Source organism: Acomys russatus, chromosome 25 (genome assembly GCF_903995435.1).
Source record: "Acomys russatus chromosome 25, mAcoRus1.1, whole genome shotgun sequence".
NCBI lineage: Eukaryota > Metazoa > Chordata > Mammalia > Rodentia > Muridae > Acomys > Acomys russatus.
In genome coordinates, this window is record NC_067161.1 from 6117578 (window position 1) to 6189089 (window position 71512).

At 48.0% G+C, this 71512-nt stretch overlaps 1 protein-coding gene across 2 annotated transcripts; it reads left to right on the forward strand.

Annotated features, from left to right (window-relative positions):
* The first annotated feature begins 26925 nt into the window (after positions 1 to 26925).
* On the forward strand, positions 26926 to 42925 carry Tmem114 (transmembrane protein 114). 2 transcript variants are annotated; one of them, XM_051168322.1, is made up of 4 exons: positions 26926 to 27142; positions 27460 to 27537; positions 39169 to 39306; positions 42553 to 42925. In XM_051168322.1, exons 1-4 carry the CDS (start codon positions 26926 to 26928, stop codon positions 42783 to 42785), a joined length of 666 nt encoding a protein of 221 aa, XP_051024279.1. In that variant the 3' UTR covers positions 42786 to 42925. The 2 variants fall into 2 exon arrangements, with proteins under 2 accessions (XP_051024279.1, XP_051024280.1); XM_051168323.1 differs by lacking the exon at positions 39169 to 39306.
* The last annotated feature ends 28587 nt before the right edge of the window (positions 42926 to 71512 follow it).

Here is a 71512-nt window from a genome sequence, read left to right on the forward strand (position 1 = left end):
TTGTTTTAGTGAAAGTCAAGGAGCACAATGGATCCTGTGGGATCACATGGAGAGTATGTTTAATTTTGTAAGAAATCAACTTATCTTCCCAGGTAGCTGTACCATTTCTCCTTCCCAGCAACAATGCATGGCCACTCCTTTTGTCTGCCGTCCTTGCTAGCACTTGATGTTACCAGTGTTCCTGATTTTGGCCACTCTAACGGTAGATAGATATTTCATTGATGTTCTAATTTGCAGTTATCTAGACATTCTGAACACATTTCTACCATGAAAGTTAGCAATGACCTGTGAGTTCCAGGCCATCCTAGGCTACACAGCCAATGCCAGGCCAGCCTGGGCTATGCAACCAGATCCTATTTCTACAAAACACAACACAGTAATAGTAATATGTTACAGACAGCACACATATGTGATAGCTGCAAAATAAACACTCCTTTAATTAGCAGCCCATTCAAGAGCCCTTTGCTTATGCCTATGGCCTCTTTCTAGAAGCCTCCAATCCTTCCTCCCAAGGCCCTCAGTTGCTGGCTGGTTTTTTATAGTATTGCTGCCTATGCATGTGCCTCACAGCATAGCTTAGCTTTTAAAAAGAAGCATACCAAGTATATCTTCCTGGGTTTGGAGTTTTTTGCTTTACTTTTTAAGATAAAATTGTCCCATGCTGTGCCCACTGAGTGTCATTATTTTTCATTGTGCTATGGTGCTTGACAGAATGGTCCTAATGCAATTACTTATTTGAAGCTAATGTGATGGATGCCAGGCAGACGTTACATGGCTCCGTTCCCTTGCTCGCTTCTCTGTCTCAGGAACGAGCTGTGTTGACCTCTTGAAGAGCAAAAGTAATGCAGATAATGCGTTCAAATGACTGTAACTTCCTCCCTGTGGGCTATGGGGTGGCACCATCCTAGCAACAGTCTAAACACTGTTCAGCTCATTTCAAGGAAGCAAGAGAAGAAAGCTGTCCCATTTCTGAGTTTTGTGAGAGTCACGGGTTCAAGGCTGCCTGACATTGCCACATTGGGCTAAGAGGTTTTATGTTCCTTACAGGTTGGGCTGGTGCTGGACTTTGGGAAGTCCCCAAAACATTGCTGGCCAAGGGCACATAGAAAACCCCACAGAAAATGGACTGGTTAGTATACAACGTACACACGGACACAACCTGATATCATCCTCCTGCCTCCACATCTTGCACTGCCTGCAACCCTCTCCATTTAGGGCTCTTATACTTACTTGCAAGGCCTGTTTCAAGGAGGGATAAACTCCTCACTTATGTCACAGGACAAACGTATTTATTTGTTTATTTTTGTTTCCATATGTGTGCTGTGCATATGTGCAGATGCATGCTTCACATGTGTGTGGGCACATACATGTGAGTGTGTGGAGACCTGAGGTTGATGCTGAGAATTCTCTGCCATCCTTCTACTTTATGCAATGAGGAAATGTCTTTCTTCTCTCTCTCTCTCTCTCTCTCTCTCTCTCTCTCTCTCTCTCTCTCTCTCTCTCTCTCTCTCTCTCTCTCTCTCTCTCTCTCTCTCTCTCTCTCTTTGTTTTTCAAGACAGGGTTTCTCTGTGTAGCCCTGAACTCACTTTGTAGACGAGGCTGGTCTCGAACTTACAGTGATCCGTCTACCTCCGCCTCCCGAGCGCTGAGATTAAAGGTGTGTGCCACCACGCCTGGCAAGGAAGGGTCTTTCAATCAAACCCAGAGATTTAGGGTATGCCTTGCTACACAGCTTACTCAGGGGTCTTCTGTATTCTCTGGAAATTGGAATTACAGGCAGGCCTTCAAGCATACCCAGCATGGATGTGGACTCTGGGGATCTGAATTCTGCTCCTAATACTGTCAGGGCAAGCACTGCAGCTGTGGAGTCATTGCCCTGGCACCATAAAAACCTTTTCAGCTTGGCCTACTGGCTGCTAGTCCACGATGCCATCACCTGTGCCCCGTGCCCACCTTTTAGTGGTACCTTGAGATGCTGAGCCCAGTCTACTCCTGATGTCCAGTTAAATGGCAGCACGGTGGCTAGCCAAGCATCCGTGGCCACTGTGTGGTGATGGTGAGGGTCCGCCTCAGAGATGCTCTCTTGTTTCTTTCTCCTTTTATTTTATTTTTATTGTTTGAGAATTTCATTTGTGCACACAGTGTGCTTTCATCAAGATTGTCTCCCATTCTCTCCCACCCCTATTCATCCTCCTGTTTCCTCTCAACTTCACAGGAGCTCTCTTGCTCTGTCTCGCTCTCCCTTCCTCAGCCTCCCAACCCATTGAACTCACTTAGTGCAGCCTGGTTGTACATGGGCTGAGGGTGTCTACTGGAGCAGGGGGGGCCCTCAGGAGCAGAATCCTTGAGGAAATCAGTTGCCCAGCACCAGCACCACCACCACCACCCCGCCCATTCCACAAACACCCAGAAACCGGTTGAGGCGGGGGGGGGGGGTAAAATGATGACTCACTTAGTGGACTCCAAGCAGACTTCAGGGTGGAGAAACAAATAAAACATGACCAGGAAAGACCCTGAGCAGTGGAAGGAAGGCGAGGTGCAGGAATCTGCGATCTGGCCTTCGGCAGGCCTGGGAGGTGGCCTGATCCTTGCTGAGTGACAGCTCCTCTGTATAGAAGAGAGGGCCAGGCTAACACCATGCCTTTCCCCTGCACTCTCCCCGCTGGACTCCTCCCCCACATGTGCTACCCAGAGAGCATCACAGGATGCAGAGGCTCATCCTGTTCTGTGGTCTTTTGTTATTTCCTCCTCTCTCTCCACCTCTCATTTTCTCTTTTCCAGCCAGTGATAGGCTAGGAACTGCAGGTCACAAAGAAGCTTTGATTACCTGGCTCCCTGGCAGCTCCTTTCATCTTGGGAACATTTTGCAAGCCAAATCTAATTGATGCATGGTTGCAGGCTTGCAAGGAGGGTCACGTCTTCCAGGGTTAGCTTCCAGAGCTCTCCTTAGGGCCTAGGCCCTCACAGCCATTGCACACACAAGCCATAGGCACAAGAATCCATACCTGCTGTGTTCTAAGTGATGTCAGCTCTACTTTCCCCAACGTCCATTTTTAAAGATCATGAATCTGAGTCTCACTTGCTTGGCTTGGGAAAGAGGTCCTAGGGAGCACCAATCTCCAGATGCCCATCTCTAGCCCCTCTTATCTCTACTCTTCCTAGTCAGGCCAAAGCCAGCTTCTAGCTCATGGTGCAGGTTCAGTAAACACAGAATAGGGGAGGCCATGTTCCCAGCTTGATTTCCAAATGGCTTTGGATATGTTTGTTCCATGGGAGGATTTTAGCCATGGGTGAAAAGGGTGGCTTGTGTGAAAACAACATTTTCGATTTCTTCTTTCTCAGCTGGGGAAAAATGTGTTCCAGACAGCAGTGCTGAGCTCCACAAGGGAAAACAGAGGAGGAACTCAGACAGGAAGGAGGCTTTAAGGCATTGGGGCCTGGTAAGGAGCAGGGCTCAGACAACCAGGCTGCTCAGCTCATTGGCTTTTTCTACAGACAGAAGGGCTAAACGGAGGAGGCCGGGATGCTGAGGTCACAGGGTCACTGAGGCACATGGGATGGCTCCTTTAATGCTCTAATGCCTGACCAGTTATGATGAGACAGTGTGTGGTTTGCTGGCATCAACTCTTTTGTAGATGCATACGTGCCCTCCCTCCCCCCACCCCCCCCCACCCATGCTGGAGGTTGACCCTGGGGTCTTGCACATGCTAGGTAAGTGCTATGCCACAGAGCTACCTCTTTAGCTCTCTATTTATTTATTTTGAGAGGACTTCTGTAAGTTCTTTTGCTGGTCTTGAATTTGCCTCTTGCCTCAGTTGCCTGATGACCAGGCCCAGCAGGACCTATTTGTCTTGAAACAAGGTTTTCTATGTATGATAGAGGCCTAAAAATCAATTTATTCACTTAATGAGCATTCATTGAATGTATTCTATATGCAGTAGGACCTACAGTTCAATTCTCAAAATGGCAATTAATTTAGGATCTAATATATAAGAGCCAGGCACTGTGGCATCTCAGTCACTTTTTTCATGGCTGTGACAAAATAGTTGACAAGAAGCAACTTCAGGGAGAAAAGGCTTATTTTGGCTCACTAACCTGATAAATGGCACATTTTTGTCATGATGGAGAAGTCCTGGTGGCAGAAGCCTGAGGCAGCTGGTTGCATCGCACTCTTAGTAAGGAAGCAGAGAGAGAGATGAACACTGGTGCTCAGGCCACTTTCTCCATCTCTCTCTCTCTCCTGTTTATGCATTCCAGAGCCCAAGGACAGGGGATGGTGTTGTGGTTGTTTGTGTTGTGTGCATTGTGTAGCCTGCCTTCTGGTACTGGAGTGGAAGAGGATCCACAACTCTGAGAGCTGGGAAGGTATCCCAGCCCCGAGGTGGGACAGTGTCCCAACGGTACCCTGAGGCATGGGAGCCCAGGAACCTCACAGCTCTGAGTGGAGGCTTCCTCAACAGAGATGATGCAGCTCGCAGGGAAGGGTTGTCCCTAAACCCTAAGGAACTGAATCTAAACCCTTGGAACCTGAGCTCTGCTCCTTCCTCTACCTCCTCTTTCTCTTCTGAAAGAGTCACAGCAGGCAGTAAATCTCTTAAAAGAGATTTGTTGGAGGGACAAATCCAGGAGTGGCTGCCTCTGCTCTCAGGAGGAGACAGCAGGGAACTGGGCAGACACAGCCTTTACATAGGGTTTCTTAGGGGGGTGGAGCTTTCTGGGACAGGGATTTCCAGAGTGTGGACTGGCGGGATTTCCAACCTGAGCTGGGGGATGCTCAGGGATTGGTAGGTTTTTGTCCGGACTTCTCATCCCAAATTAGCTAATCTGGAATGAGTCCAATTGAGGGACTGGAGATGGCGGTTACAGAGGTTTGGGGCGGTGGCTGGGCTGCCAGAGCTTTCTCAGGCAGATGGGTAATAAAGTTTACAATGTGTCCAAATTTTACAAAGAGTCCACTGTGAAAGCAGTAGGCTGAAGCAGGAAAGGTTGTCGTCACCGTGGACAGCTCCCATGGTGGTGGCAGCAGGCTTTCTGAAGGCAGGAAAGGTATCTGGGTTTTCCTAACAGTTGGCTGAAGCAGGAATAGTCACCATGGACAGCTCCCGCTGAGGCGCTGACAGAATACCTTACCTTTTTCTCTTCCCTTCTCCACAGCCCCAGGGCAGTGAGCCACTTTAAATTTTAGTGGCCCGATGCTTAAGGGCTACATAGCTGTTGGGAGTGGTGGTAGGTGTTAGGCACTCTGGGCCGAAGGACTAGGCTGGGGCAGTGGGCTCCCCTGCAGATTGATGAAGGGTGTGTGTGTGTGTTTGTGTGTGTGTGTGTGTGTGTGTGTGTGTGAGAGAGAGAGAGAGAGAGAGAGACTGTATGTGTGAGTGTGACTTTATATGTGTGTGTGAGTGTGACTGTATGTGTGAGTGTATGTAGATGTGTGTGAGTGTGACTGTATGTGAGAGTGTGACTGTATGTGTGAGTGTGTGTATATGTGTGTGAGTGTGACTGTATGTGTGAGTGTGTAAGTGCGTCTGAAAGTATGACTGTATGTGTGAGTGTGTATATGTGTGTGAGTGTGACTGTATGTGTGAGTGTGTAAGTGTGTGTGAGAGTATGACTGTATGTGTGAGTGTGTATATGTGTGTGAGTGTGACTGTATGTGTGAGTGTGTAAGTGTGTGTGAGAGTGACTGTATGTATGAGTGTGTGTGTAAGTGTGTTTGTGTAAGTGTGACTGTATGTGTGAGGGAGTGGGTGAGCCTCAGTGTCAGTGGGGCCCCAGAGCTGGACAGCGGCAGTGGCCTTTGATCTGGCTGCCCACCCCTCCAGCTGCTGAATCCCTACAAACAGTGCTGCCCACATTTAGTGTGGATCTTCTCCCTTTAATGAACCTAACCTAGATAATCTATCACGGGCATGCCCAGAAGTTCTATATCCTGTCTAAGTCCTAGACAGTTCTATATCAGTCAACATGAGGTTGACATGCAGTACAGCGGGGCACTACGAAATCCTAGTGTTTGAGTGGCTGAGGCAGGAGCATCACGGGTTCAAGGTCAGCCTGGGTTACAGATCCAGAGTCTGTTTCAAAACCCCCAATAAATAGGTAGATGGTCGCCAATGACTAGTGGCTGTCATTATGCACAGCACAGCCACATAAGATCTGTACAGTCTGCTTCCAGATACCTCCTCTCTATTCCCCAAACCCAGAGCCTAGCTGCTTATGTAATATTTTTGTTTAAATCATATCTTGTTAAAGTGATTTTAGACAGAACTCTATATGCTGCTACTGACATGAAAACCCGCCCTTTGTTCCTGTGGAGGAGGTATCTGTGAAAACAAGAATCACAGAAGCGGAGACACTGGATTCCAGTCTGGAATGTTCTGTTTTGCATCAGAAGCCAGGTGCACTCTCACTGTGAAGGGAGAAGTTCTGTCATCACACTCTGGATGGTTCGGTTTGGGTCCTCAATTTCACGGCACTTAGAATCACCATGGAAACTTGCTTCTGGGAGGTCTGTGAGGGCATGGCCAAGGAGGACTGACTGAGGTGGGAAGACATGTCCTGAGTACGGGCTCGAGTCCTGGTTTGGATCAAAGTGAGCCAAGCTCTGGCTTTCATCTCACCTGTCTTGGCTGTCTCCTGGTGTGGTCAGATGTGCCCTGTCCTTGGAGGCACACTGTCAGTAAATCGTCTCCAGCCCCAGCCTAGCCTCACAGCGTATCTGCTCTACTTACCTTCTCTCTCCAATGATTAAAAACCACCACACGGGCAATTTAAGGCAGAGGGTCTGTTTGGGCTTACAGTTGCGGAGGGACAGAGTTCATCCTGCCAGGGGCCAGTTAGTCACATTGTGAACAGGAAATGGGGCTGGGCTATAAAACCTCAATGTCTACCTATAGTGACCCAATTCCTCCTGCAAGGCTCCACCTTTTAAAGGTCCATAGCCCCCAAAGTGCGACCCTGATGTTCAGGCAAGGGAGTCTTGGGGGAACAGTTCACATGCAAACCATGGCCACATCTCACCCTGGGAAAACTGTGCACTCATGAGTGCAGACATTTTTGCCTGTTGCTCAGTGTTCCCTTCTCACCCTGCCCAAGGGCCAGCAAACAGCCTGGCACATGGTACTTTATAAACAATATAAACATGGTGGATCATATTTACCAAGCACTGCTTTCATAGTAGCTTACTCAATCCCTCTTTGTAACCCCGAGGAATGAATTCATAGCAACAGTGCCCGTGGGCCAAGGCATGTGGTTTTTGAGACCATGTGTGAAGATAGTTGGCCCAGTTCCTGGTACCAGGAAGCAGTGGACACCAGGGGTTTATAGCTGGAGCTCACGAAGGCTAAGCTCAGTAGTCAAGTTAATTGGATTAAAAACAAAACAAAACACCTAGCATATTTGTGAGGCATACCCCTGGGGTTGTCCATGAGAATTCCAGAGAGAATCGGAACACAAGGGGTCTGGATGTGAGGTCAGTCCTGTGGAGACATCTGTCACTCCACTTGTTGTGCGGGTCTACTTAAATCCCACTTAAGTCAAACATCAGGGCAATGCAGACGACAAGAATTTATTGTAATCAAACTGCTACTGATGGATCAAGGCAGCAGAGCACACTTGGGGGCTGAACCGGGACACTGAAGGGACATTGTATAGCATATTTAAGGGATGAAACCATAAACTGAGGGGGAGCAATGTGGGTTGTAGCACTGTCCAACATATTGACATAAGGGGTTGAGCAAGGGAGTTTCCATCAATTGTAATAGAAGAAAGTTCCTGGGCCTGGGGACACGATGCCAGCAAGATAAAGAAGTTGTCTTTGAGATGTCTGACTCAGATAACTGATTCCTTACAAATTGTCCCTGAGATGGCTGGACTCAGACAATTGTTTCATTCTTTCTTGTCTTTTTTAAAAAAAAGATTTATTTATTTAGTGTATACACAGTGTTATGCCTGCATGTACGCCTGCACACCAGAAGAGGGCACCAGATGCCATAATAGATAGTTGTGGTTGCTGGGAATTGAACTCAGGACCATTGGAAGAACAGCCAGTGCTCTTAACCTCTGAGCTATCTCTCTATCCCTTGACAACTGTTTTCTTTACAACAGAAACTTTTTAGCTATTGGGAAGTCCTTAGCTCCCCTAGGGCCGGGGACCTTGAACTTAGTTTCTCCCTATGACTAAATGGAGCCTGAAAACAAAATGCTAGGACTTAGAATAAGTTTCTTTTGCTTGCTCCCAACACACTGATCACCAGCGTTGGTCCATAAATGTAGCTGACTGGGCAGGTGTCTCGTTCCTCCCTCCCCCTGCTGTATCCTCTGTCAAGAGCACAGCCATCCTCAACAGAGAAGGACTAGTGTTTCTCGAGGATAAATGAGAAACTGCACTCCTCTTGCTAGAACCTCCAAATTAGCCTCCAAGGTCCAAGGAAGGAGGACAGAGGGAAGACAGGCTTGCAAGACCTCAGACACAGCACGTGAGGCGCTGCCTGGAACTGTCTGCTTTTCTATAAAAGGAAAGAAAGAATGAAAGAAAGAATGGAAGGAAGGAAGGAAGAAGAGAAAAGAAGTAGATTATCAGGGATGTGTCCTTGGGGCCCTATCTTGCCTGAGTTCTCTCTCTCTCTCTCTCTCTCTCTCTCTCTCTCTCTCTCTCTCTCTCTCTCTCTCTCTCTCTCGGTTTGTTTGTTTATTTTTGAGACAGTGTTTCTTTGTGTACCCCTGGCTGTCCTGGAACTCACTCTGTAGACCAGAGATCTGCCTGCCTCTGCCTCCTGAGTGCTGGAATTAAAAGTGTGCACCTCCGCTGGGCAAAGCATAGGGAGTCTAGTGGAAAAGTAGGGGGGAAGGATAAAAGGACCTAGGGGTGACAAGAGCTCCACAAGAAGACCAACAGAGCCAACTAACCAGGGCCTAGAGGGGCCTGTGGAGTCTGAGGCACAAACCAAGGATCATACATGGATGAGACCTAGGCCCACTAGTGGGTCCATTAGTAAACGGAGAGGAGTGCTGTCTCTGACATGGATGCTGTGGCCTGCTTTTTGGTTACTTCCTTCTTGTGGGACTGCCTTGCAAGGCTGCAGGGGTAGAGGATGAACTCAGTCCTGATGCTGCGTGATGAACTGGGGTGGGTAGGTAGCGGGGCTCCTCTTTTCTGAGGAATTGGGGAGGGGACTGGGGGAGGGAGGGTGGGACTGGGATGAGAGGAGGTGGAGTGAATAAATAAATGCACGCTAAAAATGTGTGTGCCACCACACTTGGCCTTAGTTTCTCCTTGTTTCCTGTCTGCTACGATGTAAGCTGCCCTCCTCACCATCGTGAACTGACAGGTCTGAAACCGTGAGCCAAGACAAACCTTTCCTCCCTTTTTAGGTTCTGTGTGTCAGGTGCTCTGTCACAGCAACAGAAAAGTAACTTAAATACTAATCAACAGGTGTTAGGAGCCATGCTTTCTGTGTCACCTGGGAGCAGATTAGACCCAGCACTCATCCGGGTTGAAGAGGGGTGGGTGTGAGGGTTGGAAGCACAGAGTCCCTTTTTGGACTTTCATCTCAATAGTACTCAGTCTGTGGGATGGAGCTACAATAAAACTCCAAGGGCTGCGGTAGGCTGTTTTCAGGCCTCAGCCTCCTTGTCTGTAAGATAGGAACAGGGCTGGAGAGAAGGCAGTGTGTAAAAGTGCTTGCCATGCAAGCATGGGGATCTGAGTTCAAGTCTCAGAGCCAGTGTAAAAATCTAAGTGTGGGCCGGCAAGATGGCTTAGTGGGTAAAGGCACTTGCTCCCAAGCTGACAAGGCCCAAGTTAGATCCCAGGGACCCACATCAGGGGAGGAAAGAACTAACACTTGCAAGCTGTCATGTGACCTCTACATGCGTGTGGCAGGCATCCATATGCACACATGCTCAAATAGATACATGAATGAAATTATTACTTCAATTAAATAAGTAAAAAAATTCAAGATTTTTATTGTATGCACATGAGGGTTTTGCCTTTATGTATGTGTACTGTATGCATGTGTCTGCCTGTGGAGACCAGTTAAAGATAGGTGTGAGCCACCATTTGGACCCTGGGAACCAAACTGGGGTCCTCTGCAAGAGCAGCAGGTGCTTTAAGCACGGAGCCATCTCTCCAACCCCCAACCTCCACCAATTGTTTTTTTTAAGCCAAGCATGATGTTACTTACTTCAGTGCTATGGGTGGCAGGGACAGGAAGATTTTGGGGGCTCACTCGTCAGCCAGCCTTACTGAATTGCTGAGTTCCAGGTCACGGAGAGACCCATCACCAACAAACAACAAACAAACAAACAAACAAACAGCAAAGAACCCAGGTCAACAGCATACAGAAGAATGACATGGTGAGGCTGCCCTCTGGCTTTCATATGCATGCAAACACCTGGCCCACCCCATCCCCACCCCACAGATGGCAATGCTAGCAGTCTTTACAGGTTTAGTGTCCTCAACAGGGTTGAAGAACAGAGCACAGCCTGGCAGGAAGTGCTCGTTATTGAGTGCTTTGGCATTTTAATAATCCTTACACTGTGTGGGGACTGGGGAAGAAGGTGGCACCCTCGGTCACAACAGGCCACACCCACAGCCTCCAGTCCTTCAGTTGCCAGGGCCTGAAGACATTAGGAAGAGGGAGTCTTGACAGGTTAATGGGGCCCTGGCCTGTCTGGTTGTGAGGCACACCCTAGCCTTTTCTTCCCCTTTCTCCTGAGCTTGCAGAACAGCATGTTGTTTTTATAATGCACCTTTCTGCTCATTCCCAGCCCAGTGATCCAGAAGTCTCAATGCTAGTTCCTCTGGGGGATTCTGTGCAGATCGTGAGTCTCGGCAGAGGATGGATGAGGCAGGCTTGTCTGGCCTGTGTCTAGACGCTTTATTACCCTTGCTTGCTGTAGAAATTCTGAAAAAGTGTTTCTGAACAAAACTTCAGGCTCTGGGGGCAGGGGATGGACATGGGCCAAGGGGGCCTTACCAGTGTAGCCACAGAAGCCCCCTGAAAGGAGATGTGGGTAGTGGGGGAGGCTTTGCATGGTGCTACAAGGATGTATGGGGAATTGGCTACTTTCCAATTTCCCTTACAGTTTTGCTATGGCCACGAAGTGTTGTAAAGATAGTTTAATAAACAAGAACAGACAAAACCACAGCAATTCCAGGGCCTACGAGAAGCAGGGCTGTGGATCGGGGAGAGGCTAGCTCACTGACACCAGTGGCTGCACTTGTGCCAATTTCTCAGTGAGGAGACCCCATGGCTCACAGGGTCCTCAGACATTCGCATGACTGAGCCGGAGGAAAGTGGCCTAGTTCTTGGAGCCTTGAAGATGTGTGGCTGCACATGGCCTGGAGTGCTCTGGGGACACTGATAGACTGCCTCAGCTCCTCCCATGGTCTTGCATTCATAGCCACAAAAAGGAGCCAGGCATCCTGCAGCCCACCCCCGTGCCTGGTCTGTCTTGCACAATTTGTCTTTCCTTAAAGCCTTTGTTTGCTGGTTTGCTTTCCGGTTTCTCTGCCCTTGCATTAGCATAGTGGTAGGATTTCTCTAGAGGAACAGGCCCCACAGGATGAACACATTTTCCCAGGATGTCTATTTGATTTGCTTACACAATATTAAATGAATAGTCTAACAATGTCGTCTGCCCATAGGAGAGGCTGAGAATCCAGTAATTGTTCAGTACATGAGGCTGCCTGTCTCAGCAGCCCTATTCAGGTATTGAGGGCCTTGGTGGGGGGGGGGAATTTATGGAGACCTGATGAAGTAGATGAGCTTGCCTGCATGATGAGAAGGCAGGCAGGCAAAATGCCAAACTTCTCTCTAGTCTTCGTATCCATGGGCTGCCAGTGGGAGATGTCAGCCATGACCAGGTGGGTCTTCCCACTTCAAGTTTCCTCACTAAGAAAATCCCTCACAAGTGTGTTCAGAGCTGTGCCTCTTGGTCGATTTTGATTCCTGATCCAGTCAAGCTGATAACAAAGAATAGCCATCCACACCTGGAGACGGAGCCATATGGTTGGTGATCAGATGAGCATGAGTTAGAAGCCATGCTCTGATTGGATGTGGCTGTGCAACCCAAGCTACCCTTGAACATTCAGTGTTCTTACTCCTGCCTTGCCCCCCCCCCCGCCCACCCGTTTAGCCTGGGATCGACAGACTCGTGCCACTCTGCCCAGGAAATCCCTGTTGTTTTTATAACTTTGCCTGAGTCATTCATTTCACGGGAGGCTGCCTAAGTTTACAAAGGAAAGCCATTCATTGAGCAAGTGGGTCTGGAGGCTCCAGGGTATGGATCCCACAGGAGCTCAGGCCTGGAGAGGGCCCTTGACTGCATTAGGCTGTGGTGGGTGGTAGTGGCGGGAGTAAGTGGGGGAGAAAGCAGGCCCATTTCTAACAGGAATCTGGGCTTGCTCCTGGTATGAAACTTCGCTCCTCTTAGAGTGCCGAGTTCCAATGCTGAAACACTTGCCTAGCTTTTGTGAGGTCCTGGGTTCCAGTCCCATTCCCAAAAACCAAAGTCATCAGAGGTATACCAATTCCTCTGAGAGCATACCCTTGGGGGGGCCTGAGACCTCCAACCCCGTTAAAAGCTCATTACCTGAACATTACCACACCGGAGATCAAGCTTCCAACAGAGGAACCCATCAGGGCATATCAGATTCAAAACAGTAGCGCTGCCTGAAGCATTCTTCACCTGACACATGAGTCACTGTGACCCCATATACCATTAGGGTCCACGAAGGACAGAGCCATGACATACATAAGATGTCTGTAGCTCAACTCTAAAAATTATGAGGATAAATATTTGATAAAGTAAAGAGGACTTTGGAGGTAAAGCTAAGTGAGGGATTTTGAGATGGAGAGGTTTACTGGATGCCACAGGGGGCTGAACGTGGCCATGGGAATATTAGAGTGGGCTGAGAAGAGAATCAGAGTGACATAGGATAGTCCAAGTGTCAGAGAGGAAATTTCAGAGTGAAGATGAACCGTAGTTCTAAAGGAGATGCTGGGTGAGGCTGGAGCTGAGGTCAGAGAGGAGGTGCTGGGTGTTGCTGGACCAGAGGCCAGAGATGACATAATGCTTGAATACAATGAACCACAGGTCAGAGAGATGCAGAGTACGGGTGATCTGGAGGTCAGAGAGGGGAAGATGCTGGGCTATCTTTCTCTGTTCCCCAACTTCTTATAGCTCTCCCATAGGAAGAAGGGACAAATTTATTTATTTATTTATTTTTGGTCATCTGTCCTTGCAGAGCCTGGCTGGGAAGGCGTGCAGTGTACCTGGAGGCTGTCCATGTCAGGGCATCAGGACCCAGCTGGGTTCTGATTCCGGCCTTCCACCCCCAATCCCTGCAGCGTGCAGAATCTTGATCGGTGAATTTCTGGTGTGGCCTCCTTTGCCCTGGCCTAAGAGGGCCTTGGGGAGTTGGCAGGAGGCAGCGCTGGGTACTGATGTGGCACTTCTGACATTAGCGAGATGGAGTGACATAGGTTTCCTCTAGAATTGTAAATGCTTCCAGGAGGAGATGGTGTGGGCTGGCCGCTGTCCAAGGTTCTGGTAGAAGCCGCTGTCAGACCTAATCGCTCAGATTAATACCTGGGCACTTGCAGTGGCTTTGAGCTCTGAGCTAGGCCTGGGTTTGAATGTCAGCTCATATTTCAGTAGCTGTGTGAACTTGCTAGGTCACACTCCGAGCTCATAACTGGAGCTAATCATTGCCCATCTGTTCACATGGGGCACCTGGAACTCAGTCAGCTCTTTACTAGCCTTTCAGGCCCCGGCCTTGCAATCCCGAGGCCAGGATCACCTTCATACTGACAGAGAAACTGAGGGTCCAGACTTGCTGGAAAACAAGGCTATGGGAAAGAGCAGGTCCCATGTGCAACAGCAGCCTGTCCCATGACGCCAGCGGTAAGTGTGGGCACTACAGAGTCTCTAACAGCAGCCGTAACTACCTCCTGGACTGCTGTGCTGACTATAAGCAATTGATGCTGCAGTGGGTATCTGTGATATAACAGGCATTTTTTTTTTGCATCCTTCCTCCCATCCTCTCTCCTCATCTGTCTTCTCCTACCCGCTCTCCTCTCTTTCCCTCTCCTGTTCCTTGCCCCCTCATTATTTCTTTGTTTCCACAGGGTCTCATGCAGCTCAGATTGGCCTCCAGTTCCATAGCTGTGGATGACTTTGAATGCCTGGTCCTCCCGCCTCCTACACCTGGAGTGCTGGGATCACAGGTGCGTATCACCATACCTGGTCTATATGATTTGAGGGTATGGATGTCATGCTTTGTGTATGCTAAGCAAGTACGCTAGCCACGGAGCCAACATCTGCAACCTGACATCTTCATGGTATAGTGGGTGTTATACTCATTTTAGCCATGGTTGCCTCAGCCACTATTGTCTCCCCATTTTCAGCATCACTGTTACTACTGAGCAGCTACCTGCCTTCCGTTGCCTCATTCAGGTCCAGGTAAGGCAGACTCTGGGTTTTGAATGTGCATATATTCAAATGATTCAATGACGTAGTACTCTTATGAACGTAATCTATCTAGAAAGTGTTTTGTGTCACTTCCCAGATCACCTTCAAGTGTCCCTATGCAGCTGTTAATTAGTCTGTCTCTTCTGGGTCATTTAAAAATGAATCATTTATTTTAATTTTCTGTGTGTGGGTGTTTTGCCTGCATGTACATCTGTGCACCATGTGAGTGTCTAGTGGAGGTCAGAAGAGGGCATCAGATATTCTGGAACTGGAGTTACAGATAGTTGTGAGGCACCATGTGGGTTCTGGGAATTAAACCTGAGCCCTCTGCAAGAGCAACAACTGCTATTAACCACTGAGTCATCTCTCTCTCCGGGCCTGTGATGCCTTTTGACATTGTCTTCTTGCATTTGGAATGATGGTGTTGTAATTTGCCCATGCTGTCCATGTGCCAGCACTTTGTTTGTTTTCCTAGTTGTATAGTATTCCATTGCTTGGGCAGAATATACTTTTCTTTTCTTTCTTTCTTTCTTTCTTTTTTTTTCTTTTGGTTTGTAGGTAAGCCTGTAGGGCATTTTCTTTCTTTTTTTAAAAATATACTTTATTAATTTATTTATATTACATCTCAATTGTTATCCCATCCCTTGTATCCTCCCATTCCTCCCACTCTCCCATCCTATTGGGACTCTAGGTGAGAGAAGCATGGGAGAATGGGGAAATAGAAGGATCCAGAGGGTCCTAGAAACCTACAAGAAGAACATTATGACGGACAGATCTGGGCCCAGGGGTCCTGCTCAAACTATGGCACCAGCCAAGGACAATACATGCAGTAAACTTCAAACCCCTACCCAGAACACACTTTTCTTATCCATCTCTCTGGTGATGGACTTCTATGTTGCTTATACTTTATAACCCCCAAAACATTATACTTATCCATTTACTGAACGATACACATAATGGTCAGAGAGTGAAAGAGTTGCCTAGGGCCATTCAGCTAATATGGGATGGAGGTGACATCTGAAGTGAGGGAGATTCTCGACTATTCTTAAAGTTTTTCCAATTTATCTTCTGTATTGAGCTATTGCCAGGGAGCTCATGTTAATCTGTGTTGACTGACCATCTCTCACATGTTAGTCTGGTGTCATGTTACTGGAACACAAAGGCACGGGGCTAGCTCAGCGTTCCAAGTGTGCCCCTAGGTTTAGACAAACTCATGTTTGAGTTACACTCTGAGAGCTGGGTGATGTTAATACACTTGTCAACCTCTCTGAGCCCTAGTGTTCTCATTGGTATGCACTTGTATTAGCAGATGTCTTTTGTAAGGCTGACATAGGATTCATAAAGGAGGTTCCCTGCAGGTGCCTACCTCATTGTAATGTTCCAGCACCTCCATTAGCTGCTGCGGAGCTGAGGATATGCTCAATAGATAAGTTACTTAAATCACAAACAGAAGCACCAAAGGTCAGACTCCCCAGAACCCATGGAAAGCCTGACGCAGCAACACGGGCTGCAATTCCAGTGTTAGCATGGGGAGACGGGAGGCAGATATGAGGATCTCAGAAGCTCCAGGGCCAGCTAGCCTGGCCTATGTAGTGATGGACAGCAAGAGACCTTGTCTCAGGCCAGGTGCAAGTGGATTGATTTTTTGAGGTTGTCCTCTGCCTTCCTCATATGTGCTAAAGCACACACATGCCTGTACTCATGAACACTATTATGTACATGTATGCACATATGCACGCACTCACATACATGTACGCGCGCGCGCACGCGCGCGCACACACACACACACACACACACACACAGATGCTGCTGGCATGGATTTCCAAGAAAGGACTTTTCTTAGCTCTTTTTGCAGATAGGGAAACTTATTAGGCTCAAAGAAGCAACTGGTTCTCATTCTAGTCTGAGCTCCCAGTTTAAGTCATATGTCACCTGCCAGCATCTTCTCTCTGGACCATCCAACCTGAGAAAGCCTGTGTAATAGAGGGAAAGTAGCTCCAGCCTTCCTCTCCTAGCATTACAACAGGCAAGTTATGGGAAGATGGGATGTAGGTCCATGATCCCTGTTTATTTCCAGGTGATTACATCATACAGACCATGGAAAGTGTCTTCTCTGGAGGGATCTAATGAGAAGAGAAGGCTCAAGCTGAAAGGGCTATGTGTGTGTCAGGATGTTGGAGTCCAGCTGACCAGCAGAGCATCCTGACCTCAGGCAAGCAGTGCAGCAGTCATAATAATTGCAAATATCCTGGCTGTAACTGCGGGAGCCCTCAGTTGGCTTCTGATGGGTTTGCCTTACAGAGTAGGCAAGGCACTGTGCTTGCGGCAAGAGACCTTTTTTTTTTTCCCGGAGTTCACTTACTCATTTCCGAAGTCAACAAATCCTCGTTGCACATCTACCATGTGTTGTGGACATACCTAAGAGCCGATGAGATGAGCTGGGTAAGATCAATGCCATTCCTGCCTGACCAGTTCACAGTGTGCCCAGTGGTACGTACCAGGCACACCTAGGATGAGAGGTTTATTTTTGTATGCTCTAATGGAATTTGGGGGTGGGCATTTTGGGGATGGGGTAGTTCTCCTCAGTGTTGCCACCAGAGACTTATTTATTCTGAGGCACTCTGTTTCGCCACTTGCATGATGGTTTAGTCTAATGGATGCAAAATGGCCACCAGAGATCCCGAGATTACATCGAGCCTCCAGCTAGACAAAAAGCCCTCGCTTCCCTGTGTGCCCATCATCCCCTTGTGGGACTTATATTCCCAGAGACTTCATTTCAACTACATTGACCAAATGTATGGCCTGTGGCCACCACTGGGTGAAAAAATGTTCAGAAATGTGAGGGAGGACAAAGAAAAGGAGAGAGAGAGAGAGAGAGAGGAAGGGGAGGAAGAGGAAGAGGAAGAGGAGTAGGAGCCAGACAATAGGAGGAGAGGAGGAGGAGAGACGGGATGTGAAGCCTAGAGTGGTTCTGCAGGAGCTGTTGTATTCCTTCATGAGGCTTACAGGTTGGAGGAGCAGACGGAACATAGCTAGCAAGCTCATCTTTAATTGCTGGCTGTTGGGCGGGGCTTGGTTGGTGTGTGTGTGTGTGTGTGTGTGTGTGTGTGTGTGTGTGTGTGTGTGTCGGGGAAGACAGTATCTCCTTAGGCCAAGTAGGAATGAGATCCAGGGCCTTGTTTGCACATGCTAAGCAAGTGCTGCCGAGCCATGTGCCCAGCCCTGGCGGAGTGGTTTGTTTTGTTTTGTTTTTGAGGCGGGATCTCACCAAATATCTCCAACTGGCTTGAAATTTGCTTTGTAGACCAAGCTGGCCTTGAACTCACAAAGATCCTCCTGCTTCTGTCTCCTTAGGGCTGAACAAAAGGCGTGTGCCACCATGCCTGGCCCTCTTGTTTTCAGACAGAGTCTCAGTTAGCCTAGTATGTTTGATTGTTCTGCCTCAGTCTTCCCTGTGCTGGGATTTCAGGTATGTGCTGTCATGCCTGGCTCTTGCAGGGAGCGTGTAAGTCGCTGGGAATGGCATTCCATTCACTTTGCTCCTTGGCATGTGAGCTGTTCATCTCATCCAAAGAAAGCATCTGCTATGTTTTCTCATATCATATTTATAAATATTAAAATATATTGTAATATATATTTAAAACACTTAAATCCCGTCTTCAATGGCTACCCAGCCTGCCTGCCTTCCTGCCTGCCTGCCTTCCTTCTGTCCTTCCTTCTGTCCTTCCTTCCTTCCATCCTGCCTTCCTTCTGCCCTTCCCTCCTTCCTTCCTTCCCTCCCTCCTTCCTTCCTTCAGATTGGATCTAGACCTCACTACTCAAGCACTCTGCCACTGAGCTATGTCCCAACACTCTTTACTTTAAAATGTATTTATTTACTCATTTGGGTGCACCTTAGTTTGGTTTTTATTGCTGTGATTAACACCATGATCCAAAGCAATGCGGGAGAGGAGAGGGCTTATTTCAGTTCACATTTCCACGCCACACTCTATCTCTGAGGGAAGTCAGGGCAGGAACTCGAGGCGGGCACCTGGAGGCTGGGCCGTAGAGGCTTGCTGCCTGCAGGCTTGCTCCCATGGCTTGCTCAGCCTGCTTTCTCAAACCACTGGGACTACCTGACAAGGAGTCGTAAGGCTCTCCGTGAGCTGGGCCTACCCACACAAATCATCAATCAAGAAAATGCACTTACACACCTGCTGTTAGGCCAACTTTATGGAGGCATTTTCTCTGTTGAGAGTCCCTCTTTCCAAATGGCTCTAGCTTATTTGAAGTTGACAAAATACTAACCAGGATGACGTGTGTGTGTGTGTGTGTGTGTGTGTGTGTGTGTGTGTGTGTGTGTGTGTTTATGTGTGTGTGTGAGAGAGTGAAAGAGAGATAGAGATAGAAACAGACAGACAGACCGAGAGAAAAACAGAGACACACAGAGAGAAACAGAGACAAAGAAAGACAGAGACAGAGAGATAGAGACAGAGAAAGAGATAAATAGAGACAGACAGAGATAAACAGGCACACAGTGAGACAGAGACAGACACATAGCAACAGAGACAGAGACAGACAGACAAAGACAGAGAGAGAGAGAGAGAGACAGCATACCTGTAGGGGTCAGGAGACAACTTTCTCTTCTCCTGTGGTTTCTGCTGGTTGCACTCAGGTTGCTTGTGCACTAGGCAAACTCCTTTCACTGGCCCTCTATTGCTTCTTATTTTCAGATAGTCTCACTAAGTTGCCCAGGTTAGCCTTGAACTCTCCATCCTCTTGCCTCAGCCTCCTTAGCAGCTGTGATGACAGGCCTGCACCACCAGGCCAGGCGTTCAGTGCTGAACAGATTCCAGCTGTGGACCCTGGTGGCTCACTTGGCTCCTCTGGAAGCTGGAGTGAACTACATTCCAAGCTTCTTCAATCCCCAGGAGACTATGGGGCTCTTTATTCTCCATTCCACTCAGGTGAGGATGGGAGCTCTTCCTGGGGTTGTAACTGCATTGGCTTTTGCCTTCCCACCTCAGCAGGGAGGGACCACAGCGAGGACCAGGATGCTATCAGTGTGAACGGAAAGTGGAGGCTTCAGGAGATGGGGTGGGCATCAACCCCATCTAACCAGCCTTGGTGAGGCCAAGACCCCAAGTTGACAATTTCTGATTGATTGATTCATTGATTATGGTTTTTAAAGGGTGGATCTCATGCAAACCAGGCTGGGCTCAAGTTCACTGTAGCTAAGGATGACCTTGAACTCCTGATCCAAGAAACTAATTAGTTTGTATGTTCAGGTGTGTGTACAGATGCATGTGTGACAGGGTGCACATGCATGTATGTGTACTTATGTATGATGGCTACAGGACAGCCTTGGTTGGCTTTTCTTGGGTGCTATTATCTTTTCTTTTGACAGGTCTCTCATCGGCACAGAAGACCAGGGAGCCCCAGGGATCCACTCATTTCTGCCTCTCCAGCACTGGCGTTACAGGAATACACCTCCAAGCCTGTTTTTTTTTTTCCTTTATGGGTTCTAAGGATCTAATTCAGTTCCTCATGCTTGCAAGACAAGTACTTGACCAACCAAGCTATATCTTCAGCTTTTTTGATTTTTTTTTTTTTTTGGTTAAGGCAGAGCCTTGTGTTATTTTCAGTTTGCTATATAGCTGAGGATAACCTTGAACTCCTGATCCTCTTTAATGCTGGGACCGCAGGCATGCACTGCCATGCCTGTCTGTAAGATGGACACAGACCCTCATCTTCTCACTTGCTGGCTTGTTGCCAGTTCCCATCCTCCATCATGCCACCTCCAGGACATTTAGCTCCACCAGGTGGTAGTGGAGGCAGTCTAAGGAGCCAGTAGCTTAAAGGTCCGTAGGTGAGAAAGAATTTCATATGGTCCAGGTAACTTAAAGACTGGGTATGTGAGGCTGGAGTTGCCCAGGTGCACTGAGACTCCCAGGTGGTGCTAGGAGATAGCACTGGGCAGTGTAAACTTGTCCATCACGTCCAAGAGTTTGGTTGTGACAACAGATGCACACCTATGTCCATCTCCTAATGACAGATGGGATTTCCAGATGCAGGGACTCCATCGGGAAGGATGGAAGCTTCTTATTTTGGATGATGGGGTCAGCAAGCTGTAGACTCACAGGGTGGGACTAAGGCACAAGCAGCGACCATTTCTGCCTTAGCAACTTGGATTCGGAGAGAAAGAAAGAGGGTGGTGATGCTGTAGCTAAGCCCGAGTCCCCGCAGACCAGGTCTGGCCACCTGTGCATGGCTGACTAATGTTCTCCACACATTCACAAACTCCAGGGCCTTTATAGGATATGATCTTCCCTGGAAACAACAGTTTCTGATGAGTTCAGGGTGGCCAGTGACTACTATCCTCCTACAAAGACTGGACAACGGGAAGAGGGCCCTGTGATTGGAAGGGCACTGCCAGCCAGAACTTTACAGATAACCTGGGGTTACAGGAAAAGTGACCTACCCAAGTTTACATGTTGGTAAGCCAGAGAGATGATCCTGTTGATTCAAACATGTAGGACTTTCCTTTGATGCTCTAGGCTTCATGGTGAAAGATGAACTCCACTGTGGTGTTTAGATCCTTTAGAGAGAAAAAGCTGATGGAGAGCAGATATAATACACACGGAAGCTTATCATATTATCTTACATGATATGGGATGGGTAGATAAAAAAATACTCCCATCTGTATACCAGAGAGGCTGAGAACCTGGTGGCAGTACAGTTCATGAAGCTGCAGGTCTCAACAGTCCCACTGTAGCATGGAGGAGATGTGAGAGTCCTTGAGGACAGTTGGTTTTCAGCACACAGTAGAAAGTGTAAGAAGCTGGGTTCTGATGTCAGCGAAGGGTGGTGATGGTGGAGGTGCCATGATGGCATCGGTGGTGGTGGAGGTGGTGGTGGTGGCGGTGGTGGCAGTGTCTGTGGTGGTGGTGGTGTCAGTGGTGGCGGTGATGGTGGTGGCTGCAGTGGCAGGGGCAGTGGTGATGGCTATGGCAGTGGACGATGGCAGTGGCATTGGCAGCGACGGCAGCAGCAGCAGTAGTAGCAATAAGAGAAGGAGAGGTGCTCTCAGCAGGAAGTTAAGCCAGGCAAGCAGCTGCACTGTTTTTTTGTTTTTGTTTTATTTATGTTTTCTGTTTTTTTCTCCTCTCTGATCTCTTTTCCTCTTTACATCTGCTCTCACAGCTGGAAGGTGCTACTCACCCCCCACCCACCCAAACTAACCCTCCCACACAGTGCCCTCACAGACCCACTCAGAGGCGTGCTTAGCAGATTCCAGATCTAACCAAGTTGGTAAGCACCATCATCATCGGTCCCAACATCTCCCTTACCTCTTCCTCTCCATCATCAGTGGTGCATTCCACAGCCTGTAATGACATTGGTCTGCAGCTCCTCACAGGACTTTTGCCCACAGCAGTTTGTCTCATCTCAGTGTTGTTCTTCTGGGGTTGCTGAGGAGATTAAGGCTGGGGAAGCAAGTTCTTGGGGCTCTCACAGGCTGCTGGATGCTGGCTTAAGATGCATGCCTAGCCTGTGGAATTCACACTGACAACTGCTCTCCTTCTCTCTGTCCCTGCCTAGCAGGGGTCTGGGAACATTTTCACCTTCAGTGCACTGCCGCTCAGCTCCTGCATGAGGACTCATCATGTTTGACCAGGGCTCTGCAGCTGACTGGCTCAGACATGATGCCGTGCAGTGTTTGATAGGGTCTCCCCCCCAAACATACCTCAGCATTATTAAGAAACATCACTGACTGTTCCCTTGAGAGTGGTTGGGTACAATTCAGCTAGATCGTGTTAAAATCCTCAGGGGGGAAATGGATTTTTTCAAAATCTACAAAGTTATCTTTTCACAGAAACCTCTCAGGATGTCTTCTAGAGGTGAGGAGTCCAGTAGGGGACATGCTCCTGCTACGTTAAGGGGTGCCTAGTGGTTTCATACCTGTGAGTTCACATTGTTGGTTCTGGTCCATATATCTTGGTTTTCCTCCCAGAGCCAACTGGGTTCACTGATAAAATGCCGGATACCTAGTTAAATTTGAACTTCAGACAAACCCATCACACACTTTTTTTTTTGTATCTCACAGATATTCTTTTGAGAGTAGTGACGGTGTTTGCTCTAACCCAGGCCAGCCTTGACCTCCTTATATGTTGGAAGCTGGCCTTGGACTCCTGATCCTTCTGCCCCAGTTTCCCAGTTGTTGAGATCTCCGTGTGGGAAATGTGCAGCATGAATCTGACGTTCTAATTTAATTGGGCATCTCCTGTTCTTATTGTCTATCTCCGTAGCCATGAGCCCCTTCAACTCAATCAAATGGGTTATGGTGGCACTCTGCACAGGTGGCCCAAGTATGGCCAACCAGCACATTATATTCTTCAGAGCCATAGGGGTAATTAATTTATGTAACCAGAAGATATAAGCATTCAACCAAACAATGGGCCAATGAGTTTCGTATTCCTGAAAGTCTGATTGGCACCACTGAGAAAGACAGTCCTTTTTCTGTTGGGCTGCTAGGCTGTGACGAGTGTCTCCAGTGCCCCAAGCGAGAGCCAAAACTGAAGAATGAAGCCAAAAGTCAAGAGAGAGGGGGAGAAGGAAAAAGGAGAGGGGGAGGAGATGGGGGAGATGGTGGTACGAGATGTTGGATATTGTTGTAATGCTAATTGGTTATCGGGGGCAGGCAGACAAGGTCTGTTAGATATAAGTAAGCTTTCTGGAATGTAGTCGAGTTTTACCTTTGTAAAACTGTTGGTGTGATTCTTTTCCGTGATGTTTCAAATAAAATTGATTTTAAAAGTTTGGCCGAGTTTAGAAGCAAAGCTGATGTCAGTGGCTTTTGTCGTGCAGCTCAGGACCTACTTTTTAATGGTTTTCACAGCCATGTGAGGGACTTTAGGTTCAAATCATGATATTCAGATTCACTGAGAGACCCCGTCTCAACAAATAGGGTGCAGCATGTTGGAAGTAGATGCTCAAAGTTGACTTCCGGCTTCCATGTGCGCACCACACAGACACACAGTTAGTGGTGACAGTTAGGGGGAAGATGGCCTTACGGAAGATGGCAGATAGGGATGGTGGGGCAGAGGAGATGCCGTTTTGCAGTGGACAGCTCTGTTAGCTTGTAACTATGAATCCAGGGTCACTTCTCCCCAATAGAAAGGCCAGGCTGCTATCACAAGAATAAAGATCTGTGTGGAACGCTAGAGTTATCATCACCAATGAACACCGTTGCCAGCATGAGGTGTATGGAGGGAGTGGTGTGGAGCATTTTAGAAAGGCAGGCAATGGTGTAATTACAAATTATGGGGTGCTTTCAAATTTCAGGGGGGCCTATTTTTCTGATTTGTGGGCCACTTCTGTCTACACGTTGTGTTCTGGGTTCTGTAAATCTGAAGATAAGTAGCCGCTCAAAAGGTTCCATGGCTGATGGCCTCCCAAGGACTGTTTGCTCTGCTGTGATAGCTTGGGATACAAAAGATCTTTTATTCAGGGGACAGGGAAAGATAGAAAGAGGTTATTTTCGCCGGAGGATCAGGGAATGCAGAGAAGCCAGCGGCCTCAGAGGATGGGAGAGATAACATTCATGCAGGAATGGTGTTTAACCCATTAGGTGGCTTCAGTCAGAGGGAATCTTGGTCAGGACATGGACATGGACAGGAAAGCAGGTCAGAGAAATGCATGACCCGGCTGGGTGACTTCCGCATTTAGTGACTTTTGGAAAGCCAATGAAGAACAAGTGAAGTCAAGGGTCTAATTGAGGTGTCCTGGGTAACACGCATGTGGCTGAGGATGAAGATGAGGGTGAGAAGGATGAAGATTAAGATGGCTTTGGGAATGAGGGAAACAATGACAGTACAATTCTCTGCATTGATTTGGTGCTGTCCTTACCCATTCTAACCTCTCAGTTAAAAACGCTGCATTCGCTTCCTTCCCTGGTCACCGTGCTATATAGCCTAGCCCAAGTTACTGGGATCCCTTGCTTTTTCCGTTATACCTCCCAACTCCTCTTAAAATTTGTTGTGTGTCGTTGTGTGTGTATCGTGTGTGCATTCTCATACATGCCATGGAGACTGGGGATCGGGGATGTCAGGCTGTATATTGCTTTGTTGGTTTCAGACTGGGTTTCGCATTGCATTTGGAGCTAGGCTGGGAGTCAGCAAGCCTTGGCGACCTTCATGTCCTTGTCCTTCCCACCCAGAGCTAGGGCTTCAGTGTGTATGGACCTGTCTGTCTCTTTATGTGCATTCTGGGCATTGCACTCAGATCCTTGTGCAGCAATGGCTCTCAGCTGCGGAGCAACCTCCCCAGCGCCCCACCACCACCACAGCCCTTCTTGCTTTTTGCCATTTGGTGGCACACGTTAGTATCACAGCTATTGAGGGTTTCCCCACCCCCACCCCCGTGTAGGTTAGATATTTCTCATACTTTAGATGGTCCAGTGGTTTAAACTGAGCTCTGAAATCCCAGGGCCCTCTCATGAGCCTGCAGACCTGCAACTTCTCTGGGATGTACCAAAACATTGACACTTCTAAAAGCACAATAGGCTGCTGTCTTCTTCCTGTCTCGGGATCAATGTCACTTCCTCAAAGGGACTAACTAAGACCTCTCCTCTGGTTACTCACCCCAACTACCACCACTCAGGGTGTTCTGAGCACACTTTGATGATATATATATATATCTCAGTGTCAAGGTTTGATCTCTCAGCCAAGAGAGCAGCAATGGGGGTCCATTGGCAGCTGCAGCCCCCAAGGCAGCTCTTAGAAGCTGCTTTCTTCACTCCCACTCCAGGCAAACATGAGTGGTTTCTCTGGGTGTCTAGCTTTAGGAGGGCTGTGAAGTCTAGGTTGTGTTTGAGCTGCTCACACCTTTCTTCTCAGTATGGGCCCTCATGTCAGACCCTGCCAGACATGCTGGCTTTGGAAGCATTTCCTGAAGGAATGAAAGGTCTGTGCTGACTAAGAAGATGCTAGGGTTGAGAACACTGATGATGGTAAGGAAGAGAACCATCATGGTGTTTGTGCTGCTGCTGGTAACAGTGGTGATGATGGCTGTTGTTGGTGTTGGTGGAGTGAGGGTGGGAATAGTTGTTGGTGATGGTGATGGTGGGGTTGGGTGTTGGTGGTGATGGTGATGGTGGGGTAAGGGTGGGAATGGTTGTTGTTGGTGATGGTGGGGTTGGTTGTTGTTGGTGATGAAGATGGTGGGGTAAGGGTGGGATGGTTGTTGTTGGTGATGAAGATGGTGGGGTAAGGGTGGGAATGGTTGTTGTTGGTGATGGTGGGGTTGGTTGTTGTTGGTGATGAAGATGGTGGGGTAAGGGTGGGAATGGTTGTTGTTGGTGATGGTGGGGTTGGTTGTTGGTGGTGATGAAGATGGTGGGGTAAGGGTGGAATGGTTGGTGGTGGTCATGGTGATGGTGGGGCGAGGTTGAATATGGTTGTTGTTGGTGATAGTGATGTGGAGTGAGGCGGGGATGCAGTGGTGATGGCGATGGGGTGAGGGCAATGGTGGAGATGGTGAGGATGATGGTAGTGATGATGGTGGTGGTAGTGGTGAGCAAGGTGGGGGTGGGGGCTAGGGTAGTGGTATTAGTGGTGAGAGAGGTGGTGGCTGTGATGATGAAGACTTTGGTGATGAAAAAAATAGTCACGGAACCTAACCTTCCGTATCGCTTCAAAGAACTTTTGTACACCCTCAAAACAACAACAACAACAACAACAACAACAACAACAACAACGCCTTTTCCTTTTATAATCAGACCAGAAAAATTACTTGAAGGTGGATTTTGGAAACAAAATCTCTTCCGGAAAAGGAATTGCAGGAGAATATGTAACCCCAGACTAAAGAATGTCACCCACCACCCCACCCCAACTCCTTAGTGTCTGAAGTCCGCCCTCTTCACTGCACCGCCCCCTTGGTACCTCCCTCAGTCCAGCCTGCTTGCTTTAAGAGCCCATCTTCACGGGGTTTTAGGGCACTGGCCCTGAACTGGAGCTGCTAGAAGCTAAGTTAGACCCGAGCTGAACTGTGGGGAGGGCTGAGGTCGGTCGGGCGAGGCCGCATCGGAGGCAGGAAGCCGCTGGAGCGGTTCGTGGAGAGTGAGGCAGCAAAGTACCAGTCTGGGGAGAAGAGTACAGAGCTAGAAGGAAGGGGATTCTGAGACTGAGCACCCAGCAAGCGCAGGTTGGAGCTGAGGGAGGAGGCGGCGACAGTGCTGGTGTGGGACCCGTGCTCCGAGGAGAGTCGGAAGGCACCAGGGCGGAGGGCTGCAGGAACGGGGAGCCCTGAGATCGCGGATCTGAACCAGAGCAGGTGCGAGTGTGATCGTTCTGGTGAGGGTGGTGGAGCCGGAGTTTGAGCCTGGTGCCAGATCCACTCTGGAGAATCTAGGGTGTAGTGAACAGACGAGGAGCGTGGCCAGGAGCGAGCGCCTGGGGGCCCTACGCTGGGAGATGCGGGTGCGCCTGGGCGCTCTGGCAGGCGCGGCGGCACTGAGCGGGGTGCTCAGCTTCGTGCTGCTGGCAGCGGCTATTGGCACCGACTTCTGGTACATCATCGACACCGAGAGGCTGGAGAGGAGCAGCCCGGGCGCTCAGGATCGGGGACCCACCAACCGCAGCCAGCCGGAGTCTCTGAGTTCCCACTCAGGACTCTGGCGGACTTGCCGGGGTAAGGGTCCTCCTCAAGGGTCCGCAATCTCTCACTGGGGTGCAGGACCTGCAAGCCTGGGACTTGTTGCTTGGCTCACACGCTTCTTTTAACCTTCAAGCTCACAGTGCCAAGCTCTTAGGGGTGCTGGGGGGGGGGGGAGCAATGGACACAGAGTCTGGCCTGCAAAATTGCAAGGTGCCTAGCTCGGCTCACAAGTGCACAGTACTCCACTTGTTTTCTTGGGTGGAAGACATCTAGGGCGACTTTGGGGCGAGGGATTGGGGGGGGGGGAGAGAATGCTAGGGTTCTGCCCATTAATTCCTTCTTCGCATCAGTCCAGAGCTGCATGCCACTGATGAACCCCTTCTGGCAGGGGAATGTGACCGTCAGCGACTCCAGCCGACAGCTTCTCAGTAAGTCAAGGGATAATGGATGGAGGGAGGGGACAGTCGCTTTCGGCCCCTCTCAGTTTTGACACTCTTCTCCAAACTTGGGTTCCTGAACTGCTATGGTCAGGGAGGCAGTTGGTAGCCTTTGACTACAGGGCCTGAGAAGAGGGTGGGGCTATGCCGGGGGCGGAGCCACTCTTGCTCTCCCCTCGAAGTGTACGAAATTCATCCAAATCAACCAGCAGCCCTGTGTATGGTTGACGTAGAGAGAACTCAAATACAGGCAGTCACTCAAATACAGGCAGTCACGGAGTCGCCGCAGAGAGAGGTCCTCAGTATACTAGCAATTGCGTTTGAGTGGCAGCAACATGAAGGTGGGGGGAGCCTAAGCCGGTGTCCTTGCATGCTGACCGCTGAATGAAATGTCTTGTCCCATAGACTGAGGGCCAGCTTATCAGTAGAAAGGGTGTGGGAGGATTCACAGCAGGTACTTAGGAGGGGTCGAACAGTCTGTTCCCTGAAGGGCCATTGCACGTGCCTTGTTGGTGTCTGGTTTTCCCCAGCAAACCACCCCCCCACCCCGTCACCCCACACAGAGCCTGGAACTTAGAGAAGGGAGGCTCAAAATGAGGGAGGGGAACGGCTTGATGGCACTTGTGGTAGGAGGGGAACAAAGGGAGTATTTTGTTTATTGAGACTTAGGGCTGTCCAGACACTCAGCCAAGAGCTTTCCGTCGCTGTCCTTGATTCTCACACCCACCCTGTGAATGTGGTACCTCCATCTTCTCTCTACCCCCACTTCAGCCCTGGCTTTAAATCCAGGCTCTTGTTCACACAGGCAAAATGCTCTACCACTGAGCTCTATCCCCAGCCCCCCTCTTTCCTCCTTTCCAGCTTTTATTTTGAGCAGAGTGTTCTAGATTGACCCTGAACACACTCCGTGACTCAGTCAGGCCTCGGACTTGCAATTCTCCTGTCTCAGCCACCCGAGCAGCTGGGACCTTCGCCAGCCTGGCTGTCACGTCCATTTTTTTTTTTTTTTTTTTTTTTTTTGGCTTTCCCTTGGAAACTGAGTCCAGGAAGGGTCTCATAGAAGGGATCTGAGTGGAGAAGGAGGATGGGCATCCATAGGCTTTGGATGTATGCGGCCTTGGACCGGCTGCCTGAGGCTTAGCGAGTGAGCCTTAGCCTGCCTCTCTGTGTCATTTATTTCCTAACTCTTCCCTCTGCATCCCAGGATTCCTCCTTCCACAGGACTCTGTACACTTAGATTCCTCTTCCTGATGTCTCTCTGCTCCCGCCTTGGCTTATTCCTTAGCTTAGCTAAGGAACTTAGCTTGGCTAATTCCTTGTCACTGTACAGGTCATTTGGCTTTTTTTTTTTTTTTTTTTTTTTTTTTTTTGGGTGTAGAACCTTTCATTAGACTGTAAACCCCACGAAGGCAGGGGCTATCTCTGTCTTGTCAACTGTTGAAATGTCAGTACTTAGCACAGAAGCTGGAAGACAGCAGCTCACAAAACAAAAGTCCGATGAACAAACATGACAGTGAATGCAAGCCACATTATGGGTCAAATACATAGATGTGACTGAGTGGATGGACCTGTGATTGGATGGGTGAGTGACTGGATGGATGGATGAAGGGATGACTGGACAGAAGGATTACTGAATAGCTAGATGGAAGGACAAGTGAGTACATGGATGGATGGATGGATGGATGGATGGATGGATGGGTGGGTGGGCACATAGATGAATGGACCAGAAGAACTGTTTCTCCCAAGTCCAGTAACATTCTGGGAAATATTTTACCACTAGCTTTCCTGGGAAAACTTAAGTTTAAAGCCCTTGACTTATAGTATTAGCCCATTTCTGTGGTGTAAATAGTCCCACTGTGACCAGTTAAAAATTGTCAGCATCATAATATCTGCTCACAAAATCCTCCCACATCTTAACTGGCTCTTGTCAGCTGCTTCTCAGTCTGCTCCAGCACAACTCTGTGTAAGTAAGTCCCCACTGCCAGAAGTTTCCCTGTGGTCACCCCCTGTGTGGGAACTGAGGAGGGGGACAGGCAGTCTGTACTGCCACGTACACCAGCTGCACTGAGAGGTGCTTCGAGAACCATCTAGACTCTCTGTGTGAAGCACGGGAGAGAGAAAGGGTCTGGTCCTAACTCAGTGCCTTCTCTGGTCCTCTTGGTCCTGGAGTAGGTCTCTTGGCCTTTCTAAGGCTCATTTCCACACTGATCAAAATGAGATGTCAAATCCATGAAGGGTGCTGTCAGGACCTTACAAAACGAGAATGAAAATACACGAAACACTTACGGGACTGAGACAGGAAGACCACAAGTTTAAAGACTGCTGAGCTCCAGTGTGAGTTCAGTGTCAGCCTGGGCAATTTATGCTAAAGTAGTAGTTTAAAAAGGTCTGGAGGTATAGCTCAGCGACTTGACTAGGATGCACAAACTCCTGGGCTCTATCCCAGCACAGAGGAAGACATTAATAACAATGATAAAACAAGACATTGCATGAGCGAGCATCACCTCACCCAGGACCTCACTTTGCTTTTCAGTTGTGGATCTATAGGGCAACCTGCTGCCTCAAGGAAGGGCTTGTCAGACTCATGGCTAGCTCTCAGCAGTCACTCACTTTTCCACTAAAGCCCCTTTGATCAGTAGACACATTGGCGACCCTGTGCCAAGGCTGGGTGCTGTCATTTACCCACCTATGTCCTACTCACAGGTAAAGCCAGTAGCTAGACAGTTGTCACTGGGCTGGCTTTCCTTTGCCACAGCCTTTCTTGTTCTGAGTTTGAGAAACAGGCAGAAGTGTCAGTCAGCAGCTTCTGCTGCTGATTCCTCTTAGCTCTCCACCTCAGATGTCTCTCTAAGCAGCAGCGTTATGTGGGACATTTCTTGGGCATTTCCTTTACCTGTCTGGGCCTCAGCTCTTTCGTGGCGAGGGTAGCAGCCATCTTCTTTTTAATCTTTTTTTAACCCCTCTATTACACAGAGTTTTTAAAAAAAATTATGTTTACTATTATGCTGTGTGATGTCTGTGTATAGCTCAGAGGCAACTTCATGAATTGGTTCTTGTCTTCCACCTTGCTGTGTGTTCTGGGGAGTGTACTCAGGTCATCAGGGTTGCATGGCAAGCACTTTACCCACTGGGCCATCTTGCCAGCCTCCTTCTGATCTCACAGTGAGGATGGGATTTGAGAGTTGCCTTTAACGAGTCCGGGGTTACATACACATCTAGGAGCTGGGGCTGCTGCTGTTTCCATTGTATTATCCAGGAATGAGGGCAAGCTGCCCCTTCGGACTGCACACTCATTGCAATCACCCCCAGAGAGAGCTTTTTCTCAGAATTGGTTTTTTCCCCCATAAATGGATTTTGTGTTTGGTCCAAGCTCTTTATGATGTAAAGATGTTCTAGTCATTTAAAGATCCGCTACATTGGCCAGAGAGACAGGCTGACAACAGTGTTGTTCTGAGTCAGCCCCCTAAGCTGATCCTGGTGGGCATGGATGGGCAGAAAACCCAAGCCTGCCAAGGGAGCACTTTCACACATTCTGACTCTAGAAGGAAGGCAGAGTGGTCAGGCAAATTCCATCACCACTGCCTTTTGATTCCATTTGGCCATCTGGGAGGAGGAGGGTGAGCAGATGGCACAACTCTTTCCCTCTTCCATCCAGGAGGCAGAGAAAGCCATCTGCCCTAGCTTGATTTCTGTTACTGTGACAAACACCCTGACAAAAAGCAACTTAGGGAAGAAAGGGTTTATTTGACTTACAATTCTAGTCCCTAGCCTACCACTGCGAGGAAGCCAAGGCAGGAATTTAGAGAATTGTGTCCACAGTCAAGCACAAAGAGGGATGAGTGGGTTTTGGATTGCTTGCTAGCACTCAGCCTTTCCTACTTTATGCCACCCAGTGCATGAGTTTATGCTTTGGATATTCAAGGTGCTTCAGTCTACCTAAACCAACAATCAAGACATGCCCACAGGCCAAACAGAGCTAGATAATTCCTCGTTAAGACTCCTCTCAGCTAAAAGCCAACCAGTTCTGCTTCCAGGGGTCGCACCCTTAGTGTCAGAGTCTTGATACCTGGATTGAGTGTCTGTCTGACTTTCAGATTTGCCTGGGCAAGTACTTTTGTTCTTTGAGAGCCCAGTGAGCAGTGAGCAGACTAGGGTGTCAGCCAGGAATCTTCGGGTGGAAATGACAGATACACCAATTATGCCAACTTAAAGGGGAGAATGGCTAGCCCATGATTTTGAGTAGGTGCAGTGTGCTGGGATCCCAGGAACTCCCCTCCATCCCTCTCAGAGCTTTGCTTTGAAGGGGATGGGGTCTGTTTGGGGGCAGAGTCCTACATGCCTCCCCCCAAGGGAGGGGCTTCTGCTTTGCAGAAACTTCCAGGTCTCCCATTGGGCCAGGTCAGGTCATATGCCTGTGTGCTGAGCCAATTGGCTAAAGCTAAAAAGACACTGTATGCTGATTGGCCAGGCTGATATGTAGCTATTATTATTATTATTATTATTATTATTATTATTATTATTATTATTATTATTATTATTATTAATGTTAATTTCCCTCTCTGAGACAGTGTTTCTCTGTGTAGCCTTGGCTGTTCCAGAGCTCACTCTGTAGACCAGTGTGGCCTCTAACTCAAAGATCCTCTTGCTTTTGCCTCCAGAGTGTTGGGATTAAAAGCATGAGCCTTATGACCACTTTTATTTTTTTATTTTTTACTTTTTATTTTTTTTGAGACAGGGTCTCTCTGTGTAGTGTTGGCTGCCCTGGACTCGCTTTGTAGACCAGGCTGGCCTCGAACTCACAGTGATCCGCCTGCCTCTGCCTCCCCTGGGATTAAAGGCGTGAGCCGCCATCTTAATAAAGGGGCAGAAATGGCATCAGCCCCTCAAAAACAAGGCATAGAGAGTCTGAACTCTTGCCTGCAACTCACCCAGCCATGTGAATTCTTAGCGGTTACCTGTGTTCCTAAGTGAGCTATTCTGAGAGGAAGTGAGGTCCTTTACGCAAAGATCCAGGCATAGGATCTGTATACAGAAGGAGCTCAATTAGCCCCGAAATCTTTATTACATTCCTGAGCCTCAAGTTTCTCACTTGTAAAATGGAGCTAGTAATTGGAGATGTATTTATCTGTAGAGATCCTGGGGGTTGATTGGATGGCTCAGTGGGTGAAGAGCTTGCTGTGCAAAGCCTTAGGATTTGAGTTTTGTCCCTAGAACCCATGGAAATGTGGTAAGAGAAAGTTGACTCCACAAAGTGGCCCTCTGGGCACTACATGTGTGACATGATACAGATGATTTCTCAACACATATGCACACACACAATAATGAAGTTTTTTTTTAAAGAATGTTTTTGTGTGTGCATGTGTGTATATGTGGCTTGTGTGTGTGTGTGTGAAGGTGTACACGCTAGGCATGTACTTGTGCTTTTGTTGTTGTTTTTGTTTTGTTTTGTATTTTTCAAGATAGGGTTTTTCTGTGTAACAGCCTTGGCTGTCCTGGACTTTTTTTGTAGACCAGGCTGGCCTTGAACTCACAAAGATCCACTTGCCTCTGGCTCCAGAGTGCTGGGATTAAAGGCATGTGCTACCACTGCCCGGCTGATGCTGGGGTTTTGAATTCAGGCCCTCACCCTAGCATAGCAAGCATTTCATCCACTGAGTCATTTTCCCACCCTGGTCCACTGATTTATTTGTTTATTTTATCCTAGCATTGGGCTATCTCTCTGACATTAAATATCATGAAATAGCTAGCTTCCTTGGGTCAAATGCTGCTCTTATCTCTTCACACTTACCAACTGCTTTAATCTCCACAACAGCCAGCCCAAGAAGTGATCAATGTTATACCTATTATCAGACCCAGCTTTGTAGATAAGAAAACTTATGGCATAGAGAGGGTAGGTGAGTCACTTAAGTTTGCACAGTAGCTGGCCCACCTGGGACTTGAACCTGAGCAGTTTACCTCTACTCTGTTGGAAGGATGCTGAGTCACATTTCAGTACAGTGTGTGTACAAGAAGATAAGAGGACAGGGGAGCTGGCTCAGTGGGTAGAGTGCTTGCCACAACAGCATGAGGACCTGAGTTTGATATCCAGAACCTACAAAACCCAACCCAAACACCAACCAAAACCAAACCAAACCAAACCAAACCAAAATTCATAACCTCCCTCAAAACAACAACAACCCCCCCAACCCCCCCCCAAACTGTGGTGCATGCTTGTTACTCTAGTTTTAGTAGGCAGGTAGGCAAGAGATAGGTGGGTCCCCCGGTTCTCTGTCTAGCTAGCCTAGCTGCTCCACAAGCTCCAGGCCAGTGAGAGACTCTGCTAAAAAAAAAAAAAAAAAAAAAAAAAAAATCAACCCAAAAGGTGTTCTTAGAAATGACACCTGAGGTTGACCTCTGGCCTGAGCATGCACACTACACAGATGCACTCAGACCTGCACACACAGAAACATGTAAACACACACAGGTGCACACATGTGCTTTTCCAGGCTAGTCTTCAGTTGCATCTTGTTTGATTAGTTGACTATAATCACGCTGGTTAGAGGATGGCTCCGAGGGTCAAATGCTTTTCCCATCAAAACAGGCCAGCATCAGAGGCTGACTGAGGGTTGGGAGCCTGGCCTGGCTACCTCTGAGGAGGCGAAGTCAGGGGGAAAAATGATCAGATTGGGTTTCCTGACGTTCTGCATGCAGGGCGGCTGCAGCAGTGCGGGGGGGGGGGGGGGGGGGGGTGGGGTAATTAAAACGAAGCTGGGTGCAAAATGAGAGCGGAAGTGCAGGGGTGGGAGAGGCGGATACGGGGGCATGGGGAGTGGGCCAAAGCAGGAAAGGAGGAAGTAAAATATGCAAAGTCAAGAAGCTCTGGGCACAGGAAGGAAAGAAGGCGTGAGGGTGCTGTGGGCAAGGTGGATGCAGACAGTGAGCGAGGCCAGGGCCCAGCAGTCTGTCCAGGATTAGATATGGAATCTTCTCTCATGGTCTCCGTCTGTGGAGAGGTCACCAAGTGGGGAGGGCAGAGAGAGGTCACCGTGTGGCCAGGCACTAGCTGTATCGGTGGAGAATGTGTGGATGGGTTTGAGCGAATGAGCTTTAGGAGGAGCAGGTTGGAGGAAGTGATGGAGGAGCGCTGTGTCACTGTCCCTTTCCTTCCTCTCTGCTTCTTGCCTGCCCAGAGGTGAGTGGCCCTCCTCTGCTATGACATTTCTGCCCTGTCACCAGCCTGAGAGCCAGGGAGCCAGATGAACATAGACCGAAGCCTTGGAAACTCTGAGCCCAAATCAGCCTTTCTTCTTTTTATTTATTTTTTTCCCTCTCTCAGATATTTTGTCACAGTAATGGAAAGCTGACAAATGCTGGGCCACAACTCCTCAGGAGTATGAAGGTGGCCTTTCTGGGGTGTCTATAGAAAGCCAACCAGTCCCGTCTTTAAAACACTCAAACAGCTGGTTCCACTTCTAGCCTCTCTGTGATGTTTCAAGGATGAGCTACACCATAGCTTGTTTGAAGCAGTGAAAATAAGAAAGCCCCAGCGGGTTGGATGGAGCATGACTAGACATTTATGTGAATACACAATGTCAAGGAAAATTATGTCGCCTATAAGAAGACTGGATTAATGTGCTAGAACATTACGCTTCAGGAAGAGACGAACGTCTTGGTCACACAGTGTTACTGGCAGGGTGATGCTGTCTGCCGCCGTGTCTCAGCTGCATTAGTCGGCGTCCCCTTGTCAGGACACCTGACACGACCCACTGGTGAGCACAGAAAGTTTATGTTTGCTCATGGATCTGAAGGTCACACTGTGCTCTCAACTGGGCCCATCGCTTTGGAGCTGTGGTGACACACTGTTGGTGGGAACACTTGGCTGAGTGAAAGTGCTCACTCCACAGCTGGGATGTAAGAATGAGACAGGGGCCAGGGTCCTACCATGTCCTCGGAAGGCACACCCCTGCCGACCTCACCCCTCACTCCAGGCCCCAGATCCTCCTGTTCTCGTCACTTCCTGATAGAGCCAAGCTGGGGACCAAGCTGTGAAGACACTTGTCCTACCCACGGCCAGTATAAATACGCAGATCTATAGTGACACCGTACAACCAGCTGTAATGTAATGATAGCGCGGTCGCCATTGCCATAGCTACCATTCATGGAGCATCCACTCTTGGCATATACGATACTCCTGTATAGCACCCAAGGTATGGTAGCGTGGCAAATGATGCCACTAACAAATAGAGGTGCCTGGGTCCGAGAGATGGTTCAGTGGGTGTGGGCACTTGCCTCACAAGCCTTGTAGGACCCATGAGCATTAGTTTCTTTTCTGGTGCCATGATAAAATATCCAGGACAAACACAACTTAATGGAGAAAAGACTTATTTTGGCTCATGATTCTAGGGGGATAGAGTCCATCATGGCGTGGAGGGCCTGGCAGCAGGCAGGCAGGGGTGATGGCAAAAGCCGGAAGCTGGCTGGTCACACTGCATCTACCTAAGGAAGAAAGTGCTGAATAGAAGATGGAGCCAGGCTGTAGAACCTCAAAGCCCACTGGACCTCTTCTGGCAGGGCTCCACTTCCCAGTGGTTCCTCAGCCTTCCCACACACTGCCTGCCTGTTGGGGACAAAGTGTTCAGAGGCATGAGCCTATGGGGAGGCGTTCACATTCAAACCACAAGACCCCGTATCGGTGGAGAGAGAAAGAGAGCTGATTCCACACAGCCATCCTCTGACTCCCACATGTACGCCACATTAAGTGGATACATTTAGAAAAGGCATGCCGTGTCCTCAGCTCCAGAGTTGGTGAATGATTTTTGGGGGTGGGGGTGGGGGTGGGGAGCAACACTGCAGATGAGGTTGAGGATCTCAAGTTGAAGTCCTCTTGGGTTGATGAGTGGGTGCCCCTGCAAGAGGAAAAGCAAAGAGCCGGAAGGTGGAGGTTGAGCCCGGAGTGGAGCTGCCTAATGTTGCTGCTGCCTGTTGTCTGAAAGTGGCTGGCGCGAGGCAGGACCACGCCTCACAGAGGGAACCGGTACCATGATTTCAAACACACTTGACTCCAAAACTTAGCAAATACATCCCTGGTGCTTGCTGTTTTGGCAGGATCTCATGTAGCCCAGGCTGGCTAGGCATGCTCTATGTAGCTGAGGATGACTTTGAATTTCTGATCCTTCTGCTTCTACCTCCCAACCCACTTTGATTATAGGCATGTACCATATGACTGGTTTAAGTTATTTTTGTTTTTTGAGCTGATGATGATAAGGAGGAGGAGGAGGAGGATGATGATTATAAGGATGATGATGAAGAATGTGTGTGAGTGTCTTGTCTATGCATCGCCTGTGTGCAGTGCCCATGGAGGCCAGAAGAGGTTGTTAGACACCCCCCCTCCACACCCCTGCTTAGAACTGCATTTACAAGTGCTTGTTAGTTGCCATGTGGGTCCTTGGAATTGAACCCGGCTCCTCTGGGAGAGCTGCTGATGTTTTTTTAACTGCTGAGTCATCTCTTCAAATGTGCCTGGTTTTGTTTGGTGTTAGGGATGGAACATGGCTTCATGAATGGTAGGCAAGCATGGTGCAGAGCTACATGCCCAGAACCACCATCCCCCCTGCCCCCCCAACCTACCCCCACCCCCTCCCCCTACTCCGTGACACCCTCCCCCCCCCCCCGAGCTTTTATGCTATGCAGCTGGTGGACGTTGGAGCTGGAAGATGCAAGAGATACAGGAGGTTATCAAAGAGTAAGTTTTGACTTGGGCCTCACCTTGTTTACTCTGTGGCACATCTCCACCTGTAGCTGTCCCCGTGTCTGTCCCCTACCCCTGCTGCTACAAATGTCCTTCTCCTGCACTGGGCTGTGATGTCCAGGGAGGATGGAGGTTGATGTCAGGCAGCTTCCTTGGTTGCTCTCTCCCTTAGTTTTTGAGGCAGTTCCCCATTGACTCTGAAGCTCATCAATCCAGGTACCGCTGACTGGCCCACAGCTGCAAAAATCCCTCTTTCCAACTAGACACTTGGGAGGCAGAGGCAGTGAAATTTCTGAGTTTGAGGCCAGCCTGGTCTACAGAATGAGTTCCAGGGCAGCCAGGGCTACATAGAAAAACCCTGTCTTGGAAAACAAAACAAAAGGGAATCCATCTTTCCACATGCCCATCACTGGGGTCACAGATAGGTGCTGCTGCGGCACCTCACTTTTCCAAGTGCTAAGGTTCCAAACTCATGTCCCTATTTTTTCACAGCAGGTGCTTAACGGACAGAACTATCTCCTCAACCCCTTGATGATTGGTTTTTACAATCCCCCTCCCATGTACTGAGTCCTTAACGCACAGGCTTAGAGGATGGGCTATTTGTTGTCTTTCCATTCGACAGATGAGAATACTGAGGTTTGCAAAACTGCATTCCAGCTTGCTATGGTCCCCTGGCTTTCAGATGGTGGAGCAGACACCCCAGTGAGGGCAACGCGGGCAGCCAGTTCTTGGCAGATCCTGAGACACACCAGCTCGTCTCAGTGCTGGTGTGTGCCTGAGGTTGAGGTGGTTATTTGATGGCTTTTTGATGATTGCGTGGCTCTTTGAAGCGCTGCGATCTGGATGATGATGCCTGTGTGCAGTCGATCCCTTCATCCCCAGCAGGTCCCGTCCGTGAATTGTTCTTCTTTGTCTCTGTACCATAGAGTCGGGCTTATGGCAGACACCATCATCTATTCATCTGCTGAATTTAATATGTCCTGGGGGCTGAGGAGCTGGCTTAGTGAGTAAACAGCTTTGTGACACAAGTGTGAGGACCTGAGTGTGAATCTCTGGCACCCACATAAAAGGTCAAACTTGACAACTTCCACCCAGTCTGTACTATTTTCACACCGCAGCCAAGCCCCCAGATCGCCAGAGACTGCCTGTATGTCAGAGTTTTAAAATCTTGTTCATTATTGTGTATGTGTGGTGTGTGGGCACATGTGAGGACAACCTTGTAGAGCTGGCTTTCTCCTTCCGCTTTTATGTGGTATATAAAACTCGGCTAATATGGCGAGAGCTTTTACCCATAGAGCCATTTCTCTGGTCCTTGTATGATCTTTTATTATTAAGATCACCAAAGTTTTTGGGTGTGTAGTTTTTTTTTTTTTTCTTTCTGGGATGTGGGATGAAATTAGATCCACTTTCCCAAATAAAATGAGTCATGTTGCCTCAAATTTATGAAGTGTCTATAATTTGGGGGCAGAGCCAGGGGCAGAGCCAGAATATGGGTATAGGGGTTTTATAAAATGGCCTTTCTCCATTTCCTCTGCCCACTCACCGGCTCACCCATTAGCCATTGTCCTCAGCCTAGAAAGGAACTAGATTGTTCAGGAGCCATGATGTTTATTTTGGAGACTTATTTGTTTATTTGCATACTCATTAGAATATCAGGCCCTTGATTTTGCACCGAGATAAGTAAATAGTACAACACTGCTCTCTAGGGGTCACAGAGAGAAAGTGCAAAGGTGTTCACTGTATAGATCGTGCACACAGGGGTCTCCACTGTTCATACTGTCATTTTGAAGTAGTTGCCGGTTGTCCTACTATTGTGGGTACATGGTAAACGTACGTAAATCATTGAACCCTAGATACTAGTAACTTCATGTGCCTGTCCCCTCTCCTCTCCTCAGCTATGCACGGGACATTTGTGATTTTGTTACCCTTCAGTCTGATCGTGATGGTGTTTGGGGGCATGACCGGGTTCCTGAGCTTCCTCCTCCGCGCCCACCTCCTCCTCATGCTCTCTGGGATACTCTTTCTGTTTGGAGGTAGGTGTCTGCTTGCCTGAGGCCCAGGCTCTACACTCGCACGCGTGACGAGTGCTGTGCCATAACCCCCTTTCAGGGGGCAAGTCTCCCTTTCTGTAAGGGCCATATAAAACACCGAAATGGAGAGGCAGTTTCCACCCGGTCTGCACTATTTTCACACCACAGCCAAGGCCGCAGATCATCAGAGACTGCTAGTATGTTGGAGTTTTTCTTCCTCCAAGGATCCTAAGGAACAATCTTTCTCGTGTGTGTGTGTGTGTGTGTGTGTGTGTGTGTGTGTGTGTGTGTGTCTGTCTGTCTGTCTGTCTGTCTGTCTGTCTGTCTGTGTGGAGGAAGAGAAGGATCTGCCCATTGTGACATAGATCGGAGGGGCAGTGGTTTCCAGCCTCGGACTCCTCATATCTCTGGTTCCAGGGAAGGAAGGGAAAGGTGGGGGAACTCAGCCTTGGGAACCAAGCCCAGCATCTTGCTGCAAAGCTGCCTGCCACCTCTGTCTGGTCTCCCAGTGATGGCCTTGGCTGACAAGAGGCCACGGCACCCACTGTCTTTGTTCTCTTTTGCTGAGCAGCAGTTCTGTTGTGGGGAATCAGACTGACCCAGCACAGACGGATATGTTGTACATGATATCACTTGGCTGCAGTTTCTCACAGTGAGACAATAAAACAGGAGTAGAAGCAGCAGATGTGTCTGGGGGTGTGCTGCCTGAATGGCCCCCAACTTCATGTAGAGGACATGGGATAAGTTCAGGGGCCTACTTCCATTCTTGGGATTACAGTTAGCACCCAAATGCCGTGCACCCACATAACATGCACCCATAGGCTCCATACCCACATACTATGCACTCGTAGGCCCTGCACTTGAATGTGGCTGGGAGGGTAGATTTAGGCATTTCCCCATAACCAAAGGCTGTATGTGGCGACCGATGACCCATGCTGCTCCAACACACACACACACACACACACACACACACACACACACACACACACCACAACCATGGAGATCACACTGTGAAAGTACACAAGGGTTACTATCAGAAGGTGACACACATCAGAGTGTGGTTGTGTACACATGTCACCCCAACACTCAGGAAGCTGAGGCAGGAGGATCCCAACTGAAATCCAGAAAGTAACACACAGAAGCTCCTAAAAACAGAAAGCCAATACCAAATTAAACCATACCTCTCAAACCCGAATCCAAATCACAGCCCCCAAACCCCAAACCTATTCTTAAACCAAACCTAACCAAACCAAACCAAACCAGATCAGTCAAATCCAAACAAAAGCTGGGCAGGCAGACATAGGCCAAGGCAGTTCTGTTTACATGGCTGGCCAGAGGCTTTAGGAATGTGAGACCCACACCCCAGATGGTTGCTCTCTGGCTCCCTGCATTAAAGAAGAGAGAGACAGTTGCCTAGAGGATGGCCTAATGTGTAAGAACATTTGCTGTGAAGCAAGAGAATCCAGTTTCAGATCCCCCAAACCCATGGAACAAGCCAGGCATGGTTGTAGGAATGCATATTGTCCCAACATTCGAGAGTGCGGACTGCAGGGAGCTGTCAGTTTAGCTCCAGGTTCAGTGAGAGATCCTGTCTCAAGTGGATTAGGTGGGGAGTGACAGAATGGGATGCCTCTTCTGGCCTCCGAATGTGTAGATACCTGTGCATATCACACACACACACAGAGACAGACAGATAGACAGACAGACAGACAGACAGACAGACAGACAGACACACACACACACACACACACACACACACACACACGAGAAAGATTGTTCCTTGGGAACCTTGGAGGAAGAAAATCAAGGAAGGTACAGCTGATATGAAACATTTATCTACGCATTGTAATTCGTGGTCCTGGCTGTGGTGGGTCACTCAGTGGCTAATTCTCATAGCAGTTCCCTCAGGTAAGGTTCTGGTGGTGGCCCTCTCTGATCCGGAGGCACAAACCAGCTTGTATGGCTGGAGTCATCAAGGGACTGAATCATTCATTTAATGATATTTCAAAGTTAAAAGGCCACATAAGGGGCTGGAATGGGCCCAGTAGGAGCATTGGCTTAGCACGTGCATGGCCCTGAGTTCCATCCTCAGCACTACAGAACCAGAGCAAAATAAATAACAAAACCCAGGTGTGGCCAGTTGCCAACACCCTGGACCAATGTCTTACGGAGACCTACTGTGTGCCAGCACGGTAGATGCCTGGGGAAAGAAAAGTAGGCTTGGGGACCACCCTCCAGGAATCACAACCTGATGAGAGACCCCAAAGGAAAGTTGCAACTGTGACTTGGGCTGTGGTGGACTGTGAAGCTGTGGGGTCACAGGGGTGCATCTTGTTCAGGCTCATCCAGAGCTAGCTAGCAGTAGGAAGTGTTTCCTCTGGCAGGAGGGATGGGGGGGGGGTAAGAGTGCAACAAGCAGGGATCTGGCTCAGCAAGGGCTTTGCATACAGGGAGAGCTCTGGGGAGACCCCTGGCTGGGTTTGGGGGGAGAGGAGATAGGCCCAGCAGGACTCAGGGTAGTGGCAGCTATTTGGTCAGTAGGACAGTCCTGCACAACAGAGGGAGGGGGAAAGAGGAGGGAAGAAAGGGAGGATGGAGGAGAAAGTGAGGGAGACAGAGGAGGGAGATGAAGGTAGAGGGGAGGACAGAAGGAGGGATGTAAGAGTTGAGGGAGGAAAGAGGTAGAGGAAAAGGAGGTTTATGGGATCCCCCCCCCCACAGCTCTTATGTCAAAGGAAGTGTATGCCATGACCTGGGGACATAGATTTAGGTCTCCACAAGTGCTTTCCAATGAAGTAGCGATTCCTGGAGTGTTTTATAGGAGCAGAATAAAGAGAGCCGTAAATCAAGACTCTTTTAAAATACATTGGGCAGGTGAGTTATAGCGCGGTGGGGAGAACGCTGCTGCTGTAGGACTTGGGTGCTCCCTGACGGCACTCTAAGCCCTTTGATTGGTACAACCCTCCACTTCATTGATGTTTTAACCAATCAGCCTTTACAGACAAAGCTTCTTCCAGGAGTTTTCACAAAGGAGGTAGAAGAAGGTGTGTGGTGGGATGGTGAGAGGTGGAGGAGTTAGAGGAAGATGGAGGAAGGATGAAGGAGGGAGCTAGATGGAGGGAGGAGCTGGGTGGAGGAGGAGGAGTAGGGAGGAGGGACTGAGTGGAGGAGGGACTGGGTGGAGGAGGGACTGGGTGGAGGAGGAGTAGGGAGTAGGGTCTTAATGACTATCCTGGTCTTTCCCTGCAGCCATGGTGACCCTCACGGGAATCAGCATCTACATTGCGTACTCAGCGGCTGCCTTCCGAGAGGCTGTATGCCTCCTGGAGGAGAGGACCCTGCTGGATCAGGTGGACATACGCTTTGGCTGGTCCCTGGCCCTTGGCTGGATTAGCTTTGTGTCTGAGCTGCTCACTGGGGTGGCCTTCCTGGCAGCTACACGTGTGCTCAGCCTGAGACAGAGGCAGGACCAAGCTATCTGAGTTTGATCAATCCAGGAGGTGCAGGCCTTTTGGACCTATCTCAGTGGATAGCAACCTTTTCTTCCTCAAATGCCACTGACAGAGGCCAGAGGGCCAGTGGTGGCCCGCTGTGGATGAGCTCCCTCTGGATGCTGTCTTTGTGCTATCTGGGCTGCCCACTCTGCTGTGCTCTGTGTGTGTGTGTGTGTGTGTGTGTGTGTGTGTGTGTGTGTGTGTGTGTGTGTTGGACCGGAAGAGGAGAGGGAGTTTGGAACCCATATCCCCTGAAATAAATGCCAATCCTAACCACCTCGGAGCTTTGCAACTCTGCCCCTATTCTGTCTCCCCTGGCTTCATTTTGTTCTCAGCCCCGTCCTGTGGATCAGCGTCTTTGTGAGAAAATGCTGGGTGGATTGGAGAGAGTCCTTAACTTTACTTAAGTTGTACAAAGGTGCATTGAGACACTGGCATACTTGGCTCTTTAAGGGTCACCTTGCCTCCCAGCACAGCTTCTTTGAGCAGGCTCAGGGTCCCAGGGGGCTGGGAAGGGGAGGGGAGCTTTACCTCAGATGCTGCCTTGAACTTCACACAACCTAGACACAGACAGGAGGGCACAATGGGGTCCCAGGTCACTCCAGCCAGTATGTGGGTGATGGGAATGGGGAGGGAGGGAGAGCTGAGGGAGAAGTTGAGGGAGCAGAGGAGGGAAGTGAGGGTGGAGGGGGAAAGTACAGAGTGGAGAAGGGGAGTGGAAGAGGGGAGGGAGGGTGGAAGGGAGGGAAAAGAGGGAGGGGAGTTGGGGTGGAGGAGTTGGGAAGAGTCTTAATTCTAATTGTAATCTAATTCTAATTCTAATCTAATTCTAATTCTTAGAGTTTAGAGACCCCCCTAGGCCACTCCACTCAGCCAGGCAGTGTGGGTCCTCTGTACTTCTCCAGGGTTTCCAGGAGACTGCCCCCCAAGATGAAGAGGGGCAGGTGGCAGCCACAGTCAGTAAGAATGGCCCTCAAAACCACAGTCTACCCCTTGGATGGTCACTTCTGTGTCTGTGTCTAACTTGAAAGCCTGGTGTCAGCCCTTTGCAGGACCGAGGGAAGCGCTCTCTGTGTAGGTGAAGCTTGGCCATGCTCAGCGGGAGTCACTGAGAACCCCAGCCCACAGATGGGAGGTGCGGAACCTTGGGGTAAAGGAGCTCCAGGAGTTGCCAGTGGGTCAATGAGCCATGGCCATCGGTGGGGGTTAGTAGACCACAACACCATTCTCAGCATCATGACATTATATCTTCATAATGTCACCATTCTCACACGGCATTGACATCAAATGGCACCACTGTAGTCACCAAGGGCATCACTGCTCTTGTGTGACATCAACATCCTAACGACTGTCTTAGTTATTTTTCTGTTGCTGCAACAAAACACCACGGCCAAGGAAAGTTATAAAAGAAAATGTTAAAGTTGGGGCTCATGGTTTCATAGGGTTAGAACCCATGACCGTCATGGTAGGAAGATGGCGGCAGGCAGGCAGACGTGGCACGGGGGCAGGAGTGGAGTGCTTATATCTTTATCCAAAAGTAGGAGGCAGAGAGAGCTAACTGGAAATGGGGTGGGCTTTTGAAACTTCCAAGCCCAATTCCCAGCGACACACCTCCAACATGGCCACACCTCCGAATTCGTCCCAAACAGCTCCACCAACTAGGATTAAGTAGTCAGACATACGAGTCTATGCGGACCATTCTCATTCAAGCAACCGCAATAACACTACCGACTTCGTGACATCACTGTCACTATCAGCGTGACATCAACTTTATCAGAGCATTATAATCTTCAGCCATGACACCATCTTTACCATGCCATTCCTCGTATGACATCATCATCTCCATCATGATGTCATCTTCAGACCATTTAGTCAGTCAACAAACACTTGCAAGACTGGAGTGCAGTGACGGTAGCACCAGCCCTGATCTCTGAGCTGACATGTTGTTGAGGAAAGAGGCATGGGAAACACATAATACTATGAATATATATTTAGCAGGATGTAGACGAGTAAACTGAGGCACAGGCAGCCTATGTCAACTGCCCCAGAGGCACAAGGTGGCAAAGGGTTGCAATGGGACTGAAACTCAGACCTGGGAATTCCAGAACAAGTCAATGCTTTCCTGAAAACATCTACGCCAGTCTCGTCTTCTTTGTCCAAGGACCTAGGACATGGGACATCTTCTATTTATTCAGGAGAAGTGTAAACAGCATCTAGGCAGCCCCTCCCAGCCAAGAAACCCTGCCAGAGGCTGGCAGCTGTCCAGGGCTAGGACTTTTTTTTTTTTTTTAAATTTTTTTTGCAGTGGCTGTTACTAGAAGAACGGTCTTTGCTGCCATCTGCTGGTCACATGATAGAATTGTGCTGGAGGAACAGCTACTGAGGCTAAGGATATTTGTTAAAAATAATCGGAGTGTGACCAGGTGCAGGCAGTGCAGCTGTTTTCAGCTCCGGTGGTGCTCTCCACACTAAGCCTCTTGGTTCCGTCTAGAGACATTGTTGCTTCTTACAACTGGTGATGCTATCGATGGGTAGAGCATGGAAGCTGAAGGGCAGTGCCTTCCTGCTCTATCTGTCAATACATAGAGCTGAGGCCAAGAAGCCTGCTAAGTGAACAGGAAGGAATAATACCAAAGCAGTGCGCAGCCATGGAACCAATAGCATCGAAGAGAAGAAATCCCTTCATTTGTTCACTGAGGCTTATAGACATTACTGTGTCAATAAAGACGTCAAGCCCGGGGACACATTAGTGGGCGGTGGCTTTGTCAACTTAACACAATGTGGCCTCACCTGGGAAGACTGTGTTTGAGGGATTGTCTGCATCAGGCTGGCCTGTGGCTGATGGTCCTTGAGTATCTTTGTTCATGAGGGAAGACCCAGCCCTAAGCGGGCTGTGCTGGGCAGAGAAGTCGAGCTGAGTTCAAACGTGCACACCTTTATTGTGTTCTGCCCTTGGCTGGCTGTGACGCAACTAGCTGATTCAAGTCCCTGCCTTAATTTCCCTGCAACGATGGATCATAACTTGGAGTTGCTTTTTGCCCAGATATATTCTGTGACAGAAATGGAAATGCAATGGGAAGAGTGGGACTGTGGGAAGGGCCCCCTGCCCTCACCCTGTTATAGGGAAACACGCAATGAACAAGATCCAGAAGCACACAGCAATCAGGCTGTGGGTAACGTCAAGATAACAAAACACAGTGACCAGCCAGGAGACATCTCTTCCTGTGTAAGGAAGCAGAGGACCAGGCAGGCCATGGCAAGAGACGAGGTCCTGCTGTGGGGACAAGGCAGTATGTTTGGAGGCAATGAGAGGGAGTTGAGGGAGTGACGTAGTGGGTGAGAGAGAAGGGAGTGGGGCTATAATCATGGCTAGGGATCTGCTGATATTCCACTCTGTTTTGTCGTCTTCTAACTTGGGTTTGAGAGCCCGTGGGTGTCTCTGGCATCCAGGTCCCAGGTCTGCACTCAGATTTTCCCCACCAGTGATGTCTAACATCTTCACAGAAAGGTCTTGAACTTGCTTGGGCCTCATCGATGTCCAGGGGATAAAAGTCTTAAAAGGATTTTTAAGTTAAAGCATTCCTCCTATTCTATCCTATTCTATTCTATTCTATTCTATTCTATTCTATTCTATTCTATTCTATTCGTATGAGTATTTTGCTTGCATCTATGTCTGTTTACTACACATGTGCCTGGTGTCTGCAGAGGCCAGAAGATGGAATTGGATCTCTGGGAACTGGAGTTACAGATGGTTGGGAGTCACCATGTGGGTGCTGGGAAATGAACCCGCATCATCTGGAAGAGCAGCCCGTGCTCAGAACCGCAGAGCCACCTCTCCAGCCTTGTGGAAGTAAACATTCTAAGAACTGGCCCAGATGATGCTAGTCCCGTTTTGTTCTTTAGCAGACGAGAATGGTGGTTTGAGGTCCCTTGGTCTGCCCCGTAGAGAGTGCATGGCAGGGAGCAGTGGGTATAGGAGAGCTAGGGAGGGATCAGAGGGTGGTTCCCTGGGAAGCATGCTGGCATCCTGGTGTGCCCTACACTCAGGGAAGAGGTTTCTATGTGTCAGAGGAGGAGGAAAGGAGGAGGAGGAGGAGCCAGTGGGAACATGGCCCTCTGGGTTGGAGGCTTGAGTCCACGCCTGGCTAGACAGGATAATGCAGTTCAGTTACCTCCTGAGTAAGGGTGCTCAGTGTGGCTGTGAAGATTCATTCACTTACTCGCTCACTAGTGCACTTATCGAGGGCGAGCTCCCTGGCCCACCACAGAGCATCCTTACAGAGCACGGGTGATGGGGTCCTGACAGGAGCAGGGGTGACCCTAAAACAGCTGCACTGGATGATGGTTTTGCTATTGACAATGAGGGCAGAGCTGCCCACAAATGGAGGGGTGGTTAGAATCTCCCCACCCACTTCCTTTTATAAGAGAGCAGTCAGCAAGCAGGATCCAGATGGCATCCTGCAAACTGGCACAGCTGAAGGATGGCGGCCATTTTGCTAGGCATACCGGATGGTTCAGGGTTCACCGAGTCCTGCCCTGGGGACAGTAGTCAGAGGTAGATAAATACCCTGCCTGGGTTTGGTGTTACCATTGACTTTTTTCACTATGGGTAAAACTCAGGCGTGGCCAGGTTCCTGGCGTGATGAGGGGCCCCAAGCCTTCTCACACAGGGAGGGACTATTCCTCAGCTGCCAGGAGCCTGAGACTGTGGTGGGCCCTGCTTTGGGAAGTTCCTCAGTCATGACATTGTCCCATACCCTCCAATGCCCAGCATCACCTACGCTGCTCCCAACTCCTGGGAGCCAACAGCCTGGATTTAGTGTGTAATGGGGGTGGGGGTGTGATCCATGGGCACTGCTGGTCCTCTAGTGAGTTTTTTTTTTTTTGTATCCTAGAGACTCGACACCCAACAGCTGGCATGGGATATTAGGTCTCTGTGGATATCAGAGCAGAGTCATCATGTGCATCTTGTTCCAACAACAGCCTAAGCCTTTCCAAATATTTACAAGAGAGGATCCCCTGGGAACTTATGGAGGGTTTGTGAGCAGAGGAGAGAGAGAGGGAGAGTGAGAGATGGGGATACAGGAAAACCAGAGAGGCGTAAAGACCCAGAGAGTCACTGCCCAGGACAGAAGCACATTCTGGGAGGACTGTACCTCCGGAGGTTACCTGTGTAAACGGTTGAGTGTGTTTGTGCCAGCCTGGGCTGAGGGCCCTCTGCAGGTCAGTCTGCTTGCTGTACACATATGCTCTCAGATCCAGGGAGCAGGTGAGGGAAGGATGCTGCGGCTGCGGGACTACTCTTTGGAAGGCACTGCGCGTGGTTTTCAGGAAAACTTTTCTTTACTAAGCAGGAAGTGCCCAGTCTAAAATCTGGCTACTAGGACAGGCTGGGACCCATCATGATGTGTAACACAGATTGTCAGTTTGATAGGAGCTAGGCTAGACTTCTGGGCAAGGAGTATCTATGAAGGAGTGTCTGGATTGGGTTGATTAAGATGGAGGGGGAGACCCGTCAGGAGTGGTGGCACATGCCTTTAATTCCAGCACTCAGGAGGCAGAGGCAGGCAGATCTCTGTGAGTTCAAAGCCAGCCTCGTCTACAAAGCGAGTCCAGGAGAGCCAGGACTACACAAAGAAACCCTGTCTCTAAAAACAAACAAACAGACAAAAAACCACACACAACAGCTACAAAAGATGGGGAGACCCCCTTGGAATAGTGGGTTGTGTCCCCCACCCCCAACAGAGGGTCACAACACGTGGACAAGTCCCATTAGACTTTCACAGGTAGGGAGGTAGGGAAATGTCTTGGTGAAATGACTGCCACACAGTGCCACGTGAAGGCCTGAGTTAGGATCCCAGAAATCATGAAAAAGCTGGGCCTGGAAGCACGCATATGACTGTAAACCCAGCCTCGGGCGAACTCTGAAGCTCGTTGACTGGACAACAAATTAATGTACTTCATTTAATGGGAGACCCTGTCTCAAAAGAGGCAGAGAGACTGAGAATAGTTACTTGAGTCTAGCCTCCATAGACGACAACACACACACACATACACACACACACACACACACACACACACACACACACACGCACACACTTTATACATGGGGGAACAAAAACTAGGAAAAATAAGTTTTGAAGGTCGCTATGAACTCCTACAGCTATGTGGAGGACGAAGCTTACAGAGAGACAAGATTCCTAAGCCCTGGCTATTTTAGGGCCTAGAAAGAGGCACCCAAGCCAGCTCCTGTCTCCATATTCTCTTTGCCCCCAAATACATCCCCACTCCCCAGAGAGCCATGCTCCTTGTCTTTCCTGTCCTGTCCTCCCTGTGAGCTCTGAAATCACTGTACAGCACCCAGCCACTTTCACAGTTATTTCATTAGCGTGATAGACTTTCTTCACATGGCTAGAGGACAAATTCTCAGCTAAGATCCACTCTTAGCTTTGGGACTTGGGAGCCCCATTGGGCCTTTGAGTGGGCTGGGGCTTGCTCTTTGACCCTCCAGCATCCTGATTTTTGAGGGTCATGGAAATGAGCTAGTCTGGATGACAGAAAACTATTGTTTTAAAATTACCAGTATTATTAGTATAATCAGTATTATTATTATGTATGCCCAGCTAGCCATCAGTGAAGACACAGACACTTGTTATATTTTAAAATAGCCCTTAGTTAACCTGGGGCAGGGCAGACATTAATCTTCTAAGCCACTTCCCATAGTGGGGCAGGTATGGGATCCCTGCCTCAATCCCATGCCATCTGTTTCTACCAATTTCTACCAAGCTACCTCCCATCCACAATCCCAAATACTTGCTAATGTTCTTCATCTGGGCCGAATTCCCCATCCACGCTGGCCATGTGCTTCTCCTCCATCTAACCCATGGCAGCCTTCTTCTCCTCCAGTCTTTATCCTTCATCCTTGTGGCGGTCTCTCTTTTTCTTCCCAGAATTCCTCTCTCTCTCTCTCTCTGGAACCTTAGCCACAGCTCTAGCTCCTCTGCCTTACCCAGGTGGGATGGCTTTTTATTAATTAAAAGGTGGGTCACAGAGACAGAAAGCAGTATCTAGCATCAAAATACATTAGATCACCCCCCAACAGAAAACCCTGGGTCATGAGATCTGTTCAGAATACTTGGCCAGAACGTGTCAATTTCCCGAGGAAGCGCACCTTGCACCCTCAGAGACTGGCTCTACAGAAGACAGAAAGGAAAGCCTGGTCTCCAAGAAATGAGTGGTGGCCTTGAGTTCGAATCTAAGCCCTTAGTAAGGCTCGTAACTGGAGATGGGTGACAGAGCATGTACCTTAGCTGCTCTGCATGTAGAGGGCATCGATTTGGAAAACCCAGTACCTGATTCTCAGTTATAAAATGGTGCATTTAAAGGGCCGGACTGTGCGCCTCATGCACAGCAAACTCCGAGAATTACTACACATATGTCTGAGTTCCAGACGACACTTCCCAAGTGACTGTTCCTTACTGTCACCTTCATTAGACTCAGACTCACCCTGTAAATACACCTCTGCATGCTTATGAGGATGTTTTCAGATAGGTTTGACTGAGGCAATGGATCAACGGGGAAAAGAGGCACCAGGCTGAGGACCAGCATCCTTCTCTACGTCCCAACTGCAGATCCAGCACAACTCCTGCCTCCTGTTCCTGCCACTTCCTCCCAACCAGGATGGACCATGTCCTCTCAGACCACAGTCCCCAAGCCAGTCCTTCCCCCTTCATGTTGCTATTGGCACAATACTGGCACAAGCTGCTATTGTATTTTGTCACAGCAATGATAAAATTAACTAATACAGCTCCTATTATTTGTTGACTCAAGGCCACTAGTTTTCCAAGTGCCAGCTACATTATATGGGGCCCATGAAATTCTTTCTTTATAAAGGGAGAGATGGTGGCACGTGCCAGCAATCCCAGCACTTGGGAGGTAGAGGCAGGAGGACCAAGAGTTGAAGCTCAGCCTTGGCTACATAGTGAGTTTGATGTCAGCCTGGACTATATTAATAAAACCAAAATCCAAAACAAAACAAAGACGATTCAAGGGGGGGGGGGGTAAAACTATACCAAAAGCTTATGAAGCCATCGACAGTGGCATAAAACAGGGTGAATAGGACAGTGGGTAAGTAGGTCTTTATCAAGATGTGGTCTCTACATATGCTCAACCATAACAGCTTTATTCATAATGGCCAGAACCTGGAAACAGCCTAAGTGTCCCTCAGTTGAAGAATGGATAAAGAAACGGTGGTACATTTATGCTATGGAATATGACTCAGCTATTAAAAACAAGAAAATCTTGAAATTTGTGGAAAAATGGGTGGAACTAGAAATGATCATACTGAGTGAGTTAACCCAGACTCAGAAAGAATCACATGGTATATATTCACTTATAATTGGACACTAGCCCGACAGGGATGTCCCCTGAAAGTCTTCACTTACCCGGAGTTTGGGATAGGTGCGGGGAAAGAAGTATGGGGAAATAGGGAAATAGAAGGATCCAGAAGGTCCTAGAAACCTACAAGAAGAACATCATGATGGTTGGATCTGGACCCGGGGCGGGAGGTGGGGGGAGGTCTGCTCAAGCTACTGCACCAACCAAAGACAATACATGCCGTCAACATTGAACCTCTACTCCGATCTAGCCAAGGGACAGGACATTATCCTGTGTGGAGAGCAGGGACTGACTTTGACATGAACTCTGGTGCCCCATATTTGACCACTTCCCCTTAGTGGGGAGGCCTGGTGGCACTCAGAGAAAGAATAGGAAGGCTACCAAAATGAGACTTGATAGGCTGTGACCATATGATGGAGGAGGAGGTCCCCTTTTGTCACAGACCTAGGGGAGGGGAGTAGAGTGAAAGAGGGGAGGGAGGGAGGAGCAGGAAGAGACAAACAAGAGGATAAAAATTGAGATGTAATCTGAATAAGTTTAAAAAAAAAGGGGGGGGGGAGATGCGGTCCCTAGACGCGTGACAGGGGAACTCATCACACATGCCAGTCTTCAGGCTCCGCACTAGAAAGGTCCCTTTGAGAGATGTTCCAAGGAGCCCGCGCTTCAGCTGACAAGTGGGTGATTCCGAGACACAGCAAGGCTTGAAGAGCATCAAACTAGATGAGCCAAGATGAAGCTGGACCACAGTGGGTTATCAGTGGAAGGCACAGCCAAAGGAAAGACATAGTGAGGAAGCAAAGAGGACTTTAATGGAGAGAAGCTCTCAGAGCACCAGTGGGAGTACTTGTCGCCCAGGCTACATTTCCACGCTGAACATCCCGTGAGAAGATGCCAGAGAGAGGAGTAAACCCTAAGATGCTGGGAATCAGAGTAACTGTGCAGGAGAGACACACTCATATTTTATTCACAACTCAGAGGAGAACAGTGGATGTTTCTAGGGGAAGCTATTTTTCAAATGTCTGTAGACTTGATTGGGTTGAAAAAAAAAGTACAAATTAATTTAAACGCATCGTTGAACTCCCCATAACTTTTGCTGTGATGTGTTTTCGCAGTCACTTGGCACTGAAACAACTGCTGTGCCACTTCTGAGTGTGGGAGAGAGGTCCCCTTATGTAAGAGGAGAGGGGTGGTGGCCTGGAGGGGAAATACCTGCCCAGCTGTGTCCTTCTTTGTCTCAGTGGGTCAGTCATCCATAGACCCTCTGCCTTTTTGTGATGTCAAGTCACTCAGCATTCTTGGAGTTCAGCATATGTGGCCCCACCCTACCTGTGAACTCCTACATATCCATGAATACTCTGCTCAAATATAATCCCATGTTCATTACGCCCCCCCCCTCTGGTTTTTCAAGACAGGGTTTCTCTGTGTAGCCTTGGTTGTCCTAGACTCAATTTGTAGACCAGGCTAGCCTTGAACTAACATCGGTTCACCTGCCTCTACCTCCAGAGTGCTATGATCAAAGGTATGTGCCACCACGCCTGGCTTCATTACTTTTCTTTCTTTCTTCCTTCCTTCCTTTCTTTCTTTCTTTCCCTTTCCTTTCCTTTTTTTTTTTTGTTGGTTTTTTGAGACACGGTCTCTCTGTGTAGCCTTGGCTGTCCTGGACTCTCTTTGTAGACCAGGCTGGCCTCGAACTTACAGCGATCCTCCTACCTCTGCCTCCTGAGTGCTGGGATTAAAGGTGTGCACTACTACACTTGTCTCCTTCCTTCCTTCCTTCCTTCCTTCCTTCCTTCCTTCCTTTTGGTCTTTAACAGGATTTAAAAAATATTTTATTTATTTATTTTATATATGAGTACTCTATCTGAATATACACCTGTATGCCAGAAGAAGGGTTCAGTCTCCAGTAGAGATGGTTGTGAGCTACCATGTTGTTGCTGGGAATTGAACTCAGGACTTCTGGAAGAGTAGGCAGTGCTCTTATCCACTGAGCCTCCTCTCCAGCCCCCTTCATTACTTTTCTTATTCCTGTGTCATGATACTGTGCAAAAGCACATTAAGGGAGAATTTATTTTTATGGTTTCATGGTGTAAAAGGCATGGCGCTGGAGTGATAGCAGGAGCTTGGGGCAGCTCCATCTTGGTAGACCAGCAAGCCCAGAGGACCAAGGGTGGGACAGGGCTTTACTGCAACCCTAAGTCTTGCTCCCAGAGACCTACTTCTCCAGTTAGTCCTTGCATCTTAAACAGCACACAAACCAGATAGTATTCAAACACACAAACAAGACTGCCTGCTCCTCCCCCCCAACCCCCACACCTTTACCTAAGAAGTCTAATGTTCTACTTTTCCTGTTCCCAAGGTACCCTGGGGCACTTGAAAGCTATGGCAGGTGTCTGCTCTGTGTTGCAGTCGCTCACTGATAGACAGTGAGGGGCCCTGGGATGAGGGAGCCGGGCCTTTTCTTCTCTGCATATACAGGCCGTCACTGTAATGTCAGGCTCACAGATAACAGTCAACAGATGTTTGCCCAGTCCTTGTTTGAGGCTCATACTTGCTGTTCATCTCACTGCTGTGCTCTCTGCGGAGTGAGTGGGAAAACATGCCCTCCTATATAAAGTAGCTTGAACAGCGAGGGTGGATAAGAGGAGAGGATGAGAAAATTGCAACTAGAAAACATCAACAACAAATAAATCGAGTGAGGGAAGAGGAAAATTAATCACTGCTGACAACAACAACAACCCTCCTAGGCTAATACTTTTGCAATGTTTCGGCACCATGAGATTTAGCTCCAAGCTTCCTGGTCATCTAGGCAAAAAAGAAGCTATTGGCTTATGCTTGTCAAATTGACGAAAGAATCCGAGTAATTCACTAAGGAAGATAAAGGGTCTCAAACAAGAGATTTACACTATAGGATCCTATACAATTGGAATCAACAAAATGTCAGATTTGTATCTATGTAGTGTGTCCTAGGGACAGATACTCTATTGTGAACACACTGAGGATGCTGGCTACACTCACCAACAAGCTGTCTTTTGCACAGGAGGGGAAGGCGACCCACACCACATGCAATAGTTGGGTATGCTCTGAGGTAGAGGAGGAACAGCAAAGCTTGGAGAGCCCAAGGCAGAAACCTTGTCTGTGATGAACGGGAGAAGGCTTTGGGGAGGAACTGTGGGCTGGATAATTAAGTTTGAAACAATGACATTATCTGAGAGGGTGGAGGTTGGAGGTGAAGGGTCTGGGAGGGTGATTGGCAGCCTCACAAATGCATAGTTTTGGGGGAGAATAGTGCATTAGAGAAATGGCAGGAAATTCATTAGGTCTGAGATGCAGGGTGGAGGAGGGACAACAGAGGAAATGAGTGAGGTGTGCCTTGAATGTGAGATGTCTATAGGACCACGTGTTGAACATATGGTCCCCCCTGCCGGGTGATGCTGTTTTGGAAGCCTGTGGAATTTCTAGGAGGTGGAGCCCCTCTGGAAGAAGAGGGTCACTGAGGGCAGGCCTGGAGGTTTTATAGTCTTACAGACTGAACATAGAGTGTCATCAGCCCTCTCCTGCCTTCCCTGCCACGACAGGCTGTATCTTCACAAACTGTGAGCCAAAAGAAACCTTCCCTTCCAAACATCAGGTGTTTGGTCACACCAACAGGACAGTTAACTAATACACAAGGCAAACCAGCTCTTGTGAGGGTCTCAACCCCACCAAAAGCTCTTAGTCTTTGAGATCTATAGGGCAGGCCATGGGGAATTATGGGAGGATTTTAGATAGACAAACGACACAGCCTAAGTTATGCATTTAAAGATGCAAAAATACCTACTTTATTGCCCCTTCCTCACCTCTGACTAGCGCCTAGCTTTCTCTGTAGGCAGCCCAAGATGGTTCTAACTTTCTTTGCAACAAGGCCGAGGGCTCTGGAACATTGAAGTTTGAACTGACACCAATTATGCTGCAAGGGTGAAAATTAATTAAAAGTTTTCAAAGGGTTGTGCTCAGTACTCTTCTCTCTTTTGTGTTATCAGCAACGCTGCTTCTTCTCCTGGCTGGGAGTTATGCAGTACAACGATTTCATGTTGCCTGTAGGGTAATTATGTCAACTATATGAGCGATGATAAGCGGCAGTTCGTATTATTCTGTGATTAATCTCCATACATTCTGGCATCCCAATCTGCCTGTGGAAGACAGAGCTTGGGATTCTCTGGTGCAGAGGGAGGGAGGGAGGATTCAGGGATGAGCAGCAAGAATTGAAGAGAAGAAACCCAGGTGATTCCAGATTGTGGTTTCCCAGTTCCTTCAAAGCACTTGCAAACGCCAGGCTCAACTCCTTCATTCCCGGCTCCACTCACACACGACGCAAGGATGCTCGCGCCTTTGAGAGACCATCTAATACACACATAGTGCTCTTCGAACCCTGCCCTTCTCAAGCTATCTAAATGTTGTGGCCAAGCACCTGGCAAGAGACCACTTAAAAGAGTGGATACTGGCCATGGCAGGCATGGCTCCAGGAGTGGGAGGCAGTGGAGAGTACAGGGCACATTGCACCTACAGTCAGGAGACAGAGAGCCAGAGGCTGCCGCCGCCAGAGTTTAGGGTGTGTCTTCTCACTCTAAGTAATGGAGTCAGACAATCCTTCATAGATGTGCAAGAGCATTGTCTCCAGGGGATGCTAGGCAGCTAGCATTAACCATTGCAGTCTCCTGCCCCACTCAGAACCAGCTCAAGAAGACCCGGGAGGAGGAATATCCATTTTCAATGCTGCGCCCCTGAGGAATTCTTACATATTGATTATCCCAGGCCTTTGTGAGCCCCAGGCTGAAGATGGACATTCTCCAAGATGGTGTCAGAGAGGCAGACATGGGATTTACAACGACCTCAGCTGCTGATGTTCTACAGTGCAGAACTGTGCCGCGGATTTATCATGTTGATTATAGAAGCAACTGGAAGACAGTAGTTTGCAGCTTACAGTAAATAAAGAGAAACAAAATGCCCGTTATTCCAGTTTCATCATTTACACTGTGTGCACCAAACGATCACATCACACTACAACCCATAAATGTGTATAATTATTATGAATTATGTAAAAATAAAATTAAAAAATGCCCCGTGGCTTAAGCCTCTTACTACCCCTTCCTGTTACTCCTCCTCCCTCCTCCCCCTCCTCCTCTTCTTCCCCCCCCTCCTCCCTTTCTGATACATCCTCCTTCTCCTTCTCTCCCCCTTTCTTCTCATGCATTTGAGACAAGGTAACTCAGCTTCTTGGGAAGCTTAGGCAGTAAGATCACAAGCTCAAGGCCTGACTGGGGTATAGAGTGAATGTATGACAAGCCTGGGCAACTTAGCAAGACCGTGTCTCAAAATAAATATTAAAAAAAAAAAGGAGGAATGGAAAAGGCAGTTGAAGGTAACTTTCTTGCCTGGCATTCATGAGGCTCCAGGTTCAAACCCCAGCACTCTCCCTGTCATTTTACCATGGGTCACCAAGGGATTCTGTAGCTTTCTCAGATTTTATTTTCTTTTTTGAGACAGCGTCTCATGTAGCCCAGGCTGGTTTTGAACTCTCTATGTAGATGAAGATGACCCCAAACTTCTGATCCTGCTGCACCCACATCTTAGAGCTCATGTTACAGATGCGAGGTACCATGGCTTGCTCGTGTGATTCGGAAGACCGAATGCAGGGCTTTGTGTGTGCCAGGCAAGGCTTCTACCTGCTAAGTTACATCTCCAGCCCTTGGGTTTTTCTTTTGAGATGAGGTGTGTCCAGGCTTATGATTCCAAGGGCAGGGACCACAGGTGTGCATCAAAATTCTCTGTGTTACACTATCTTCCTCCACAGACAGGAAAAGGATGCTGTGACCCACACAGGGCTCTTTCTGATCTATGACTTATTGATGGCGGAAGTGAACATTTTATTAGGACAGACTGCCGTTGCTCATTTGTTTGTCACATTTTCATTTTGTATTTTAAAACACTAATAAAAACAACATCATTAATTACTTTCTGAAATGTCAAATACATTTAAGATGTGGGGTGCAAGGCTGTGGCTTTGTCTTGTAGCAGAGGGAGGAACTTTTAAAAGGTCACCTCCTGGCTATGTCGAGACCTCTTCTTTGTGTGAAATTGACCAAAGCTAAACTACTCTCACCTCCCACTTCTCCGTCTCCTTCCATCCTTCTTTTTCTTCTTTCTTCTTTTCCTCCCTCTGTTTCCTTTTCTGCCTTCTCCTCCCTCTCTCCACCCCCTTTCTTATTTATTTGAGATAGGGTCTCAGGTGGCACTGGTTGGATTTGAACCTGCTATAGCAGGCTGGTCTGGAATGCTTAATTACCCTCCTGTACCCGCTGGCTGTTGGGATTACGGATGTGCACGATCACATCTGGAGATTTAATTGGTCACTCCCGTCTTTTTTTTCTTTTCCTTTTATGGTACTGAGATATTATTCAGTACTACCTGGTGGGGTTCTATCTTAAGGCTGTAGTCCGCGTTGAATTTTAGTTCTCCCACTCTCCAGCCCCAAATAGGTCCTGCTGCTGTCCATGAGACAGACACGGTGGCAACAGAGGCCACACACAAGATCTGCTTACCATGTCTTTAGGGCACCTCTTATCTCCACATGGTCACACTCAGTGGAGCATCTCTGTCCAGGGCTTCTTCTCAGATTCGTGCCTGTGTCTCCTCCAGTCCTCCCCAAGGGGATGTCTCAGTCCTGTGTCTGGCAGATCTGCCTGTCAATGCTGGTTTGGGTTGGTGAAGGGGCTTGAATGCAGTCTTCCTGGGATGGTTGATTTTGGTTGAAAACTAGAATGAATCTGAAGTCAACTAGTCGACACACCTCTGGGCAGGTCTGTGGGGGGGGGGGCGCATTCCCAGAAAAGATTGAGGGAAGAAGACCCTCCAGTAGAGAGTGCTGTGCCTCTTTTGACTCAGTTTGAAAAAACAGTGGTGTTTACCTGCCTACCTTCCCTTTTCATTGATCAGTGCATCTGTCCTGTTGTTGCTGCTGCTGCTGCTGTTGCCATCCATGCTGATGAACTCTGGCCTTCCAATGTGGTCTGAAGACTAACACTTCCCCAGGAATCCTCCAGGCCCTGAGCATCTGATTGGGCTGCTGAGGCATGCAGCCTCACAGACCAACCAGTTATCAGGGTCTCAGTCTTTCCAGTGTGCACATAGCCTTTGTTAGGCTGCCCAGCACCTACTATGCAAGCCAGTCCTCTAGAGAGCCACAACTGATACATTTTCCTAGGAATATCAAACATCTATTGCTACCATGCTCAATGAGGGCTCCGTTCACGTATATGATATGTTCTGTGATATTCAGATTGTAACAGAAAACCCAAAATTGATAAAGAATGGAAAAGACCATAAAAAATCCAACTCACGAATATAATATTGTAATAAAAGAATATGTTCATTTGATAAATGTTTATAATGCTCTTCTTCATATACCAGGTATTAAGCTGGGAACTGGGGACACATGATGATCTAATTTTAAAGAGATAAAAATATATGTTAAGAAATTATGTAATTCAAATATGACCTCAGTTCCTAGATTTTAATAAAACTGTGTATGCATATATAATGAAGCAGGTAAAAAGAATACAATACATACACATGCATATTTTTTGAGATGGTCTCTTGTAGCTCAGGGTGGTGTCAAACTTAGCATACAACCAAAGACGTCCTTGCGATCCTGATCCTCCTGCCTCCACCGCCTGAGTGCTATTGCTTTATGCATATGCTACCATGCCCAGTGTATGAGGTCATAGATCAAACCAACGGCTTCATGAATGCTAGGCGAGCATGCTGCAAGCAGCCTGGTGCACACATGAGCACCTGTGCATGTGGACATGTACACTTTGCCCATGTTAATCCAATTGTGCAACTCAAATATCAAGTGCAGTGGCATACACACAGGAGCTTCTCTCTCCAGCTGGCAACCCTTGCTTATGGGATTTTCCTGCAAGGACATACGTCAGTTCTTCTGTGATGACTTATCTTGGTTGTCAATGTGACGCACCAGGGAACAGCAGTGGTGACAAGGGACCTCAGCAGAATTCCCATGATACGGCTGGCCTGTAGGCATATCTGTGGGGGCATTTTCTAGATTGCTGATTGATGTAGGAAGGCCTGAGCCACTGTGGGTCCCACCACTTTTAGGAAGGTGGTCCTGGGTTGTACAAGAAAGCAGGCTGAGCGCGAGCCAGGGAGAGCAAGCCGGTAAGCAGAATCCCTCTACAGCTTCTGCCTCAGTTCCTGCCTGTAGGTTCCTGCGTGAGTTCCTGCCTTGGCTTTCCTGGAAATGGGTTCTACCTGTAACCTAAAATAAATCCCTTCATGAGTTGTTTTTGGCCACAGTGTTTAATCACAGCAACAAAAAGCAAACTAGGACACCTTCCAAGAAGCTGCTTACACACCCTCTAATTTTACTGGTTGCTTTCCTTCCCCGGTCCCATCCTTCCTCCTCCTCCTTCTCTCTCTCTCTCTCTCTCTCTCTCTCTCTCTCTCTCTCTCTCTCTCTCTCTCTCTCTCTCTCTCTCTCTCCTCCTCCTCCTCCTCCTCCCTTCCTCTCTTTCTTACCCCCAACCCCCCATCAGAATTAGAGTGACTACCCAGCACCGTAACTCTTCTTTTTACCTTTAGCCTGTCTTGGCGGTGTGCCATAGCAGTACGTGAGAAGCTTTGTTTTCTTTTCGGTAGCTGCTTTGGAATAGAGCCTTGACATCTGTGCTGAGTGACTAGCAGGGAGTCAACACAACAGAGCCATGCTGCAAGTTCCTGTGGCCCTGGGAAGAACCTCCCAACACTGAATAACACGAAGGAGACCAGATTACAGTCTGCCGGGCACAACGTTGGCATCTGATGCCAAGCAGAATCTTCTTGTGTGGGGACCTGTGTCTACATGGGAAGGTGTTTATGAAGCTATCAGCACCGGTTACATGCAGGCTGTGTTTATTATGATGCTGCATTTATATTTTGAGGAAAATGAGAACGGGCAATTCTTACAAGCATAATGAAGGAAATCCCTGGTGCTCACCACTTGTTTTTGTTTTTTTTTTTTTAAAATTTATTTATTATGTATACAGTGTTCTGCTTGTATGTACACCTGCAGGCCAGAAGAGGGCACTAGATCTCATTGTGGATGGTTGTGAGCCACCATGTGCTTGCTGGGGATTGAACTCAGGACCTCTGGAAGAGCAGTCAGTGCTCTTAACTGCTAAGCCATCTCTCCAGCCCCTTACCACTTGTGCTGTGGCCTTAACTACCAGTTGGAGATGGTGAAGCAGACCACGAGCAATGGTGACACCCACACCCCAGCTCTTGGTCCACATCTTCCTTGGTCCTCGTTTCTTTAGCTGAGTGCCCAGCACATTATGTGTGTGAAGGTGAAGGAACATGAGACACTTTGCCAGTGGAACCTTAGGGCCATGTGACACACCTCAGACCTCACTTTTATCACCAATCTTAGTAACAGATCCTCTCTCTATCACTTCTCTCATTGTATGGCCTGATGTTAAGATTAAAAAAAAAATGGAGTACCTTCACCCAGGTCACACATAGGTACATACACACAAACACAAACAAACACACATGCACACACGCACACACACACACTCACAAACACACATGTGCATACACATGCACACATCCACACAATGCATACACATGAAAAGTGCATGTGCGCACACACATTAACACACACACACATGCACACATACACAAGTGTACACACACACTCTGTGAAGTTCTTTTAGAAAATTTGGCCTCTAGGCAAGAAAAATAATAAAATGATCAGTGGCTTAGAACCCATTTCAAACCCTTCATACTTTTTCGTATTTTTTTGCATCTATTTTATTTCATCTATTTATTTTTGAGAAACGGTCAAACTATGTAGTCCAGTTTGCTGTTGAACCCATAATGTCTGGCCCTGAACTTCTGTGTCGGTGTCTTCAGTGCTACCATGACAGGTGTGTGTGGCATCATGTGAATAGATGTTTGTCTTTCCTTTATGACAAGGACAAAGAAGGCCTGAGAACAGAAAGGTCTTGAGCAAAGTGTCTGGGACTTTTTATTAGAAGTCGTTTCCAGATCTGGAGCTTGGCACTTGGCAATTCTTTTTCACTTTCTTGTCTTCCCTCTTTGCCTGCATGAGAGTTGTGCAGCGACCCAAACTCCAGGTGTCTCCCATTCCGAAGGACGCAGGGTGATGTCGCATTCATCACTGGCCTCATAAGCTCAGTGCCTACTGTTTGGAAATCCTTTTTTTTCTTTGACAAATGATATATTTCATTTATTCCTCATGATCTTCTTGCATTATTTCAATATTATTAATACTTGGCAAATATATTAAAAAAGTAATAAACTGGCAATTATGATTGTGCTATGGACCCTAAACTGCAGTTATTCATTACATTTCAATTATTAACTTCACTTCAAATGTCTTTCAGCAAAGATTGCAACAGAAAAAAATATATAGAGATATACCCCAATGAGGCTCTGCACCCTGGTTTCTAGAGGCTCATGTTTCACTCCGACTTGACATTTTTCTGATTTATCCACTATCTCAAGGCTAGATGAGTCATAATAATAAAAAAATATCCCGTCTCATTTAATAAACACTAATGATCTATATTTTGTATTTATATAGTACTTTTTAACTCTTCCTGGTGTGTTAGTTTCCATGACTACATTTAATTTCAGGAGCATGCTGAGGAAATACCCTCTGGATATCCCCTAATTTATTGATAGGGGACACTGGGCACAGAAAGACTCAGGGATTGGGCAGAGCCAGCACCAAGATCATGACATTTTTATCATCTACATCCCCTCCAACAGCACATCCTCAGAGCATCTTGGTACCAGTCTTAGTGGCAAACCTTGACCTAAAGATGAATCCAATCACTGAGCACAGTGAAGATGCTGACCACAAAAGGAGTAGCTGTCTCATGATCCCGACCATGGCTATGGCTACAAGGACAGACAGAGCACATGCTACTTTGTCAAATTTCCTTAAGGACCCAACGGGGGGAAGATATACAATAGTACAGTGATCCCAATCTTATGGAAACTCTGTCCCCCAAATCCCAAAGATCAGTAGTTAGGTGTACAGTCCTAACCATAGCAACAATAACAAGAATGGTGATGATGTTAGCAACATAAACCCAAGTTTGAGCATGTGCTGACAGATTCATAGGTTTCATAAATGAAGATTTATGAACGCCCTGTCTGCATGTACACCTGCAGGCCAGAAGAGGGCACCAGATCTCATTATGGATGGTTGTGAGCCACCATGTGGTTGCTGGGAATTGAACTCAGGACCTTTGGAAGAACAGCCAGTGCTCTTAACCTCTGCGCCATCTCTCCAGGCCATAAACGAGGATATTGAAGGCCAAATGAATCACTTCAAGTGAGAAACAACAGCCATCTTGCCCATTATCACCTCTTCATCCAGCACCCACAAAAAGCACTGATGCCATTTTTTTAACCCCAAAGGAAGCATAGTGAACAGAAGCAAGGCAGGTGCAGGTGCCTTGGGGTGTCCCTCCTTTGGGAATTTGGCTCAAGATTCATCCTCTGAGCAAACCTGTATCCTCCACATTGTGGCCTCTCCTACTTCTCCCGCAGGAGCAGAATGAGTGATTGCTGTGAAGAACATGAGGGATTCTGTTTCTTTAAAATAAGCAAATTGTGTTAAATTTTAATGGTGGTCATTATGGGCTGGGTTGCCTGTGGTCTGAAGCGAGTCCTCTAGTCTCCTTTGAAGAATCCCATTTGCACAGATTAATTGCCTGCAATTTTGTCCTGCACATCCTCATCTCAGTCACTGGCACTGTGAAACCTTGTCCCCATCTGGGAAGAGCTCGATGATGTAGCACTTTGGCCTTTAAAATATGCACAATAAATATTTTAGATTTGCTGATGAATGGCTTGCTCTCACGGCAAGGCTGCCGAGTTTGCAGGGACAGAAGGGGGGAAGAAGTTGAGCAAGTTTTAAAATGAGAGTCACCTTCAGGCTTCATAGGGAGGTGCGGGTTTGTGAGGCATGCGTGGTGGGTTTTCGGTCGGAACCTCATGGCAGGGTTACGATGGAGATGTCCTGCCTTTCTTGTGGACAGGCCTCCCAGCCTGACTCCTTTGCAAGGAACACTTAATGGGTGCTTTATAGCTCTTTGAAGAATTTGATTCCATGAGGCACCCAGTGAGAATCTTAAAGCTACAGAGTAGATCATGCCTCTTATCTACTGTGGTGGCTACTGTTAATTGTCAACTTAATAGAGTCCAGAGTCACCTGGAGACAGTCTTTGGAGCAAGCATATGGGCAATTATCTTGATTACATTAAATTGATTTAGGAAGAAGTTTCGTCTTGATTGTCAGTCTGAGAGGGGATATTCTTAACCAGCTCATCAAGTGTCCTTCCTCTCAACTAGTCTCTACCCTGCTGGCTTATTGTAGCAACTCTAGTCACCATTTTAACTCTTGCTCTCTTTATCTATGTGTAGTTTCCCTGTTTGTCATTGATCTTGTTCAGTCTGATGCAGCTCCATTAAAATAGGGGGTTTACTAATATTGATCGTTGCTGTAACCCTGCAGCCTGGGCTGTAGACCACCCATTCCCATGCTCAGAGAATGCCTGCTGAATGAACGAGTGGCAATGTTCTGAGAAGTGGAGATTTTCTGGGAGCTGTGCACTGAGCACCAGACTCACAAGGTGCATGCTTCTTGATGTTCCAAAAAGTTGGACCTTACTGTGGGATCTAGACATAGCCAGCTGTGATCAGTTTCCAGTTTTGGTCATAATGTTGGGGATCAGATCTTGAGTACTTAGAGCTTTTGTTACTTAAATTTATTTTATTTTAAAAAATTTCAGACAGGGTTGCACTACATAGCTCAGGCTATCCCACCCAGATCTTGGTATATTACTCAGACTAGCCTTAAACACTTAAAAAAATTTTTTTTCATTATGCTTGAGAATTTCATATACATATACAATGAAATGTATCAATACCCTCCATTTCTACCTTTCAACATCACCTATGTTCCATCAACATGTCCCCTTCCTCATTTCCTCCTCCTCTTCCTCTCCTCCTCCTCCTCCTCCTCCTCTTCCTCTTCCTCTTCCTCTTCCTCTTCCTCTTCCTCTTCCTCTTCCTCTTCCTCTTCCTCTTCCTCTTCTTCTTCTTCTTCTTCTTCTTCTTCTTCTTCTTCTTCTTCTTCTTCTTCTTCTCAGCCCAATGAGTCCAGCTAGTGCTGTCAATATGCACATGGATGCGGGGCCATCTTCTAGGACACAGGAAACTTACCAGTGGTCACATCTTCAAAAAAGAATAGTTTCCCCTCCTGAAGCAGCCATTAGCTCCTCAGTGAAAAGGGAGACCTGAAGAGCACCCCTCACCCACTTGCTGCCCTGGCCTCTTTATCCTCCCTGTGCCTGCATTGCACCTGTGCACCATCGAGCCCAAGTCGAGTTTCTAGAGATTACAAAACCCAAATTCCCATCCGTACGTGTCCCAAAGAGATGTGGCACCTTGAACAACCCACAGAGAAGGTAGAAGCAAAGAAGAAATGACAGGACCTCTGCTCCAGGACTTGGGTTAGCTCAAGCTCAGTGTCTGACCTTTAGACATGGGTCCTTGGTCTCGAGGTTCATGATGCTTCCAAGCAAAAGATTGGAGCTGAGCATCTTGGGATACATCTGAAATTGCAGTACTTGAGAATCTGGGGCAGGGGGACTGAGAGTTTGAAGCTAGTCTGAGCTTTATAATGACGCCTTGTCTCATAATTAAAATTCCAAAAGTTAAAGTAAAAGTAAAATAAAACAGACAAATAACAACAAAAAGTAAAACGAATGCTCTGCCAGCGTTTGCCACGATACTCTATGTATTCAGGATATTTGTGTTGGGTCTGAACCCCAGGCATCACCCCAAATGATCTGCTCTTAAGAGACACTTGAGCCAGTAAGTATTCTCGTAAAAGTCTGCCTCTTTGTTATTTTGCTCAGCAAATCCACAGTGTCCATTTCTATACAGAACAAAAATTTGTTTTATGCCTCCTGATCTGCATGGGTATAAGTAGACAGCCTTATGTCTGTGTCACTCCAGCTGAAGGCCACTTCTGTCCCACCCTGAGGGACTACACCCTCCAGCCATGGGCCAAAATTAGCCCTGTTTCCCTCACACTGCTTCTTGTTGGATATTTGGTTACTGCTATGAGAAAAGTAACTGGTACAGGAAACTGGGGGGGGGGGTGTTGTTGTGGCTCGTAGCCTGAACTGGTTTCTGGAGGAATGTGGGGGGCAGTTTGTGATTGTGGGTTAGAGCTGTCCTAGTGGACTGTTCTGAAGGCATTGAGGAGGAGGAAGAATACCAACAGAAAAGCTAATAGCAAAGACTGCTCATGAGATTATGCAAGCAAGCAAGGACTCCATTGAGAGCCTGACCAGAGACCAGTTGTGTTACGTTCTCACAAGGATCGTGTCTGCTTTCTGCCAAGGTCCTAAAAGTTTGTGTGAGGCTGAATTAAAAAGGAATCGACTGATTTGTTTGGCAGAGGAAATTTTAGGCATAGCATTCATGCTGTGGTGTGGTTACTACCTGTGGCGTTTCTCCCCATTTACGGTGAGAGAGCAGAAATGTAAAACACATATGGTTTGGTGAAGAAAGGAGCATGGACTTGCTTGGATTTGTGGTTAAAGTTGAGAGCAGGGTTGTGACTGTTACAAAGATTAGCTCTGTTACTGAGAATTCTTGGCATTGGCACTGGAACAATAGGAAAAGGGCGGGGCCCCACATACCCAGAGCTCCAGAGTGTGGTGATGCAGAGAGAGCCACCAGAGCATCCTTCTCCATCAGGGATGCCTCAGGAAGTGTTTCCCCAGTCTCACTGATGAGGACCCAGAGAGAACCCTGCCTCTGTGGAGCTGGCAGCCGAAGTTAATGTTCTCTGTGTGGTGCTGATTTTGCAGGCACATAGTGGAGGGTCTATGGAGCTGGCCACAAGGTTTCAGAAGGCTGCTAAGGCTAGTCAAATGCGTAGCAGAGTGGAGTTTCTGACCAGCTTGTGTGTGAAGGCGTGAAGGTGACCCCAAGTTTCTGTGGTGACTCCAGGAGATTGTTGATGCCGGATATGTGTGAAATTAATTGAAGACAGGTGCAGGTATGGGGTGGATCTAGTCCAGGGGAGAGGTGAGACGTACTTCAGCCTGCAGGGCTGGAGGGGTGAGGTTATGCAAGGCCCCTAGAGTGCAGATGATGCTATTGCTCGCTTTGGATACTGAATGCACAGCTTCAGTGTTTACTGTTTCCCACCTGGGTTTTGGTCTCGCTTTGATCTGATCTTTCCTTGCTATCTTCCCATTTCTCCATTTTGGAACAGGGATGCTTATTCTGTGCTATTGTATGTTGGAAGCATGTAACGTGTTTTTAATTGTGCAGAAGCTCACAGTTAGTAGACTGTGTCGAGTCTCACTGGAGACTTTGGACTTTCCACCAGTGTTGGAAAGGTAAGGCTGTGGAGACGCTGCAAGTTTGATTGCCTATACTTTGCATTCTGAGATGACCATAAACCTATGGGAGGCAGGGAGGAATATTATGGGTTGAGTGTGAAATGTCTTCCTTGCTTCTCACCTGGAGGCACTGTGTGGGAGGCTGTGGTCCACTGGGGGGCGGATCTAAGACTTATAGCTCACCCTTGCTTCTTTTTTCTTTTCTGCTTCCCGATCTGTCCAGATGTGAGCAAGCTGCCTTACATTCCTGCCAGCACAGCTGCAAGGTGTTCCTGTCCCACCACCTTCTTTGCCACACTGAGTTCACTAATGAGCCCAAATAAGTTCTTTTGCAAGGAAAAGTAGCCAGAGATGTTCAACTTGGTCTCTCATACACATGGGGCAGGTTTTCTGTTTCACAATAAGGCATCTGCCAAGACTTTTTTCTTCATTTTTGTAGTTGACAGATTATCCTACCCCTTTTATGTAAAGAATCTGATTTTTTGGGGCTATTCTGGTTTCCTTTCTGTTGCTGTGATAAACACTCTGACCAAAAGCAATCTGGAGGGGGAAAAGGGTTTGCTTCGCTTACACTTCCAAGTCACAGTCTATCGTGTGGAGAGTCAGGGTAGGGTCTCGGAGCAGAAAGCATGGAGGAAACCAGGACCGAGCAGAAACCACGCTGTCTGTGGGCTCAGCCCTGCTCACGTCCACGGACATGTGCTCAGCTAGTTCTGTAATACAATCAGGATGTCTATAGATGGTGTCACACACAGTGGACTGGCCTTCCCCCATCAATTATCAATCAAGATGATGCACCCACAGGCCAATATGGTCAAGGCAATTCTTTAATCAAGGCTGTCATCCTCTCAGGTAACTTTAGGATGCTTCAAATGGACAATTCAAGCCACCTAAGACATGGGTTAGTCAAGCAGCAGCCCTTGGACCATCCAAGAGTGTCTTTTTATCATTTCTCTGAGTCGTCCAACAGACTCTACAGCTGTTACACCAAACATGGCGTTCCCCTCTAAGCTTCTGGAAAACACACATCTCTTTCTGTAGGACATTTCGTCTCAGATGGGGTTTCTGAGATCAGAAAAGGCTAAGTACACTTCTGCGTTGGTCTGTGAGGTCTCTGGGCTCTGTGGCAGGACCCTTCAGCAGTGACTCCAGAGAGAAAGCAGTATGACTTCTCCTGGCAATGGCTCTCTGTGCAGTTCCAAACACGGCCGTAAAATGCGATACTTGATTCCCCAGCTGCATCACTTCTTCTTCCAGTGTCCTAAGAAGGAGTTGGAATGGGATAAGTTATGTGTTGTGGTTTTAGGCATTAATGAATATGAGAAACTAAATTATTGAATTTTGCAATGCAAATTATATTTCGAGCACAAATTCTTCATTTCTGAATGCTAAGGACTCATAAAGAATGTCAATGGTTTATGAATTAGGCCATTAGCATGCAATTTGTGATTCAAACAGCACACCAGCGCCGTGTAATAAGTAACTATATAAAGACTACTGTTGTTGTCTAGATTTTCAAAATATTTTGCTTGGTGCATTAGAAAGTTTTAAAAAAGCTTTAAGATCTCCTTCCTCCATCTTTTCTCTGCTTTTCCTCCTTCTAGACAACCATGCTTTTCTGCCTCCCTCCCTCCTTCCCTCCCTCCCTCCCTCCCTCCCTCCCTCCCTCCCTCCCTTCCTCCCAGCCTTCCATCCCCAATCCCTGACTCCCTCCCACTCCCCCCATTCTATTCTCTCCCCTGTTCCCACTCTCTTTCTTCTCCTATGTCTTCTGTCCCTCCTCCTCTCCTCTTTCCTTCCTTCTCTCCCCACATTCTGTTTTTTTTTTTGGTTCTCTCCTTCAATTAGACGATTACATTAGTACTTTTACCTGTCTCAATCATTTCCTAGGTTAGACTGAGGAATCTAGAGAAGTCTTAAGAATGTGACACTGAGCAGGGCAGGGTGGCACACTCCTGTAATCCCAGCACTCTGGGAGGCAGAGGCAGAGGCAAGAGCATCTCTGTGAGTTGAGGACAGCCTGGTCTACAAAGTGAGTCCAGGACATCCAATGCTACACAGAGAAAACTCTGTTTTGAAAGACAGCAACAACAACAACAACAAAAAAAAAAAAAAAAAAAAAAAAAAGAAAAAAAGAAAAAAAAGAAAGAAAAAAAAAAGAAAAAAGTGAAAAGAAAGAAAAAGGAAGGAAAGAAAAGAAAAGAAAAACAACAGAGCATGATACTCCCAGTAATTTGGGATGCAGACAGTGAAACCCAGAGAGTAAAGGGAGGTGTCTAAGGTCCTACAAGCGTACAGCCACGTAGAGCCAGTTCTCTGGCATCCAACACTCACCTCTCCAGCTGACTCATTCATGCTACTGTGCGACTGACTTATTTCAGACACCTTTCTTATAGCAGCTTTTCATGGAGAGGTTAGGGCACGGCTTCTGAGTGGGGAGAGAGAGTGGGAAAGAGACAAGAAAGTGAAGGATAAAAAAAGGATGTAGCTGGGTCAAACTGCAAATTCCTTCAACTCTGACGACAAGTGGAATAGCATGGAAGGAACTTTTAGTGTCGTTGGAGGTATGGGCTTTAGAGCCAATATGAACTATTTTCTGAAATGGCGAGCTCCTCATCACTCAGAGGAGAGTATGTCTCCAAGTTCACTGACATCTAAGGACCCAGCATTCCTGTACCTTTGTGTGGTTAGGCACAGATGCCCTGGAGAATCATCCGGGGAAGTTGTGTTTGTTTGAAAGAAATTGTCCCCAAAGGTTCATGCATTTGCAAGCTTAGTCCCCAATTGGTGAGCTGTCAGGGAAGGGACAGGAGCAGTGGCTTTGTTGGAGGAAGTGCATTAGTAGGGGTGGGCTTTGAGGTTTCAAAAGCCCAAAGCAGGTCCAGTGTCTTTCTCTCGCTCTGTCTGCTGTTCAGGATGTAGCTTGGCCACTTCTCCAGCACCATGTCTGCCTGTGTGCTGCTATGCTCCCCATCAAAATGACAAAACCTCTGAAACTGTAAGTGAGCCGCAAATTAAATGCTTCCTTTGATAACAGTTGCCTTGACCATGGTGTCTTTTCACAGCAATAGAACAATGGTTAAGACAAAAGTTTTAAGACTTTCCACATCCAAAATGCGCTGCTACCCAATTAAATATGACTCTCTGGGAGTAGGGCCTGTGCACAGATGTTTTGAAGAATTCTCTTTAAGAATGCTATTGTTGAGTCAGGGTTTTGAACTACCACTGTGGTCCTGTGCTTCTATTCTCCCATATTTAGAAGCCACCAAGAGAGTCAACCACCAGTGATGGCTCCTGGCTTTGACTCCAGGGGGCCTGGGAACCAGTGTTTGACACATCACCCAGATCGTGCTGCTGCTGGAAGGACCACAGTTTTAGAAGCATCTCCACTCTCTTCAGCAAGTGACCCCAGTGGTCCACATACTGCTTTACTTCTTGAGGTAACAGGAGACAGCTCCACTGGTGGGTTCAGTGGCAGAGCTGTGAAGCAAGGCCACACTCCCAGATATCCCAAGCAGGGTCATCTGGCCATCACACCACTGGGGGGGGGGCGGTAGCTCTTTTAGGGGTGTACACGCATGATCACATGACCCTGTGCCCCCTCTTGGAGGGGACAAAGACAAGTGAAGCACACCCAGAAGATGACAGAAGGCAACGTGTTACCTGTGGCAGGTAAAGCGAGCTGTGGTGCCACACACAAAGCAATGGTCTCTGTGACCTAAGGCAGTATGAGAATTTTCAGTGGGCTTTTTTTTTTTTACATATTTACATAGCAGAACATATGCTGAGGAAGACACATGTGTGAACATCCTCGGGTAAGCTGGGTTATATATAAGTCACAGGTTTCTGAAAAAGAAAGCTGATAGATTCTAGGACTTCTGGGCATGCTCAGTTCGGTACTATGATGAGCTAATGCACTCTAGGACACCTAAAACGATGAACCCGATTGGCTTGGTTATCTTGACTGGTTCCTCTGACGTTTCTCCAAAGAGTTTTAGCGGAAACAAAAGGAGTCACTTCAAAAATGCCTTAGCATCACTGAGAGGGGTGAGGGTGGGGCAAATTTCTCCCCAGCAACTATAGAAGCCCTCAGAAGGTGGCTGCAGTGCCTGATAATCCTGGCTGTGGAGCACGATGCTTTTGTAATGAATAAAGCACTTTCTTTCTTGCCAGATGAAAAGAATATTATTTGTGTGTCTGTGTGTATGTGAATGTATGCCCTTTGTGTGCACGCCCAGGAGCCTGGAAGAAGGCCTCAGACCCCCTGGAGTTGCAGTTACAGGCACTTGTGATCTGCCTGGGAACTGAACTTGGGTCCCCTGGAGAAGCAGCAAGTGCCCCTCTTCTTCCCTGATTGAGGAAGGTTTCTAGCTGCTCCTTGCCCAGATGTAATCTTTTTTTTCTTTTAGGTGGAGATGATGCTGGGGATTTTGCTATGTCCTGCAAAGCAAAGGACCCTTAAAACTCTCTTGAGAGAGCTCCGTCTTCATCTTGCGAGAGAAACTTCAAAAGCTCAGTTCTAATGAAGAACTAGTATCTTCCTGGGACACCTGCAGAAGTCTTCACCCACAGAGAGGGTGAACCAGAGCACTCAGATGCCCAAAGGCAAGATCAACTTCCCAAGAGCCCTTGCACTTCTGATAACGGAGGGTCTCGGGCATCAGACCCAGGGAGTGTGCTCCGTGAGTGATGGCCATGGGGCAAAGAGCTCACCTTGGGTGATAAAATATTTAGAATCTCACTTCATACCCCTATGTTTTATAAAGAAGACGACTCATGCATTTTTAAATTATTTTGTAAATCATGTCGATAGCTGACAGT

Excerpts from the sequence above, each read along its gene's own strand:
- Tmem114 (XM_051168322.1), top strand. The coding sequence starts at position 26,926 with ATGCGGGTGCGCCTGGGCGCTCTGGCAGGCGCGGCGGCACTGAGCGGG. Across the intron at positions 27,143-27,459 it reads ACTCTGGCGGACTTGCCGGG|TCCAGAGCTGCATGCCACTG; the intron begins GTAAGGGTCCTC and ends TCTTCGCATCAG. Across the intron at positions 27,538-39,168 it reads CTCCAGCCGACAGCTTCTCA|CTATGCACGGGACATTTGTG; the intron begins GTAAGTCAAGGG and ends TCCTCTCCTCAG.